Genomic DNA, 63,555 nt, shown 5'->3' on the forward strand with positions numbered 1-63,555 from the left:
CCAACGCTTCATCAGATGTTGCATACATTTTACAAGTATTGCATGCATATTTTAGGAACTTATCCTAACCATGTGAGAGACAAAATAAAATGTTTTTTGATAGACAATATAACATTGTAAGATTTCTGCTTTCCTCAGGCCTTGATATAGAATTACATAATATATTGTTCCTTAAATCCGTTCATCTCCTATCGGTATCTTTCTGCTCTTCTGTACGTATATTGTGGTTAGCTAAGTGACTGGTTATTAGTTACGAAATGCACTTTGTTAGGATTTTAAAGTTGTCTTATTATTGAGCCAGTAATAACATAATAACCTAATAACATAATGGTCCTATGAAAGCAGAATTAAAACTATCCTTGAGGCCGGTGGTACATACCTTCAGCCTTTTATATCTTCTGTCCCATGGGAATATGAAAAGGAGAATGTTTGAAGGTTCAGCAGCGAGGCTTTGGGCGGGGTTAGAATCTTGCTAACTGGATTGTGTCCTTCCAGGAGGTAACAAAGGTTACACATGCTTGCATATTAGAAGGGTGTTTGATAAGGTCCCACTTGGGAGGCTCAAAGAACATTAACATGCTTGGGAACTGTAGTGAAATGTCCTGGCTGCTGGGGTCCTACACTGGGAGAAATTTCCTTCACAGGCAGGTGGCGAATCTGTGAAATTATTGTCATAGACAGCTGAAGAAGACAAGTCATTGGGTATATTTAACATGTTCCTGATTAGGAAAAGGGTCAACGTTTACTGGGAGAAGGCAGGATAATGGAGTAGAGAGGAATTCTGGAGGAAATGCACTGAGCTGAAAGGCTTAATTCTGCTTCTAAGTCTTATGGTTTTAGGGTGCATCTGGATTGCATTCACTTCTGATTGTCCAGCTTTTGGAAGGATTGGAGAGGGTGCAGAACAGGTTCATCAGGGTGTTGCCTGGATTCGGTGTCATGTGCTACAAGTAGAGGTTTGATAAACTTGGTTTGTTTACTCTGGAGTTCAATTAGAGATCTGACAGAGGTATACAAGTTCGATAGATAAGAGTTTGGGTAGACAGCCTGTAATTTGTTGGTTTTTTTCCGCATATGACTGGGGTCTAATACCAGAGGGCATTTGTTTATGATGAGATGGGGTAAAGTTACAGCACTTATGGGTAGTTTTTCACAGAGTGGAGGGTGACTGGAATTTACAGCCTGTGTCATGTCGGAGGCAACTATTTTATCGATGCTCCTAGATATACATGAATGTGCAGGAAATGCAAGGATATGGTCAATAATATAAGAGAGGATACCAAAGTATTTCTTCTATTTCCCAGATATATAAAGAGTTAAAAAAAGAGAGAGGATCGATATCGGACCGCTGAAAAAAGCAATTGCAGATGCCGTAGCGGGTGAAAAGGACTTCTGAGAAAAACTCTGTGGAAGTCACTAGCAAAATTCCAAAATATAAATAGTATCAGCGGACAGAATTGCGTGCAGCTTCTATTACGAGGGAGAAGTTGTTTCGGAATCTGAAAGGTCTGATGATACAAAGGTCACCTGGACTGGATGATTCAGTGTATCAGGAGCCTGTCTGTGGTGTGTGAGGACTTCCAGAGTAGCAGGAACTGGACTGAAGGGTTCAGCAGGCCCAACATATGGACTAATACATTAACAGCTGGAACAGCTGGTTTAATAGCTGGAAAAATACATTTTAGAAGATTCAGGCTGCAACGAGAGATTCTCTGAATTGTAACTTGAATCAAGAGATCACCGAGTGATTAACAGTGAATTTTCATTCCCAGATTCCGCCAAGTCACAGTATAACATTTGAAAAGTGGTTTGAACCTTGCATTTCAGTACTCACCGATCAGTTGAGTGGGTAACTCCGAAAACCCTTGGGCAATGTCCATGTATTCCTGTGGATCAGGACCTGTTTAAGTAAAAAATGTCCATGGAAACAGAGCTAGAATAAATAAACTTCTTTATTTCAATGTGACTTTGTGTTCAGTGCGTGGTTTTAACATACCGAGTTCCTGTATTTCCCTCAGTATTCTGTCCAACTTCGGTAACTCAGTCCTCCACATCACAAAGGATTCCCACATCGCCCTCCGGGCCTGGGAGCCTTTGTCCATCACCAAACTGAGGAAGAGTCTGGAACTCTCTGCCCGGTTTCCCTTCTCTGTCAGTTCAGTGACTTTCTACAAAAGGAAACAATGAATTTATTATGGAGCAGACAGACAGACATGGAGAATGTGCAGGAAAATATCTGTTCATGTTCTCGGTAGCTTCAGAACAGATGCAGTCACTGGGCTGCTGCCTCATCCTCCCTGGGTTCAGTCATTAACAGAGAAACAGTAACTGAAGGAAATTCTAAATCAATATTGTGTAAGAATAAGGATTCACTGACACCCTGCAACATGATTAATAAACTGGTTCATCAATGTGCAACATTACATCAAAAAGATGTGACAACAAGAACGGAAGAGAGTGGAGAGCGAGAGAGCAAAAGAAAATGGATGGTGTGCATCACTGAATCATGACTGAAAGAGGATCATATTAGGGTGCTTACATCCAATTATAAATATTTAATAGAAAAGATAGGCAGCTCGGTGAAAGTGTTAGGTTGACTGTTGTCATAAAACATGAAATGTTCTTAGATATAGTTGATATCGGATTGGATGATGTAGATGTTAAGAAAACGCATAGGAAAAGTGACCCTGATGGAACATTAACCAGGATGTGGGCTACAAATTCCAGTGGGAGAGAGAAGAGGCATGTAAAGAGGTCAATGTAAAAATAGTCATGGGGAATTTCAATATGCAGGTAGATTTGGGAAAACATGTCGGTGCTGAATTCCCAAGTGAGGGAATTTATAGAATGCCTATGAGATGGTTTTTGAGAGAAACCTATGGTTGAGCCCACTATGAGAAAGGCGGTTCTGGAGTCTGTGTTGTGTATTGCACCTGATTTTATTGGGGAGTTAAGCTAAATAAACCCTTAAGAGGCAGTGATAATAAAATAACAGAACTCACACTGCAGTTTGAGAGGGAGAAGGTAAAAGTTAGATGTATCCATATTACAGTGGGATAAAGGAATTACAGAGGCATAAGATTGTTGCTGCGCAAATATAAATTCGAATGTGACACTAACAGGGAGAATAGCAGAGCAGGATTGGTTCAAGTTTCTCGGAGCAATTCAGAAGGTGCAGCACAAATGATCACAAAGATGCAGAATTATTCTAAAGGGAGGATGATCAACCGTTGCTGACGAGGTAGTCAAAGCAGCACAAAAGCAAAGGAGAGGGCACAGAATATTACAAAATATAGTAGAAAGCTGGAGGACTGGGATGTTTTTACAAATCAACAGAAGGCAATTAAAAAGCCGTATGTAGAAAAACATGAAATATGAAGGTAGGGTAGCTAATAACGTAAAATAGCTTACCAAAAGGTCCGAGAAAGAGTGAAAGAGAGGAAAGTGGATATTGGGCTGCTGGAAAATGACAGTGGAGAGGTACTGTCAGGGGACAAGGAAATGCCGGATGGTATTAGTAAGTATTTTGCATCAGTCTTCACTGTAACAAACACTAGAACGTGCCAGATATTTGAGAATGTGAGGTGGCAGTTGAGTGTGTTTTCAATTATTAAGGAGAAGGTACTCGGGAAGCTTAAAGTTCTGAAGATAGAGGAGTCCAGATCAACTGCACCCGATTGCTTCTGAAAGAGGAGGCTGAAGAGATTGTGGAGACATTAGTGATGATCTCTCTAGAATCACTAGATTTTGGAATGGTTCCGGAGGACCAATCATTTTAAATTATAGCAACACGTACAACACGTTGGAGGAACTCAGCAGATCGAGCAGCATCCGTGGAAACGAGCAGTCAACGTTTCAGGCCGAGACCCTTCTTCAGGACTGAAGAGGGAGGAGGCAGGTCCCTATAAAGAAACTGGGGGGAGGCTGGGAAAGAAGGCTTGTAGGTGCCACCTGAAAAAACAGTCAGAGGAAAGATCAAGGGGTGAGGGATGAGAAGCAGGGAGACGATATGCAGGAAAGGTGAAGAAGAAATGCAAGGGGAAAGCACTATGTGTAGTAGAAGAAGGCAGAATTATGCGAGAGGTGATAGGCAGCTGGAGGTGGAGACAGAGTGAAACTGGGATGGGGGAAGGGAAAGGGAGGGAATTGCCGGAAGCTGGACAATTCAATGTTCATGCCAAGGGGCTGGAGACTACCCAGACGGCAGATAAGGTGTTGCTCCTCCAACCTGAATTTGGCCTCATCATGGCAGTAGAGGAGGCCATGTATGGACATATCCGAATGGGAATGTGAAGCAGAGTTGAAGTGAGTTGTAACCGGGTGATCCTGTCTGTTGTGGCGTACGGAGCGTAGGTGCTCGACGAAGCGGTCCCCCAATCTGCATCGGGTCTCGCCGATGTAGAGGAGGCTGCACAGGATGCAATAGATGACCCCAACAGACTCACAAGTGAAGTGTTGCTCACCTGTAAGGACTTATTTGGGCCATGAATGGCGGTAAGAGAGGAGGTGTAGGGACAGGTGTAGCATTTAAGCTTGCAGAGACAAGTGCCAGGTGGGAGATCTGGGAAGGACGTGTGGACCAGGCAGTCGCCGAGGGAACAACTCCTGAGGAGAGCGGAGAGGGGTTTCATTTTAGATTATAGGCCAGTTAGTCTGATCAACGTTTGGGAAGATGTCAGCAGTCGATTATTGAGGATAAGGTTTCGGGGTATTTGGAAGCACATGATGAAAAATGGCCAACATCCATGGAAGGGAATCTTGCCTGACAGACGTGTTGGAATTTTTTGAGAGAACAGTATGTTGGATCGACAACGGAGAGTCCGAGCAAGTTGTTTACTTGGACTTCCCGAGGGCCTTTGACCAGGTGCCCCACATGACGCCGTTTCACAAGACAAGGGTCGACAGTAGGACAAGAAAGATACTAGCATTGATAGAGGATCCATGTTTTTCTCCAGACAGATTTTGTCTGACTGTCAGGAAGCACAGATTGGGAACAAATAGAGCTTTTTCTTGTTGGATGTTGGTGACCAGTGGTGTTCTGCAGTGGCTGGTTTTGGGACAGTTTCTTTTTCCATTATGTCAATGATTTGAAGGCTTTATGGCCACGATTGCGGGCGTTATGAAGATATAGGGAAGAGCAGGAAGCATTGAAGGAGCAGGGTTTCGCGGGAGGACATAGACCGATGAATAAAATCGACAGATCAGTGGCGATTGGCATGTAGTATAAGGAGGTACATGGCCATACACTTTGGCAGAAATAATGAAGAATCTATGAATCTCTGAGAAAATTCAGAAATCAGAGTTGTAAAGAGTCTCTGGAGACCTAGTGCAGGATTCCGTGCAGTTTGAGTCGGTGTTGGGAAAGGCAAAAACAATGTCAGCATTAATTTGGAAAGGATTTGAATACAAGCACAAACGTTGGCCAGACGGCACTTGCATATTGTGAACGGTTTTATTGCCCGGATTAGAGAAAGTATGTGATAACATTGTGGAAAGTCCAAAGAGGAATCAAAACAAACAGAACCAGTGATATTAAACCAGATTTTGATGAGAATGATTGCTCGATGCGCCTGTACTGGCTAGAGTGTGGAAGGATGAAGGGGAATCTAATTGTAACCTGTGAACATGAGGAGTGGCTGCTGAACGTGTTAAGCCGGCTTAAGGAGGAAGGGTTGAAACTTTCCCTGGACAAATGCCAGTTCCGTAAGCCGTCGGTCGGCTATGTTGTCCACATAATTTCGCTAGAAGGAGTGGCTAAAAATCCGGCTAAGACAGACGCAGATTACCGGTGATTCGTGAAAGGATACGCTAAAACGAGTCACCTGTTGAATCAGCTATTGTGTAGCTGTCCACCTGTGGGGAAGAAAAGGAAGGGGGACCAAGGACAGGAAGCAGGAGGATACTGGAACCTGGCGGAGCCTTTGGATCGAGATGGGATTATCAATATGAGGAGGCGTTTCATTGTCTGAAAAGGGCGCTGACCCAGGCCCGGTGTTGGCTTTTGCCGATCCCCGGAAGCGGTATGTGCTGCACACTGATGCCAGCCTAAAGGTTCTAGGGGCTGTCCTGTACCAGGAACAGGGTGACGCATTGAGACCGGTGGCGTTTGTCAGCCGAAATTTGTCGCCATCTAAGAGGAACTATCCCACTCACAAGTTAGAGTTCCTGGTGCTGAAGTGGGTGGTGGTGGACAAGTTGAGCGACTATTTATACGGGGCCAAGTTTGGGGTGAGAACGGATAACAATCCTCTCACTTATATCCTGACTTCGGCGAAGCTGGGTGACACAGGCCATCGGTGGTTGGCAGCTTTGTCGGTATATGATTTAAGCCTTAAGTATCGCCGGGAAGCAAGAATGTCGATGTGCATGCTTTGTCACGACGGGAGCATGAGGAACAGGAGACGGACGAGGAGTGGGTGAGCATTCCTGCCCCTGGAGTGAATACCATGTGACAGTTTGCTATCACCGTGAAGGCCGAGGGAAAGGGGAGACCGGAGCGAGTAGGGGACCCATTAGGGGCTTCTGATGACGCCCTGCCCCAGTTTACTATGACCTGACTGAACTGAAGACTAAACAGTTGCCGGAACTAAGTCCGGGGGAAGTGGCAGCTGCTCAGCGAGATGACCCGGGCATTGGCAATGAGGGGTGAGCGGTAGAGAAGGGGGATGCGACGTGTGCAGAGAAGGCGAAAGACGTTTTAGTGTCTCCGTTGTTGAAGGAATGGTCTCGGTTAAAGTTGAAGAACCAAGTCTTGAAACGGGTCACAGCGCCTCCGGACCACCTCCGGTGTTGGCAGCTGGTCATGCCTGAGAAATATCGGCAAACTGTGCTCCAGGCACTGCATGATGATTCCGGGCACTAGGGGGTGGAAACGACCTATGGATTACTCAAGGACCAGTTCTACTGGCCCGGGATGAGGGGGCCAGGTTGAAGAATACTGTAAAAAGTGCAGTCGTTGCATCAGGAGGAAGACCCTGCCTGAGCAGGCGGCTCCTTTGTCGCACTTAAAGAGTGAGGGACCCCTGGACCTGGTGTGTATAGATTTCCTGTCTATTGAGCCAGACACCACCAACTCTGCGAATGTCTTAGTCATCACGGATCACTACACTCGATATGCTCAGGCGTTTCCCACTAAGGATCAGAAAGTGACTACAGTGGCGAAGGTGTTATGGGAGAAGTACTTTGTTCATTATGGCCTCCCCAGGTGGATCCATAGTGATCAGGGATGGGACTTCGAGAGCGGGCTTATCCATGAATTACTGGGTATGTTTGAGGTTGAGAAATCCAGGACCACACCCTGTCACCCGCAGGATGATCCTCAGCCTGAGAGGTTTAACCGGACACTGTTGGATATGCTCGGGACTCTGGAGATTGGTCAGAAAAGTAGGTGGAGTTGGCACATCGGACATTTGGTTCGCTGTTACAATTGTACTCGCAATGACGCTACAGGGTACTCGCCCTATTATCTGATGTTCGAGCTGGAAGCAAGGTTACCCATTGACTTGTGTTTTGGGACTGAGGCGGGTGAATTACCTTCGAAGCCATATCTAAAGTATGTGTCCGATATGCGGAGAGAGATGAAAAGGGCGTCCGAGTTGGCTGAGGCGGCGGCCACCAAGCAGAATCAGAGGAATAAGAGGAGGTATGATCAGAAACTGAAGTTCGCCCAACTATTGCGGGGAGACCGGGTCTTTATACGGAATTTAGGACTACCTGGTAAGCTCAAATTGGCGGATCGCTGGACGGCCACCCCCTTGTGGTAGAGAGCCAGATGCCGAATCTACCTGTTTACCAGTTGAGACCAGATGATGGGAAGGGACCTGTCAAGGTACTCCATCGGAACCACCTGTTGCCCCTGGGTCAAGAAGTGCAGGTGGATCAAGAGCCAGAGTGGGAGATTGCGCCTGTTACGAGGACTCTGCAAGGGCGCGGAGCGAGGGAAGAACCTGCTGCGGAAAAGACGGGACCGGTCTTCACCCCGGAAGGGGATACTGTTTCGGAAGACAACGATTCAGATGTGTGGCACCTGTTTCCATTAACTAATTCCCTAGTACCGAAAGAAGAGGCTCCTGGCCCTTTCCCCACTGAGTTAGGTGAGAGGAAGGAGGGTGTTGAGGGGCAGACAGAGATACAGCCTGCATTGGGGGGGAGAGAGGGTGGAACCCGAACACGAGACTGGGGGTTCTCAGGTGAAGAGGAATCCCAGTGAGGGAGAGAGTGAGGGTCAGACAGGTAGACCCGGGGTGTCCCCAGTGGTGTCAGAGCTGGAAGGGTCGGCAGAGGAGGTACGGAGGTCTCAGAGAAGTAGGCACCCCACCCCCCGGAGTGATTGACCTATGCAGTGCCGGGAGAACCGAGAGTGATCTCTACCACCTTGGGAAGTTATGTCTCTTCTTTATGGACCTGGGTTGGGTTTTGTGTCTTGCAAGAAGTATTGGGGAACTGTGGTAACGTCACGAGGGCATGACTTTTGTTGGTGGGGGCAGACTGTAGGGGGTTTCTTCTTTATGTTACTGCGTGTGTTAATCAAAATGGCTTCTTGTTTCGTTTAAAGTAAAAATGTTTCTTTGTTGTGGTAACTGGTGAGAGAGTGTGTTCTCTCACAGCTTGTTTGGGATATAATTACTGATAATGAGAATTGCATACATTTGTTAACCAATTGGGTTAAATGTTATTCTTTCTTGTGGGTTTGTAAGCTAGTGTTGCGCGGACTTTTGGGGAGGTGGAGGGGGAGATCGCGAGGAAGGAGGACGTGCAGGATGCAGGTCCCAGGCAACGGGTCGAGGACGTCGGAGAAGACCAATTAGTGGACCGAAGACTTCGATAGTTGAGCTCCAACGGTTGTGCACGAATTGACTGAGCTCTAATTAGTTTTGGCGCTTTTTCTTTTTTTTTCTTTCGTATATATTGTATCGCTATTAATTACCTAGTTCTCGTAAGATTTAAAAAGTGTATTCTCTAACCGTACATGTTGTGCGGTCTGATATTGTCTGTGCGAGTTGGTAGCAGTCTGCATTTCACAGCATCCACGCATACAGGAAACACGGTTTTGCGGGTGTACGGATTTTCCCTTAGACATACACCTGCCGATAGCGTGAGCGTTACAGATATATTTAAAACAAAGCTTGGTACTTGCCTGATCAGACAGGTCAGAAAATTTCACTAGGAGACGGGAGGAGAAAGTGGTTGAGAGGGATATTAAATCACCCATGATGTAATAACGGAGCAGAATCGATGGGTCTAATGGCACATTTGTGCTCCAATGCTTATGTTATTATGATTGTAAAGACAACAGAACATTAAGGAATGTCAGTGCGGCTGTCTCATGATAGAGATGGTTACTGCCTGGCACTCATGCTGTAAAATGGTGATCACTTCCTGAATGCAGGCATGGGCTTCCTCATTTACTGAGGAATTATGAATTAAACATTGAACCGTCTTCAAGCAACATCTCTCTCTCTCTCTCTCTCTCTCTCTCTCTCTCTCTCTCTCTCTCTCTCTCTCTCTCTCTCTCTCTCTCTCTCTCTCTCTCTCTCTCTCTCTCTCTCTCTCTCTCTCTCTCTATACATATATATATATATATATATATATATATATATATATATATATATATATATATATCTGGCTATCCATCCCATAGGAGGATGATGGTTCCTTTCAGTCAGTTAGTGGGGTGGTACCCCACTCCTCAGAAAGGAACCGTGTGCGTGAGTGGATTTTAGGTGAGTAGGACGTTGCACCGGTCCAGATCCACCCTCTCGACATCCCGTCCCGGATCCAGCAGCCTGGTTGGGTCCAAGACGTCTGTGGGAAGTTCTGTTGCAGTGAATGGCCAGACCAAGCTTCGATGCGAGGGATGCCCTTTCCGCGCTTGTTTGCGAGATGGCCGTTGACCCTAACAGAAGGGTCATCCGCCCTTTGACAGGTCTTGGTTTTCGTCCTGCAGGGTGTCTAGCCACCCTCCTCACCAGGCCAGCATGGTGGGGGTGCTGGTTTAGTCACCGATCATCCAACCATGCGACAGGTAGTACTAGGTTACATGGTACCGGTAGCACTCAGACGAGTGCTCTGACCAGAACATACACCGATGATAGAACTAAGGTAATCGAGGATGCAACTGAACATGGATGGGCTTAGGACATCGCTCTGAGAGATGAAAGCAATGATGTCCTGGGTTTGAATCATTGATCTCCTAGAGCAGTTACCATTAGGGAATTGGAAAGGTTTTCCATAACACGAATAATGGACGAGAATTATGGAATAAATCAGCATAATTCTCTGATGGTCCACTGCACTGTGAAATAATCCCTCAGTTTCACTGCTACCAGGTCTGAGGAGTTTGTCAGGAACGTGGCCGGATGGACCCAAACGACGGACGTAGACACTGAAGTACTCGGGGGAGGACAGGATGGGGATGCCATGGCATTTAAGGGTACAGCTGGGGTTCAGGTAAATACAGTGTCAAGCAGGCAGAGCGGATGGGCTCCCGGAGTTCGAGTTCAGGTAGACAGGTCCCTCGGGGTTCAGGCAGGCAGGCGGGTAGACAGGACCCTGGGGGTTCAGGCAGGCAGGCAGACAGATCCCCAGGGTTCAGGTAGGCAGGCAGACAGGTTCCCAGGGTTCGGGTAGGCAGGCAGGCCCTCGGGGTTCAGGCAGGCAGGCAGGTAGACAGGTCCCTGGGGGTTCAGGCAGGCAGGCAGGCAGGTCCCCGGGGTTCAGGGAGGCAGGCAGACAGGTCTAGGTGGCTAGATAAGCTGGCGGAGAGCCCTGCCTGGGCGGGCCGCATCTGTCCTGAGTAGGGCCGCCTCCCAGGCGGAAACACCGGAGGCCTGGGCAAGACGCGAAACACCCTAGGCGGGTGCCGGGCACGATCTCAGAGTTCGGGCGGAAGAGGAGGACGGGGCAGAAGAGAGCCCTCCCTGGGCGGGCCGCATATACCCCGGGTAGGGCCGCCTCCCAGGCGGAAACACCAGAGGCCTGGGCAAGACGCGAAACACCCTAGGCGGGTGCGGGGCACAATCCCAGGGTTCGGGCGGAAGAGGAGGACAGGGTAGAACCCCTGCCGGGCAGCGGCAGACCGGCCAGGCCTGCCCGATGGAGGCAAGGTGTAGGAATGGGCATAGGTCCAGGGTGACCAACACAACAGCCATGATAACGGGAAAATCGGGAACGGCCGGCAGAGAGCGCGACCGCGCGAACAAAACAAACGAGCGGAGAAGCGCGACCAGCGCATGGGAAGAGAGGTGGGGGAGCGGACCAACCTGGCAGGACTGGTACGGGTCAGAGAAGCATGATGAGGAGTAGATCTGAGCCCGGCCAGGATAACAGAATGCAGAGATGAGTTCGGAGCCGGCGGAGAAACAGGAAACAGAACAAAACGACCACCCGCCTGGTCCCAGTCCCAAGGCCCCTTATAAACACCTGCAGCTCAATGAGTTACAGGTGTGCCTCCTTGAGCCAGGAGGGTCCTAACTAGATCACGGGTGACGGGAGGGACAACTGCAGGACCCGGAGTCCGGAGCACCCGGACCGGATCGAGACCCTGATAGAGTTACAGTTGTGAAAGCGATTTAAGGGTTTACCAGTAAAGCAGACGTCTCCGGATGATGAATTTATAGATGAGCAACATATTTACAGATGTCTCCTCTTGCCTTTGGATAAATCCTGTCTAATTAAATACATACAGTGCCAATGAATCCCAACGAAAACAGAGTCACTCAAGGGTGTAACACATTTAATTTACCAAGTGCCACTCATGGCTGAATAGGTCAGATTTAGGACAAAACAATCACTGCTTGTGAGCTCCAGGGAGAGTGACCTCAAATGGTGTATCCTTGTCTCTCATTATTTAGCTACTCGTTTTCCCCTTCCCTCTTAGGACAACCTATTGATCTTCTTCCTTTTTAGGACAACCTGTTGATTTTTTGGGATCATGCGATATCAGCCAGTCAGCAGATTTATTTTATGTTTTGTGCTTTCTTTTTCACTTTTACGTCAAACTGTTGCTGTTTGTGGTCGTATCAGCTTTGTGCGTGATCTTATAGGTCTAACCTATCTTAGAGATTTTCAAGAAAGTTACCAGGAAAGTTGATGAAGGAAGGTTGTGGATATTGTTTACATTGACGTCAACACGTTATTTGACAAGGTCCGGCATAGCAGGTCGGTCAAGAAGATTCAGTTGTTCAGCATTCGAGATAAGGTAGTAAACTGGATTAGACACTAGCTTTTTGGAGGAATCCAGAGTGTGGCTATAGACTGTTGCATTTCCGATTGGCACCTGTAACTCGTGTAGTGTCACGGGGATCGGTACTGTGTCTGTTGGTGTTTGTCATCTATATCAATGATCTTGATGAAATAACGTTTAACAGGATCAGCAAATTTGCTGATGACTTCAACATTGGGAAGGTGCAGTGGACAAAGATAAGACTACAAGAGCTTGCAGTGAGATCTAGACCAACTGGAAATTAGGATTAAAAGGGGCTGATGTAATTTAATAAGACAGGTGCAAGATGTTGCACTTTGGATGGACCAAGCAGGATAGATCTCACACAGAGACCAGTAGAACAAACTGATCTGTTAATACAGGTCCATAAGTCATTGAGAGTGGTTGCAAATGTGCACAAGTTGCGGATCTGAAAGTGTCGTTGCGCATTAACCTTTATAAATGAAAATATTGTGGACAGTAGATGGGATATGATGCTGTATAAGACGTTGGTGAGGCCTAATTTTGATATGATGTGCAGCTCTGCTCACCTACCTACAGGGCAGATGGAAATAAGTTTGAAAGAGTACACAAAATTACGCAGACCTTCTAACCCCTTATTCTACTTCCAGGTACCTCAGGTCGGCTGACTTGAGGCTCCTGGCTGTCCCGCGATCTAAATTAAAGATCAGTGGTGATACGACTTTGCTGTTGTAGTCCCTAGACTGTGGAACAGCATTCCCCTCCCTATCAGATATGCCCCCTCCATTGACTCTTTTAAGTCCAGGCTCAAAATTTCACTAGCGTTTGAATCTTCCTGATGTGGCTGATTTTTGGCTTGTGCCTAGGCTTATGTGTTGTTTATTTTGTGTCAGTAAGCTAAGTGTCTTGTTGTTTCTATCTGTGTTTCTTGTATTTGTCATTTTAGCTACCTGTTATATTTTGTACAGCACTTTGGTCAACATGCGTTGTTTTTAATTGCGCTTTATAAATAAATTTGACTTGACGTGACTGGACAAGGACGCTGTCGGGACTGGAAGACCTGAGTTATAAGAAAAGAGTCAACGGGTCAGGGCTTTATTCATTGGAACGTGGAAGACTGAGGGGAGATTTGATAGAAGTGTACAAAATGTCATCGGGTATAGACAGGATATATACAAGCAGGCATTTTGTACTGAGGTAAAGAGGTACTACAACAAGAGGTTATCAGTAAAGGGTGAAAGTGAAAAAATCAAGAGGTAAAAAGGTGAAACTTATTGACTCAGAAGGTGCTAATAGTGCGAAACTAGCTAGCAACGCAAGCAGTACAAGCGTTTAAGATGGAATGAATGATAAGGGTATAGAGCGCCATGGCCCAGTGAAGGTCAATGGGAATAGGTAGTTTAAGTATTCCAGCATGGAATAGATGGGCCAAAGGGCCTGCTTCTGTGCTGTAAATATCTATGACTACGACAAGTCAACCACCCATTGTTCGGGAACTCAGATAGAGACCAGACCAGATGTGGTTAGCAGTTTTCCATCCCTCAAGTACGGCAGTGAAGCCGGTTGGTCCAATGTACAATCTAACAGTTTAATATTCATCCTGGATTAACGAGCAGAGGTGAATATGAGCGATGGTCCAGATAAAATACAAAATTAATTTTAGACTGAATGCCTGTTCAACAGTCCAGATATATACCCACTGCTCTTATTTCACACCGATAAATACAGCAGGTGTGAGAAGAAAAGGTGACGCTGAACCTGTAGTTCCCAGTGCTCCCCACCTTAACAGCTGAGACCAGATCGGCGAGAGACAAGTCAGAGATCAAAGTCTCCATTGCCAGGTAGAACTCGTAGAACGTGAAGGAGATTAATTTTGGTCACTATTCCCAGCGGTTCAGTGACAATACACTAACTACACTCACCTCATTTTCTTCTCTACTGAAATATCCCTCCTTTGTCAACATCGAACCGAGTCTTTCAACCTTTTCTTCAATCGCTTGTTGGAGTCTGTCTCTGTAGAACTTTGTCAGTTGGCACAGTCGGTATTCCTCCCCCGGTGCCAGGAGTTCAGAGATTGTAAACTTTGGCTCTGTGAATATAGAAAGGAAAATGTAGGCTTGAACTCAAATATCCACCGCTGTCAACCAACTCAACAAAAAGAAAGAACGTGTCTTGAACATGCCTACAGACACAAACAATGGATTAATTCCCCATCTCCAACAGTGGCCTTCAAACCTACCCAACAATATTCTAGGCATTACGTAAAAGAAGGACCACATTTAATGCGAACCAGTCCATCCCCCATCCCACCCACTCACCTATTTCAGTTTTGGAATGGCAATAAATGCTGGGACAGTAGGTAATATTCGTTTCCCAGAGATACTCTCTCCATCCTGACGATACATTCCCCTTGATTCATATTCCAGAAATACTCTCCTCATCTGGACAGCTGCATTTCCTCCAATCCACATCCTAGAAATCCTCAGAGCAGGCAGAACATTTCCTGTAGTGGGGTAACGGGTGCCCACTACACCACATGTACTACACTCACACATTCCCCCTCTCATCTGACCAACCCTCCAACAAAGCCTCATCTTTACCCTCCTCCCTGCCAGATTCTGTGAGCACATCACCCCCATATTTCACTCACCTGCTCCTTGTTGGGGAGTTGACAATTCCATGTTTAATGAGCTTCCGAGCTGATAGACAGTCGCCTCACTTGTGGAGGTTCCAGGATCCTGATCGGTGTCTCCGACATCCCTGTCTCTGGGCCGACTTTGCTCCACTTCCGCTGCGGCCGGACTGCATTCCATTGGGACATTGCTCGCAATCTGACCCTGCTTTGGTACCTTGCTTCCCGTGTCCCGATCATCTTCCCTCGATGATCCGCCAGGTAAAAGTCTCTTTGGTGCTTTCCCTGCTGGATTCCCCCCTGAAATAGATGACGAATTGCAGGTTATACGAGTATGATTTAGAGATGAGCAAAATTGATTCAGACTGCCGTGGAGCCGAGACTCTGGCTGATCAGATTTGGAGTGGAACTGTACTGATTAATGTGAACCGTACATCCTGCCAGGTGACCATTCCGATAAGCCGGTGACTGGACACATTCACGCCCAGTAAAATAACAGGATAGACACAGTAATGCTAATCACTGAATTCACAGCAGTTGAACACACAGATGACACGGATCTTATTGCAATGGTCTCCGGTGATACTGGGAATTATCACTGCGATTATCTTCCACAAGCAAAAATCTCCCAGGGTCACTAACTGTCCAGTAGTCTGTGACAAACACAGACCAGCAACGCAATTACACATGGTCCAGATTGCTGGATCACACATTGTCCAATCACTTTGTCACAGGATGTCCAGTCCCCTTGGTCACAGACTGACAATTCCCTTGTGACGCACATCGTCCGGTCCCCTGGATCATAGACTGACCATTACCTTGAAATCTATGATGACCGCTCCCCTGGTTCCCATCTTATCCCGCGCCTGATGATCGTCATGTAACAACTACGCTAGTCATTGGCAAAGTTTTGCTTCGAGAGCTTTGTGTGTAGTTGTTGTTGCTAATCTATGGGATGCAGGTGACTAAACTGGAAAGTGTGTAGTGGAGAATGACCACTACGGGACTGGACTAGGGTGTTGTTTTTTGTTTTATATGGTTCGGCTAGGAATGTTTTCCCTGGAGCTCAGAAGCTTGAGAGGTGACCTTACGCACATATATGAACATAAAATGATCAGGGGTGTAGATAGGGTAGGTGGTCACAGTCTTTTTTACAAGGTAGGGGAGTCTGAGACTTCAGCGCAGACATTTATAAGGGACCAAAAGGGCATTTTTCCACGTTATGGGTGATGGATATAAATTAGGTGCATCCAGAGGAGGCCGCAAACGGAAATAAAATTACGATGTTGAGAGCATGTGGGCAGGAAAAAGGATAGAAGTTTACAAGGAAAATTTGGTAAAAAGTGCAGGAAAATGGGGCAAGCTCAGACATTTAGAACAGCATGAATTAGATGGGCAGAAGGACCCGTTTCCAGGCTGTAATATCTTTTTATTCCATCTGGAATCACAGATTTGAGTACAATCGCAATTTCTATTGGTGACAGAAATATTTAGTCATTGGTTATAACAGGTTTCCCTGCAGAGACCCTGGGAATTTAAATTCAGGTAGAAGATCATCTCAAGAGTGAAATATTTAGAAACTGACGTTCACCATTTCTCCACAGCCCAGACATTCATTGGAGTATTAAAACTCCGAAGCAGACCACAAATATGTCTACAATGAGCTGCCTCTTGAACCTCAGCCATTCCCAACACCGGCAATGATCTCCGCTCCGCTACAGAAAACAGATTTAGGAAACACCCCTGTTCTCCTTTGCGCAACAGCCAATAAAAACCTGGAGGGTCTTGAAAACTTTCTTTCCAAACCCTGAAATGTTGTGTTATCACAGAATCTCTGAAATCCCGTAAATGTTCCTATCATCTGGCGTTGAGTTTTATAAATTAAAGTTGGCGATGTCTTTCACATCAGGGCCGTTCTGGAGGTGAAACGGACACTGACCTTGAACATTTAGATAAACCACAAGACCACAGACTCATTCCTGCCTGTGATTCACTCACGACCACCTGTTTCAAGATCTCCTGCTCCTTTCACACAGGTGAAGCTTTGTATGGTGGGTGGAGTGATTCGACAATTACCGGTGTCACGTCCCTGCGCTGGAACTGTTAGCTTGATCAATTACTCTAGGCCGTTTACCAGCGGGATAAATGACACTGCTTGATGAAACTTTTCTGTGCCCTGTTAACACCTGTGTAAGTTGTTTCATCTGAACTACTGTGTACCAAAGCGACAAAAGTTTAATTCTAAGATCCCAGTGATCATACCTTCATCCATTCTGATTATGCCTGACGGTTGTTGATTGTCGTCGTCTTGTTTACATTATGGTCCCGGTTCTGGAAACCTCCACCTGCTGGTGATGCCCTGAATTACACAACAAGCAGACAGTGAGTTAGAGAGAGTACGATTACTTTGCAAGTATCGGAGAAGCATTCCCCATTCACAACACCTTCCACACGATGTATGTATGTCTGCCCACTGATTCATCTACAGCCAGACTCACACAGCAATAGAGTTCAAATTCAGAGCGTTCATCTCAACGAGAGAATGCCAACCACAGTGCCCATCGAGATGGTTACAATTTCCTGTGATGGGCCCACTTCCCTTCTAGCCTTTTCACTCCATCTACACATCCCAACTGCTTTTTGAATTATGCGACTGCGCCTGCCTCATCCACTTCCTCTGGTTGTTTCCTCCACATGATCCCCAACATCTGCATGAATCCGTTGCTGCTCGGTTCGGTTTTGAAATCTCTTTACCACCCCCTGTCCACTTAGATCCCCTATAGCTACGATAATCTTCTCTGTGATAATCTTCTAATTTTGTGCATTCTGCGAACTTACCAGTCAAATAATCCTTGTGCAACCGCATTCAAATCATTGCTATAAAATAACGAATACCAAAGGTCCCAAACACTAATTACTCGCCTCCATTGCGAGGAGAAACCTTCAATCAGCACTCTTTGCTTGCTACCTTGAAGCTAATTTTGAATACATCCAACTTGCTCTCTCCGGACAGCATGGGACTTGATCATCGAGACCAAGCTGTCATGTGACACCTTGTCAAAGGCTTTGCTGAAGACCCATATACAACATCCATGGAAACATAACTTCGAATGTACACCTCTGCTTAACGTCACGTTCACAGGCTCTGACAATGTAATTAGCAGAAAAGTACTTGATGAGGCCAAGGCATGTAAATGTAAATTGTTTGTTGCCATTTGCTAGTGAGGACTGAATAAAATGCAGTGTTGGGACATTTTTCTTTATAAAAGGTCTGTTCTCAGCAAAGGTCTACACGACGATATATTTGAGGGTAAGTATATCATTGCAGATTGTAATAGCCAGAGGAATCAATGGCATGTTGCTGCAGTTCATATTAATTCCACCTTTCTTCAATCACTACAGCACAACGTACTTGCGGCTTCTAATAAAGGGAGGAAATTGTCAACGTTTTTTGAGATGACTATGACGTAACAAGGAAATAGCAGAAATGACCAAAAGCTGCTGCAGATGATGCAGAAACTTCAAATGAGCGAACACTGAGAGAATGTGCGAGACTTAAAAGAGCTGGGCTTCTGAAAGCACATTATCAGACCTGGAGTGATCGCAAGTGGGTTAGGCAGAGGCATAACTGGTGTTTCTGGGCACATTCAGTCCAATCCACCTATTTCATACCTTCCTTTGTACAGGTATGTAATGTCTAAAGGACCAGTGTTTGTGTAAATTAGACTCACCAAACTTTCTCCTGACTGAATCAATGGAAACTCTGAGTCAGAAAGGTTCTCTCCAGTTGATGCTCTCAATCCTCGGGCTGGTTCACTTGTTGCTGTTCCCTCATCTACAGTCGTGGTTTGCTTCCAGTTGTGGGTTTTTCTTCCAATAAATATCTCACCGCAGATCTAACTATAACCAGAGAGATAATGAAGCACGTTAACAATACAAATGAGAGCAAAACATTTTTACTTAATGTACCAAAGGCAAATCTCACTGAAATTTAAACGCTGAAAACAAATAAAAGGATCTCAGTGAACAAATCTGTAATTGTCCCTCACACGTCACAAATCCTGATACGAGATATGAAGGACTCATCGTTCAGTCATGATAAGATATTGGAGCAGAATGAAGTGATTCAGTCCATCGAGTGTGCTCCATCATTCAATCATGGCTGATTTATTTATTTTTTTTGCCCCAATGTCATATTCCTGCCTTCCTCTCATAAAGTGCTGGAAACTCGGTACATCAGATTGGATCTGTGTAAAAAGACACTGTGGAAGACGCAGTATCAGAATTGGAATTGTCCAAGATGATGCGTGATATGCTGCACGCTTAATTGAGCAATTTGGCCCAGATCTCATCCTTGCTCATACCTATAATGGGGGAGGTACTACACCCAATGTTCTGAAAAGGTAGTAAAAGTGATTATCGGGGCATTAATCAGAATCAGAATCAAACTTTCATCGCCAAGTACCTGTACACATACAAGGAATTTACTTCCGGCAGATGTTGTCTCTCTGCTCATAACAATAATAATGATAAATATAAATGAAAATATAGATTATACATAGAGGTACTGCAATACAAGTAATAGTTAGCCGACAGTTAACCGGCAGTTAACTGTTCAGCAAAGTGACCGCAGTAGGAAAAAAACTTCTCCAGTGCCTATTAGTCTTAGTCTGGAGGGATCTGAAGCGCCTACCAGACGGAAGAAGATCAAACAGTCCGTGTGCAGGATGGGAGGAGTCCTTTATGATGTTCCCCGCCCTCTTCTTCAACCTGGAAGAGTACAGGTCCACAATAGAGGGCAGGGAGGCTCCAATGATGCGCTCGGCAGTCCTCACTGTGCGCTGTAGTCTGGTTCTATGCTGCTTGGTGACGAAACCGAAAAGCTCTTGAATTTATAGTAAATAGACCTTCTAGTTATTCGCTGCTCAACATTAGTTCTGTATTGTTAAGCACTTGAGCCTCATTGCCTCACACTATGCTCCCTCGGACAAGACGAAATTATTATTAATTTTCTTGCGTTATTCATTACTATTTCCTGGATACCAGAGAGGCTCACGGTGAAACAGTTTTGTCCTCTCTATTAACTTTTAACCGCGTCTATAACAGGGAGCACGATAATGTACCGTATTCAATCGTGATTAATATGCATAGAATCTAACGTGGTCCCGTCTCCAATGTTCCCACTAATTTCTATGTTTGACGCTGCGTGGATGAGCCATTGCTCTGAGCTGGAAGTTTTCACACGGCCTGAAAAATATTCGGCATCTTTTGTAAAATGCATCTATGAATATTTAGGATGAAGACAGACCAGAAAAAAATACATTCTTTTGATTTTAATTATTAATTAACGAATAGGATGAAATGCAGTACAACAAAGAAAAACTTTCAGGTCTCATAAACGTTTCTCTGGCAGTGTTTAATTCCATCTGCGCTGCAACAAAGGCTCCGTTCGTGGGAGCATTTTGGTTACGCAGACGCGCAGTTTAGAGGGAAAAGCGACGGGTCTCTCTCTCGACGTTACCCCCATCTTATAACAATGTTTTGTCTCCTGCCTTGCCAGCGACAACCTGTTGTTGCAAAAATTGCAAATCGTCAATAATCAGGCCCAGATCTCATCCGTGTTCATATTCGAGATGGTGAGGATTTGTCTAAATGTGAAATGCAGTAAATGGCCACTTTGTTAGGTACAACAGTATACCAGCTCATTAATATGAATCTGTTAATCATCTGCCTGCATCTGAAAAAACATAAACACATGCAGGTATGGTCAACGAGTTCAGTTGTTATTTAGACCAAACATCTGAATAGGAAATAAATGTGATATAAGTGACGTTGACCGTAATATACACTGGAATTTAGAAGGATGAGAGGGGATCTGATTGAAACATATAAGATTATTAAGGGATTGGACACGCTAGAGGCAGGGAAAATGTTCCCGATGTTGAGGTAGTCTAGAACCAGAGACCACAGCTAACAATAAGGTGTAGGCCATTTTGAACAGAGTTGAGGAAAAACGTTTTCACCCAGAGAGTTGTGGATCTATGGAATGCTCTGCTTCAGAAGGCAGTGGAGGCTAATTCTCTGGATGCTTTCAGGAAAGAGTTAGATAGAGCTCTTAAAGATAGCAGAGACGAGAGATATGGGGAGAAGGCAGGAACGGGGTACTGATTGTGGATGATCAGCCATGATCACGTTGAATGGCGGTGCTGGCTCGAAGGGCCGAATGGCCTACACCTGCACCGATTGTCTATTGACCGTGGAGTGATGGCTGGTGCCAGACCGGGTGGTCTGAGTGTTACCGAAACTCATCAGCTACTTGGATTTTCACGTATAAATCTCTCGATTTACAGAGAATGCTCCGGAAACAAACCAAAGAAAATCCAGCGAGTGGCAGTTCTAAAGGCCCCGTTAATGAGAGAGCTCAGTGAGATTGGCCAGACTGATTAAATCCGACAGGAAGGCGGCAAGAAATCAAATAAGCATGCACTCCAACAGCGGTGTGCAAGAGAGCGTCACTGAACGCATAACCTTGGATTTGGACGCGGTGCAGCCGCATTAAACGCCGAACATTCACTCAGCGTCTCATCATTAGTCACAGGGGTACATAAAAACGTGCCCCTGAGTGCAGGTTTCCATACTTTTATCAACTGGCAGTGAGATTTATTACAGGAATTTTTATCCTAAATATCACTGCCAGATATATAAACTTTTTGCTAAGAAAAAAAACACAAACAAAATAAAACACACATATTCGTTAATCCACGCAATCCTAAGGACAATATGGAACTGATAGAAACAATAGCACGACTAGGGCGATCAGTGTGTGAAATGAACGCCATAACATTTCCCCTATGACCCTGTCCTTACCTGGTGCTGGACTCCTGAGTCTGGTTTCAGCGAATCCGAGCATCTGAATTTTATGGCCCTAACATTAAGTGAACACACCCTGAGCAATGTTCAGTTGATAACACGCTCATAAACTTGAGCTTCAGTCTATTCAGCATGTAAAGCCACACCTTGTTCCACAACGCTTGTGTTAAACCACATAAAAGCTTAATTTGCATGAACAAGTCACTCTTACAAGTGGTCTGAACCAGAATTAATACTACAGTGCAAACGGTGCAGTAATTTCCTCTCTCTGGAATACTTGATGTGCTCTAGAGAAGAATCACAACCCACATCCTTGTTCGGTTCGGTTGGCGTCGTCGCTTTAATTTATTATTCACCCTTGGACCAGTTTATTGTCAGATTATAAACCCCAGCGACAGCACAGGGCAAAGATCGCTCTGGGTTTTATTGCACAGAGACAGCAGAAGGAAGGGCGCTGTCAACTCTGATGGAATATAATGTATTTGGAATAATACTCTCTTTTGAACCGGAGGCATTCTTTTTCTCCTGATTTTACTGTGTCCCCCCGGCTTGGAGCTGACTTCAAGGTCACCCTGTTTACAAAGAGCCATCTTTAACAGTTGTCCGCAGTTGGCCCTTTACAGTAATGAGCCAACTGGGGAGCAACTGTGCCGAGATAACCATCTCCCAGAGATAACAACCGGTCAAAGTCGACAGCAAGATAAGAACGCCCTTCTCCTTCAGCTTATTGCTCAGTTACTGGAAACAGATTACCACATCACAGTAACAATCATATGAAATTATGATCATATCCCGTTGGCGAATTTGCCTGGCAACCCATTTACTCCACACATACATCAACCAGCATCGCATTTATTTTACACGTACTTGTACCGTTACTCGTCAGAGACCGATGGGAATAAACATTAATTTCACTGCGTTTCTTATTTGTCTGAGGGTGTTGCCGGTATGTTGAATTAGTAACAGGACATTCGCTCCCTCAGTCCTGTTCCGTCATTGTCTATGATCACAGCTGGACCGTGATCTCAGTGACACATCCCTGCGGCCGCCTGGAATAATTTGCACTCCCTTGTCTGTCAGGAATTTGTGCGCTGCAGAATTAAACACGTTGGAAAAAAATCCCTGCTCCTCATTTCCTTTGAAAACAGTTTCAACTCATAAAAATAACATCATCTACCTTCACCTGTTTCAGCTTCACCTGGAACAGTAACTGATAGTATGGATACGGTAGAAAAACTAGAGATACTTGCCGTGACAAGTGGGCTTATTGAAGCACCATAACTCAACCCAGTACGGTCCCTGTTCTTACCTGGTGCTGGACTCCTGATTCTGGTTTCAGCGAATCCGAGCATCTGAATTTTATGTCCCTAACAGTAAGTGAACACACCCTGAGCAATGTTCAGTTGATAACACGCTCATAACCAGAACTTCAGTCTATTCAGCAAGTAACGCCACACCGTGTTTCACAACGATTGTTATGAAAAATGCAAAGACTCGGTTTTTAAGCCTTCCGAATGTGTGGTTCGAGCCAAAAGTACGATTTCAGTGCGCGATACAATGATTACCTTTCTCTGGACAATCTGATCTGCTCCAGGGAGGGAGCACAACCCGCATCCTGGTTCGGTTCTGTTGGTGTCGTCCCTTTGATTTATTGTTCTACTTGGGACCAGTTTATTGTCGGATTATAAACTCCAGCTGCAGCTCAGGGCAAAGATCGCTGTGGGTTTATTGCACAGAGAGAGAAGGAAGGGCGCTGTGAACTCTTGTAAAATATTATGCATTTGGAGTCATGTATTTTTTTTTTCGTTTTGAACACTGGCATTCTTTAAGTGTGTTCCGACTACCTGGAGCTGACTTGAACGTCAGCCTGTTTAGAAAGAGCCATTTTTAACAGCAGTCCGCAGTTGGTCCATTACTGCAATGGGCCGATTGTGGAGCAATTGTGCTGAGATTACCATCGCCCAGAGATAACAACCGGTCAAAGTCAACAGCGAGATAAGAACGCCCTTCCCCTGCAGTTTATTGCCCACTTACTGGAAACAAGTTACCATGTCAACGTAGAAGCATATGAAATTGTGACCATATAACGCTTGCTTATTCGGCAGGTATGGCACTTATTTTGCAAATACATCTGGCGTTCCTCGTCTGAGATCGAAGGAAAAACTTCAAACGTTAAATACACCGGGTCTCTTATTTGTCAGAGTGTGCTACTGGTATGTTGAATTAGTAACAGGACATTCGCTCCCTCAGTCCTGTCCCGCCATTCTCTATGATCACAGCTGGATCGTGATCTCAGTGACACATTCCTGCGACCGTCTGCAACACTTCACTCCCTTGCGGAATCAAACACACTGAAAAAAAATCTTTGCTTCTCTTTCCCTTTGAGGAAGAGAATTCCAAATTGACACTAGCTCCACCTCAGAAATATAACCTCATAATAACTTCTTCTGCTTCAGCTCCCCCTACAGGAGCAAACACGCATTCCTTCTTCAGAATCGGCGTGATGTTCGGTGTCTCCAGCAAAAGCTTTATTTATGTAACCACCAGCGGAAAAAACCTCCTCACCTTCATCTAAATAACAACGCATACAATCAACTCCCCGTCTTTATCGAGTTCCAGCGAATACAGACTAGAGGTCACCATTGAAGCGGACGGGGAACGGTATCAGAGGTCCCGGTCATGCACTCAGTGACCACATTATTAGGTACAGGAGGTACATAGTAAAGCGCCCACTGAGTGTAGAATTTGCTATTTTTGTCTACGGTCAGTGAGAATTACCACATTATTTGTTAATATAAATATCACTGCCAGATCTATTTTCGCTAAAAAAAAAAAAGCATACAGAATAATCGAGCTCACAGATACGTAAAGCCGCGCGATTTCAATGATAATATTGATATGGTAGAAATATTAGAAATACTGCCGTTACAAGCGGGCTTATTAAAACGCCGTAACACTGCCGAATACAGTCCACCTTCCTACCTGATGCAGGACACCTATGTCTGATTTCAGGGAATCCGAGCATCTGAATTTTATGTTCCTAACAGTAAGTGAACACACCCTGAGCAATGTTCAGTAGATAACACGCTCATAAACCTGAACTTCAGTCTATTCAGCAAGTAACGCCACATCATGTTCCACAACGCTTCTGTTAAACCAGACAAAGACTCACTTTGCTTGAATGAGTCTTTCTAACTCGTCGTCCGAACCAGAATTAATACTTCAGTGCGCGACATTTTACCACCTCCAGAGAGGAATCATAACCTGCATCCTGATTCCGTTCGGTTGGTGCCGTCGCTTGGATTTATTATTCACCTTAGGACCAGTTTATTGTCAGATTATAAACCCCAGCGACAGCTCAGGGCAAAGATCGCTGTGGGTTTATTGCACAGAGACAGCAGAAGGAAGGGCGCTCTCCACTCTGATGGAATATTATGCATTTGAAATAATGTTCTTTTTGATCAGCGGACATTCCCTTTCTCCAGATTTAAGTGTGCCCCCGTCGCCAGGAACTGCACTGATTTTAAGTTGGCCAATTTAAAAGCCATCTTTAACAGTTGCCCGCAGTTGTTTACTTTGGGTAATGTGCAATTGGGGAGCGGCTGTGCCGAGATTACCATCTCCCAGAGATAACTACCGGTCAAAGTCCACAGCAAGATATGAATGCTCTTCTCCTTCAGTTTATTGTTCACTTCTGGAAACAAATTGCAGGATCACAGCGCCATCATATGAAATTTAGACAATTTCCTGCTGGTGAATTTGGCTGATATCGCATTTACTTTACACATACATCAACCGTTTTTCATCAGTGAGTGATGGAAGAACTCGGAGCATTAAATTCACGGGGTCTCTTATTTGGTGAAGGTTGTTGCTCGCATATTGAATTAGTAGCAGGACATTCGACTATTTCTATTTGAAGAAATAACAGGCAGGTTAGAGAGAGGTGAATACGTTGATGTTGGGTACTTGGATTTTCGAAAGGCCTGTGACAAGGTGCCAAACTCGAGGCTGCTTAGCAAGCTACGAGCCCGTGGTGTTACAGGAAAGAGTCTAGCATGGATAAATCGGTGCCTGATTGGCTGCATGTCTTATGGTCTTATGGAAATGCAGCTTCCATGGAGGTGAAGGAAAGAGGTGGAACTGGCTGCTGGAAGACATAGTTTGTCAGGTCTGAAAACGAGCTGAATGTACCATAACCTTCAGACTGAATCAGAAAACCATTCTGACGCTGCTAATATACCCGTCCTGTACTCTGTGCAGATGGACTTTAAACACCCTCCAGATGTCAGATGTGGACTTGCCAGAAACAGTTGTTTCCCAGTAACTCTCAGTAGTTCTTGCTTACTGAATTAGAAAATTTACCCTGATCCAATTCTTTACTCTCCCGCAAAGTCTACACTTTCCTTCTCTATAGCTATCTTAAACTTAAGGAGTTCTGCCCTCACCATTCACCCACCAAATGGTCGGGTATCTAGCTAGCATAATTACCCAACATCAGTTTCAGTACAGCTCCTGCTTTTGTTGGACTATCTACATCCTGATTTAAGATGTCATCCCAGATAGCAAAAATAGTTGAAGCTAGAGAATCGTGGAGCTTTTAATAATCAAAGGGAGACAATTAAAAATGAATAAGCAGAGAAAAGGTGAAATATGAAGGCAAGCTAGCTAATAATATAAATTAAGATACCAAAATAATGTATCATAATGAAGCACAGTAATGTATCATATTCAATCGTGATTAATATGCATAAAATCTAACATGGTCCAATCTCCAATATTCCCACTAAATTACTATTTTTGCAGCTGTGTGGATCAACCATTGCTCTGAGCCAGAAATTTTCACACGGCCTGGAAAAAGCGCCGCATCTTAGATGTGTGTGTTTTTGCTCATCTCTGAATATTTAGAATGGACTGACAAATATATATATATATATATATATATATATATATATATATACTTTTGTCTTTATCTATTATTGGAAGGATAAGATAAATTATAGTGCAATAAAGAAAAACTCTCAGATTTCATGAACTTTTTTTCCAGCTGCATTTTAATCCACCTGCGCTACAACAAAGGCTCCGTGACGCGAGCATTTTAATCACATTGCAGCCGCACACCGGCGCAGCTCAGAAGGAATATTGACAGTCTCTCTCTCCAGGTTACCCCAAACTGCCTTGTCAGCGACAACCTGTTGTTGGAAATAGGAAAATTGCAAAAATCAGCACCAAATCTCACCCATATTCAAATTCGAGACAGGTGATGGCCCGTCTAAATGGTAAATGCACCAAATGGCCATGTTATTAGGTGCAACTGTACAGCCGCTCATTAATGGGAATCTGTTAATCGCGTGGCGGCAACTCAAAGGATAGAAAAATGCAGATATGGTCAAGGGGTTCAGTTGTGGTTAGGCGAAACATCAGAATCTGGAATAAATGTGGTTTCAGTGACCTTGACTGTGGCTGGTGCCAGACAGAGTGGCATGAACTTTGCGGAAACTTTTCATCTCCTTGGATTTTCACGCACAAGTCGCTCGGTTTACTGCGAATGGTGCGAAAACAAAACGAAAGAAAATCCAGTGAGCAGCAGTTCTGAGGGTGGATACGCCTTGTTAATGGGAGACATCAAGGAGATTGACTAGACTGATTAAATCCAACAGGAAGGTGACAGTAACTTAAATAGCCATGCGCTTCAAAAGCCGGGGTGCAGAAGAGCGTCACTGAACGCCGAACGTCGGATTTGGACGGGGTACAGCCACGGTAAACTCCGAACATACACTCAGTGGCCATATTATAAGGTACAGGAAGTAGATAAGAATTGCCCACTGAGTGTAGACGTCTATACGTTTAACAACTGCCAATGAAATTCACTACAGGATTTTTCATTTTAAATATCACTGCCAGATATACGCCGTCTTTGTTCACAAAATTGCACAGAATAAAAAAAACACGCATCCATAAATCTAGGCAATTTCCTGGACAATATTGAACTGGTGGAAAGTCTAGAAATACGACCGTGACAAGTGGGGTAATAAAAGAACATAATAACCCGATTTTACCATGTTAAAATATCTCATGACTATCGTAACGTTGTCCTTCTGACACACATTTTTTATCTCCCGTTGTAATTTTCAGACCATGTCATTACTACTGTGTGGGGATCTGTATATAATCCCCATCAGGGCCTTTGCACCCTTGCAATTACCGAGCACTACCCACAAGGATTCAAAACCTTCCTACCCTATGTCACTTCTTTCTAATGATTTGATTACATTTTTCTCCAAGAGTCACGCCACCCTTTCTGCCGACCTGCCTGTCCTTTTGATACAGTGTGTACCCTTGGATGTTAAACTCCCAGCTGTAATATTCTTTCAGCCACGATTCAGTGACGCCCACAATGTCATACATGTCAATCGGTAACTTTGCTGCGTTCGTCTATTATTCCCTTTTCTGTTCGCCTTCAACTGTAACATCGTCAGTCTTGTACTCCCCGTTCTCCATTTTGTCTGCCTTTTATGTTGCAACTCATTCCATTGACTGCAAGTTTGCCCTATCATCAGCCTCCCCTTTCTATCACTATGACTGCACACAGCCTCTGTTTGTGAACCAGCTACCCCATTCTCAGCATTATAACTCCAGTTCCCATCCCCCTGCAAAATTAGTCCTCCTGAATTGTTCTGGAAAACCTACCCGCAAGGATATTGGTTCCCCTGGGATTCTGGTGTAACTCATCCCTTTTGTACAGGCCATACCTTGCCCAGACGAGATCCCAATCGTCCATATATCTGAACCTCTGCCTCCTGCACCATTTCCTCAGCCTCTGCCAAATTATTCCAGTCTTGTCCTCGCTGGCACATGGCACGGCCAGCAATTCAGAGATTACTGCGCTGTAGGTCCTGTTTCTCAGCTTTCTACCGAGCTTCCTGTATTATCACCCAGGAACCCCTTCATTTTTCCAACCAATGTCATTGGTGCCAGTATGCACCAAGACATTTGGCTGCTCACCGACCCCCTATAGAATGCCATGGACCCGATCAGAGACATCCCTGACCCTGTCACCTGGGAGGCAACATACATCCAGAATCTCATCTCTGTTCTTCTGATGATGGAATCTTTTATACCCACTGTAAACCTCTTCCCTTCTGTTCTCTTCCAAGCCACAGACAGCAGAGGTTGTGCTTCCAGCTGGTAGGTTGTCCCTCTCACTCGGTGTATACTGAGAGTGGTATACTTATTACTGAGGGGTACGTCCACGGGGCTTGTCTGCACTGGCTGCTCATTTCGTTTCCTTCTGCCGACAGTCACCAAGTTACTGCCCTCCTGCAACCTAGGGGTGACTACCTCCTTGTATCTCCGAACAGAAACTTAAACCATACCGGTACCCAAGAAGAGTGTGGTTAAATTCCTCAATGACTATCGCCCAGTCGCACTTACATCCACAGTTGAAGTGTTTTCAGGGGCTGGTGTTGAAGCATATCAGCTCCTGTCTGAACAGCGACAAGTAGATAAGAATTGCCCACTTAGTGTAGACATAATTTTAACAACTGCCAGTGAGATTTACTACAGGATTTTTTATTTTAAATATCACTGCCAGATATACACCGTCTTTGCTCACAAAAATACACAGAATAAAAAAAAACACATCCGTAAATCCAGGCAATCTTGTGGACAATATTGAACTGGTGGAAACTCTAGAAATACTATCGTGACAAGTGGGGGAATAAAACACCATAACAAACCGATTTTACCATGTTAAAATATCCCATGACTATTGTAACGTTGTCTTTTTAACATACATTTTCTATCTCCGGTTGTAATTTTCAGACCATGTCATTACTACTGAGTGGGGGTCTGTATATAATCCCCATTAGGGTCTTTGTACCCTTTCAGTTTCCTAGCTCTACCCACAATGATTCAAAACCTTCCTACCCCATGTCACCTCTTTCTAATTATTTGATTTCATTTCCACCGAGAGTCAACGCCACCCTTTCTGCCGACCTGCCTGTCCTTTTGATACAGTGTGTATCATTGGATGTTAAACTCCCAGCTGCAATATCCTTTCAGCCACGATTCAGTGACGCCCACAATGTCATACATGCCAATCTGTAACTTTGCTGCGTTCGTCTATTATTCCCTTTTCTGTTCGCCTTCACCTGTAACATCGTCAGTCTTGTACTCCCCGTTTTCCATTTTGTCTGCTTTTTATGTTGCAACTCATCCCATTGACTGAAAGTTTACCCTATCATCAGCCTCCCCTTTCTATCACTATGACTGCACACTGCCTCTGTTTGTGAACCAGCGACCCCATTCTCAGCATTATAACTCCAGTTCCCATCCCCCCGCAAAATTAGCCCTCCTGAATTGTTCTGGAAAACCTGCCCGCAAGGATCTTGGTTCTCCTGGGATTCTGGTGTAACTCATCCCTTTTGTACAGGTCATACCTTGCCCAGCCGAGACCCCAATCGCCCATATATCTGAACCTCTGCCTCCTGCACCAGTTCCTCAGCCACTGCCAAATCATTCTCCTCTTGTCCTCGCTGGCACATGGCACGGCCAGCAATTCAGAGATTACTACGCTGTAGGTCCTGTTTCTCAGCTTTCTACCGAGCTTCCTATATTATCTCCCAGGAACCCCTTCATTTTTCCAACCAATGTCATTGGTGCCAGTATACACCATGGCATTCTATAGGGGGTGGGTGAGCAGCCAGATGTTCTCTTCCGAGCCAGAGACCCAGAGGTTGTGCTTCCAGCTGGTAGGTCGTCCCTCTCGCTCGGTGTATACTGAAAGTGGTATACTTATTACTGAGGGGCACGTCTACGGGGCTTGTATGCACTGGCTGCTCATTTCGCTTCCTTCTGCAGACAGTCACCAAGTTACTCTCCTCCTGCAACCTAGGGGTGACTAACTCCTTGCATCTCTGAACTGAAACTTGAACCCTACCGGTACCCAAGAAGAGTGTGGTTAAATTCCTCAATGACTATCGCCCTGTGGCACTTACATCCACAGTTGAAGTGTTTTGAGGGGCTGGTGTTGAAGCATATCAGCCCCTGTCTGAACAGTGACCTGGATCCACTCCAATTTGTCTACTGAAACAACAGATCTACAGCACATCTTCTACAGCTTCAGTGATCAATGTTAATCCTGAATTGTAAAGCACTTGAGCCTGATTGCCTCACAGTACAATTCCCCTGACAAGGTGAATTCAGTTTTTGTGTGCTACACATTACCATTTCCATGATGCCTGTGTGTCGCCGATAAAATAGTTTTAGCTGCTCTTTTCAGCCTCAATATCCCGTCTGTGACAGGCAAGTGCGATATTGTGCCATGTTCAAATGTATTTGTTCTTCGCGATTATTTTGCATAGATTCCAGGATTTTATGTTCCCTAAGATTAACCCAACCTTGTCATCATGACAATGTTTAGATCACGGTCTTGTGTACGCCATCCAGTTGTGGGAAACAGGGTTACGAATAAATAGATCCAGATCTCATTCTTGATAACACCCGCGATGGGGGTGAGTGGGTTGACTAATTCAGAAATAAACTCAGTGGTAATTTTTTGAAGTGCACCTGTACACCAGCTCGTTAATGCTGATCAACAAATCACGTGGCACCAGCTCAGTCACTTTAACAAAAACATGCAGAAATGGTCAACAGGTGCAGGTGTTGTTCAGAACAAACATCAGATTGGGGAAAAATGTGATCTCGGTAACTTTGACAGTGGAATGATTGTTGGTTCCAGACGGAGTAGTGTGAATATCTCAGGGATTGTCACACACAACTGTTAAGATTTATAGACAATGGTGCGAAATACAAACAGACAAATATCCAGTGAGTGTCAGTGCTGGATGGGAAAACGCCGTGTGTGTGAGAGAGACCGGAGGAGAATGGCCAGACTGATTCAAGCTGCCAGGAAGGGGACAAGATGTTTAATAAGCACAGGTTGCAACAGGGAAATCGGCCGGTGGGTGAGTGGGCCAGTGAAGGAGTGGAGCTTTGAGGCTTTGACTCGAGAGGCTTCGAGAGAAGAGGCGGAGGATGAGCTTGTTCCCAGTTAGTCTTTACAATGCCTCCTGAGACAGTGATGTGCATCTCCTGTGAGATGTGGCAGTCTTGGGGGAAACTCCCCCCTCCCGCAGAGTCACATCTACTAGAAGTGCACATGGTTGGGCGATCGGAAGACCGTGTGAAGAATCTGAAGCAGCAGCTGGATGACCATCGACTCATAAGGGAGAATGAGGCCGTCATAGATGAGAGCTACAGGGAGGTAGTCACACCTAGGCTGCCGGAAGCAGGTCGTTGGGTGATGTCAGAGGGGGAAAAGTGAGGGTGAGTAGACAGGTAGTGCAGAGCACCCCTGTAGCCATTCACCTGAATAATAAGTTTACCGTCCTGGATACTGTTGGCGGGGATGACCGAGCAGGTGTGAGCCACGGTGGCAGGGCCCCTGGGACTGAGTCTGACCCTGTGGTGCAGAACGGTGGGACAGAGAAGAGGAGAGCTGTCGTCAGGGGAGCAGACAGGAGATTTTGTAGACGTGAGAAGGACACCCGCATGGTTTGTTGCCTCCCGGGTGCCAGGGTCTGGGATGTCTCTGACCAGGTGCTTGACATCCTGGTACGAGAGGGAAAACAACCAGAAGTCGTGATACATGTTGGTACCAACGACATAGGCAGGAAGAGGGATGAGGTCCTGAAGTGTGAGTTTTGGGAACTAGGCAGAAGGCTGAATAACAGGACCTCAAGGGTGGTGTTCTCAGGATTGCTGCCAGTGCTACGTGATAGTGATGGTAAGAATTAGAGGAGATGGCAGTTGAATGCGTGGCTGAGGAGTTGGTGCAGGGTGCAGGGTTTTAGATTTTTGGACCATTGGGATCTCTTCTGGGGAAGGTGGGACCTGTACAGATTGGATGGGTTGCACCTGAACTCGAGGGGTAGCAACATCCTTGCAGGTAGGTTTGCTAGCATGGTTCGGAAGTGTTTAAAATAGTTTGCGAAGGGGATGAGACCCGGAGGGATAGAACAGTGAAAGAAGTGCATGGAGTAAAGCCAGATCCAACATATAGAGAGGCTTTGAGGAAAGAGAAGCAGAATGAAGGGTGAAAAGGTAGTAAGTTAGAAGAGCTAAAGTGTGTGTACTTCAATGCAAGAAGCATCAGGAACAAAGGTGGTGAACTGAGAGCTTGGATACGTACATGGAATTATGATGTCGTGTTCATTCCAGAAACTTGGCTGGCACCAGGGCAGGAACGGATTCTCAATATTCCTGGAGTTCAGTGCTTTAAAATGGCTGGGGGGCGGGGAGGGAGGAGGGGTAGCATTACTGGTTAGGGATACTATTACAGGTACAGAAAGGGTGGGTATTCAAGCAGGATCCCCATTTGAGTCAGTATGGGTGGAAATCTGGAACAGGAAGGGAGCAGCTACTCTATTGGTGGCATTCTAAATGCCCCCTGGTAGCAGCAGAGATACTGAGTAGCAGATTGGGAGGCAGAGTTTGGTAAGGCACAAAAATATCAGGGTTGTTATCATGGTTGACTTTAACTTCCCTAATATTGGTTGGCACCTCATTAGCTCCAAAGGTTTAGATGGGGCAGAGTTTGTTAAGTGTATTCCTGTCACTGTATTTTGACGGTCCAACTAGAAGGAATGTCATACTAGATCTAGTATTAGGCAACGAACTGGGTCAGGTCACAGATCTCTCAGCAGGTGAGCATCTGGGGGACAGTGATCACCGCTCGCTGGCCTTCAGCATTATCATAGAAAAGGATAGAATCAGAGAGGACAGGAAACCTTTTAATTGGGGAAGGGCAAATTTTGAGGCTTTAAGTCTAGAACGCGGGTGTGAATAGGGATGTTTTGCAGGTAAATGTACTATGGACATGTGGTAGATGCTTTAGGATCTCTTGCAGGATGTTAGGGATAAATTTGTCCCGGTGAGAAAGATAAAGAATGGTAGGGTAAAGGAACCATGGGTGACAAGTGAGGTGGAAAATCTAGTCAGGTGGAAGAAAGCATCATACAGGAGGTTTAGGAAGCAAGGATCAGATGGGTCTATTGAGGAATATAAGGTAGCAAGAAAGGAGCTTAAGAAGGGGCTGAGAAGAGCAAGAAGGGGACATGAAAAGGCCTTGGCGAGTAGGGTAAGGGTAAACACCAAGGCATTCTTCAATTAAGTGAAGAACAAAAGGATGACAGGAGTGAAGGTAGGACCGATTAGAGATGAAGGTGGGAAGATGTGCCTGGAGGCTGTGGAAGTTAGTAAGGTCCTCAATGAATACTTCTCTTTGGTATTCACCAGTGAGGGGGACCTTGATGACGGTGAGGACAATATGAGTGAGGTTGATGTTCTGGCGCATGTTGATATTAAGGGAGAGGAGGTGTTGTATCTGTTAAAATACATTAGGATGGATAAGTCCCTGGGGCCTGATGGAATATTCCCCTGACTGCTCCATGAGGTGAGGGAAGAGAGTGCTGAGCCTCTGGCTAGGATCTTTATGTACTCGTTGTCCACGGGAATGGTACCGGAGGATTGGAGGGAGGCGAATGTTGTTCGTTTTTTGAAAATAGTTAGTATGGATAGTCCGGGTAATTATAGACCAGTGGGCCTTACGTCTGTGGCGGGAAAACTGTTGGAAAAGATTCTTAGAGATAGGATCTAAGGGCATGTAAAGAATCATGGTCTGATCAGGGGCAGTCAGCATGGCTTTGTGAAGGGCAGATCGTGCCTAACAAACCTGATAGAGTTATTTGAGGAGGTGACCAAACATATAGATGAGGGTAGTGCAGTGGATGTGATCTACATGGATTTTAGTAAGGCATTTGACAAGGTTCCACACGGTAGGCTTATTCAGAAGGTCAGAAGGCATGAGATCCAGGGACGTTTGGCCAGGTGAATTCAGAATTTGCTTGCCTGCAGAAGGCAGAGGGTCGTGCTGGAGGGAGTTCATTCAGATTGGAAGGTTGTGACTAGTGGTGTCCCACAAGGATCTGTTCTAGGACCTCTACTTTTCTTGATTTTTATTAACGACCTGGGTGTGGGGGTAGAAGGGTGGCTTGACAAGTCTGCAGACGACACAAAGGTTGGTGGTGTTGTAGATAGTGTAGAGGATTGTCGAAGATTGCAGAGAGACATTGATCGAATGCAGAAGTGGGCTGAGAAGTGGCAGATGGAGTTCAGCCCGGAGAAGTGTGAGGTGGTACACTTTGGAAGGACAAACTCCAAGGCAGAGTACAAAGTAAATGGCAGGATACTTGGTAGTGTGGGGGAGCAGAAGGATCTGGGGGTACATGTCCCCAGATCCCTGAAAGTTGCCTCACAAGTAGATCGGGTAGTTAAGAAAGCTTACATAAATTACATAAATAGCTTTCATAAATCAAGTGATAGAATTTAAGAGTCGCGATGTAATGATGCAGCTCTATAAAACTCTGGTTTGGCCACACTTAGAGTACTGTGTCCATTTCTGTTCGCCTCACTATAGGAAGGATTTGGAAGCATTCGAAAGGGTACAGAGGAGATTTACCAGGATGCTGCCTGGTTTAGAGAGTATGGATTATGATCAGAGATTAAGGGAGCTAGGGCTTTACTCTTTGGAGAGAAGGAGGATGAGAGGAGACATGATAGAGGTGTACAAGATATTAAGAGGAATAGATAGAGTGGATAGCCAGTGCCTCTTCCCCAGGGCATGGCTTAAAGCCATGTCCCCAGCTCAGTACGAGGACATGGCTTTAAGGTAAGGGGAGGGAATTTCAAGGGGGATATTAAAAGAAGATTTTTTTACTCAGAGAGTGGTTGGTGCGTGGAATGCAGTGGTGGGGCAGATACACTAGTGAAGTTTAAGAGACAAATAGACAGGTATATGGAGGAATTTAAGGTGGGGGTTTATATGGGAGGCAGGCTTTGAGGGCCAGCACAAGATTGTGGGCCGAAAGGCATGTAATGTGCTGTATAATTCTAAGTTCTATAAGTAGTGTGCAGAAGGACAAGTGAGTGAGATGTTACAGATGAGAAGCAGGATTAAGGCGCTGAGATCACAGACAGACCTGGATCGGTCACAGTAAATTCAATGTGTGAATTTTATTAAATCTCCCATCAGCATCCTCCGGCTGACAAAACACATCCAGTGAATTTAACGTTAAAGGGATTTTCATCACAAAGTAAAGAGTATCTTAGAACCATAGAACACTACAGCCCAGAAACAGGCCTTTTGGCCCTACTTGGCTGTGCTTAACCATTTTTCTGCCTAGTCCCACTGACCAGCACCTGGGCCATATCCCTCCAAACCCCTCTCATCCATGTACCTGTCCAAGTCTTTCTTAAATGTCAAAAGTGAGACCGCATTCACCACTTCCTCTGGCAGCTCATTTCACACTCCCACCACTCTCTGCGTGAAGAAGTCCCCCCCCCACCCCCAATGTTCCCTTTAAACTTTCCCCCTTCACCCCTAAACCATGTCCTCTGTTTTTTTTTCTCCCCTGGCCTCAGTGGAAAAAAACTTGCTTGCATTCACTCTATCTATACCCATCATAATTTTATACACCTCTATCAAATCAGCCCTCATTCTCCTACGCTCCAGGGAATAAAGTCCTAACCTATTCAACCTTTCTCTGTAACTCAGTTTCTCAAGTCCCAGCAATATCCTTGTAAACCTTCTCTGCACTCTTTCAACCTTATTAATATCCTTCCTGTAATTCAGTGACCAAAACTGCACACAATACTCAAATTCGGTCTCATCAATGTCTTATACAATCTCACCATTACATTCCAATTCTCTCATCTCAGAGATTTGTAAAGTAAGATAGCAAGGAAACACACCAACGGGAGTAACGTAAATAGACCCATTAGAGACCCAGAGGGGTGGCAGAGAGAGGGGGGAGAGAGAGAGATTGAGTGGAGAGAGAGGGGGAGAGAGCGGGAGAGAAGGGAATAGAGGGGCAGAGGGGGAGAGGGAGAGGGAGAGGCAGTGGGGGAGGGGGGAGAGAGAGAGAGAGAGAGAGAGAGAGAGAGAGAGAGAGAGAGAGAGAGAGAGAGAGAGAGAGAGAGAGAGAGAGAGATGCTTTCAGTTCCTCCCAGAACAGGAACTATTTTGTCGACGTCCCTGTCAAGGCGCCGCAGGATACTTGATTTCTCATCAAATATCCCAATGATTTTACCAAACTACTACGGATAAGTCAAGTACATTGTTATTTTAAAACAAAACTGCAATGTATACACCACCCTGTAAACTTAGGTCATGTCGAACTCTTCTCAATCACTGAAAAAAGCCAAGATCACAGAACTTTCCTCACAGGACAACTCACATGGTGCAGATGTCTCGCTGGTAAACCTTCTTTTGATCTCCCACATACCCACACACTTCTGATAGAAGGGAATCAACACTGCTGACGGTGATCCACAACAGGTCTCACCAACCGATTATAAAATAGAGCCATCACATATTTACACCTCTCCCCGCTCCCACCCACCCCTGCTGTAAACTGCAGTGTGAGTAGTTCTCATAATTTCACCCTCTCCCAGCAGCTACCTACCGAAATGTCGTAAAGGGCAGGCAGATAGTGTCGATCCCGCCTGCGATGGAATAAGCAAAGCGAATCCTCAATTCCCTCGGTCAGGGATCAGTAAATCCCAGAGTGTGGGCGGATCGGCTTCCTGCTGTTGCAAGCAGTAGCCCGGGGACAGTTCAAGATGCGGGAAGCTCGCACCTCCCGAGCCTTTGCTGATGATTCGGAGCTGGGTTGAAAGTGCGGCGTTTCCGATAACACCTCCAACTACACCGGTTTCCCCCGGGACGTGCACAGGAAGTCGATGCATTCAATTAGATGAAGGGAATTAGTAAAACATTTAAAAGCGATTCGCTGCAGTTCTAATATCGATCAACACAATACGTTATCAATCTCATTCAATTGTTCATAAAAGTGGGTGACTGCCTTTAAGATGTTTATATTTCAATAAAAAGAGCTTCTTACCGTGTACCGCGGCTCCAGATTCTGTTACCACCCTGTCCCAGTGAGGCTGTGTTACGGGTTCTGTAAGTAATGAACACACCCTGGTTAATGTTCAGTCAGCTCCTGGTGATAATCATTAACTAAACCCACAGCCTTATCAGTGGTTCTCTCTCTATCCTGTTCCTTAGTACAGGTTACGTTCGGTCTCCAAACAAACATCACCATGGAGATGAAATGTGATCTCAGTGATTTTGAGAGTGGAATGTTTGTCGGTGCCAGAGGGTGCAGTTTTATAGACAATAGACAATAGGTGCAGGTGTATGCCATTCGACCCTACGAGCTAGCACTGCCATTCAATGTGATCATGGCTGATCATCCACAATCAGTACCCCGTTCCTGCCTTCTCCCCATATCCCTTGACTCCGCAATATTTAAGAGCTCTATCTAACTCTTTCTTGAAAGCATCCAGAGAATTGGCCTCCACTGCCTTCTGAGACAGAGCATTCCATAGATCCACAACTCTCTGGGTGAAAAAGTTTTTCCTCAACTCTGTTCTAAATGGCCTACCCCTTATTCTTAAACTGTGGCCTCTGGTTCTGGACTCCCCCAACATCGGGAACATTTTTTCCTGCCTCTAGCGTGTCCAATTCCTTAATAATCTTATATGTTTCAATCAGATCCCCTCTGATCCTTCTAAATTCTAGCGTTCCGGTGAAAACACTGTCATTCAAGCGTGAAGAAAGTTTAACTCTTTGTGGTACAGGGAAGAGCGATAGAACCAATGACGCGATGTAAAATACATCAGCGGGGGTCTGGAAGGTTGACTGTTCTATTCTCCATAAACGCTGCCTGGCCTGCAGAGTTCCTCCAGCATTGTGTGTGTGTTTCTCGGATTTCCAGCATCTGCTGATTTCGCTTGTTTGAGAGAGATCGGTGACGGGTCACTGCCCCGAGGGATGTTTCACATGTCACTACCGGGGTGAAAGATGCTTTCTGCTCACACTCAGTAGAAATCACCCAGGAGAGTATTTCTGGTTGACGGCAACAAAGTTGTTTCTCTTAATCCATTTTGACAGTAACTGACTCGTTAACATGAACATGTCAGGACTCCCTTCTCCCACTAAATTCACTCCCGATTTCGACCAAAGCCGAGTCTTGCTCTAAACGCTGAATCGTTGTGCAGAATCATAGACAACACTTACCTCTGATGTTGTAGCCGAACAGCGTTCAGTGTGGTCCCGGGAAATCACAGTCTGACTACCCGGGTGGCCGACAATGTTTCTGCACCAGTGAGCTCACCCTGTACGGAGAGTTGAGTCTGAGCTGCTGCTCCCGAGGCCACTCGGCTGTGATGTGTCCGTCGCTCATTACAGATGGACAGGGCCGGGTGAGCCGGGGTAGAGCGGGACTGCCGCAGTCCGGGTCACACTAAGTCTCACCGGCTCAGGACGGGTCTGAAAGCGGGAGGAGGCGGGAGTGGGATCAATGTAGCAACCCTGAAGAGGAAAACAGACAGGCTGCGTTAACCTTTCTGTCCGGATTTCCGTGTGGATCTCTCCTTTTTCTTTCTTCGCAACCAGTGGGGCGGAGTTTCTCTGTTTAACTCAGTGAGTCCCAGGCTGCGGATTTGATCCAGCCCGGGTTCTGGGAGGGTCTGAACTCCGCCCTCTTTGTAAGAAAGTCTGCCTGACATGGATAGAGTTTCAGCTCAAACCTCCCTCGCCTGTTCAGGTACAGGGAGCCGCATTTCTGCTGAAATTAAAGCAAACACGTTCGACTATATATTTCCACTAACTGGAAAAAAACTGGGAGAGATGTTTGCATTTCCATCCGGACAACTATTGTCACAAGAACCCTCCTCGCCCACGGTTTCATTCCACACCCCGCCGGAAATACTTGTCGAATTTATTTCTCTTAAAAGTCATTTATTCCAAATGGGCAGAGGTTTTACCGACGGAGGGAGCGACGCACTCACTGAAAATCGTCACATACGTTAAATTGGTCGACAGGGAGGGAAGGACGCACTGATTGAAATGAGCATGGGGGAGGGGGGAGTTGTTTGCCGATTAAAAATGGGAGCCTCACTCCCCTCTGTCTCCTAACCTAACTCTCACTAGCCTCATCCCTCAACCCCATCTACCCTGTCTATACCCCTCATGATTTTGTAGACCTCCATCAAATCTCCCCCAAATCTTCTGCGTTCCAAGGAACAAAGTCGTAACCTATTCAATCTTCCCTTATAACTCAGGTCCTCCAATCGCAGCAAATCCTTGTAAATTTTCGTTGTACTCTGTCAACCTTATTTACATCTTTCCTGTGGGTAGGTGACATAAACTGCAAACATACTCCAAATTAGGCCTCATAACTGTCTTATATCATGCAGTCTCCTGTACTGAATACTTTAATTTATGAAGGCCAATGTGCCAAAGGTTTCTTTACTACCTTATCTAGGTGTGCTGCCACTTTCAATGAATTGTGGACCCGTATTCCCGGATGCCTTTGTCCTACCGCACCCTTCAGTGCCGAACCCATCATTGTGTAAGTCCCACCCTGGTTGATCCTACTGAAGCGTAACAGCTCACAAGCCTGCATTAAACTCCATCGCCATTATCAGACATTTTTACACCTGGCGCAGATCCCGCTGTAAGCTCCGATAGTTTTCCTCGCTGTCAAATACACCCCGAACCTTGGTGTCATCCGCAAATTTGCTGATCCGGATAATCTAATTATCATCGAGATCATTGATATAGATGACAAACAACAACGGATATCAGCACCGAACCCTCTGGAAATCCACAAGTCACGGGTCAGAGAGGCAACCATCTGCTACCACTATCTGCCTTCCTCCTCTATGCTAATGTCTACTCCCATTTACTAACTCAATTTGAATGCCAAGAGAATGAAATTTATTGGTCAACACCCTATGCGGGACCTTGCCAAATGCCTTGCTAAAGTCCATGTAGACAATATCTAGAGCCTTGCCTTCATCAACTTTCCTGGTAACATTCCTTGTAACCTCTTCGAAAAACTCAATAGATTGTCTAGAACACACAAAGTCATGTTGGATGTCCCTAATCAGTCCTGTTTTTTTTAATACTCCTATATCCAATGTATTCACACGACTGATGTCAAGTGCACCGGCCTATAATTTCCTGGTTTAATTTTGGAGCCTTTTTTAAACAATGGATCAAAATTAGCTATCCTCCGATCCTCTGGTAGCTCTCCTGTCTTTGAGCATAATTTAAACATAACGGTTACATCCTTGCAATTTCTGCATCCACCTACATCGGGGTCCAAGGACTGAACTTCTCAGTCACTGGGGATTTATACACTCGAAGTTGCCCAATTTGCCCAAAATACTTTGTCATCCGTAATTTGTATAACATCCGTGGCCTCACTTCTCCTTTGTCTCACTTATATAGATTATTTTCACGAGTGAACACAGAAGCAAAAATCCACTTAAGAACTCCTCTATCTGTTTTGGCTCCATGCGTACATTGGCATTCTGATAATCCAGACAATCAATTGTGTCCCCTGAAATCCTTTTGCTTTTAAAACATCTGTATGATCCCTCACCTTGTCTGTTAGGACAACCTTATGCCACCCTATAGCCTTCCTGGTTTCTTTCCTCAATCCTATCTTGCATTTTCTCAACTCCATAAGTACCTCAATTTTTTCCTACCTGCCTGCACCGGTTATGCATCTATTTTTTTTTTCTAAACACAAAGTACACTGCAGATGCTGTTGTCAAATCAAGAAGTACAAACAAGCTGGATGAACACAGCAGGTCGGGAATCATCCATTGAAATGAGCGGTCAACGTTTCGGGTCGAGACCCTTCATCAGGACTAAAGCGGGAGGGAGTAGGGGCCCTATAAAGAAGGTGGGGGGAGGGTGGGAAGCCAATCAGAGGAAAGATCAAAGGGTGCGGGAGGGGAAGCAGGGAGGGGATAGGCAGGAGAGGTGAAGAAGGGATCTAAGGGGAAAGCACTATGGGTAGTAGAAGGAGGCAGAGTCATGAGAGGTGATAGGCAGCTAGAAGAGGAGACAGAGTGAAGGTGGGTTGGAGGAAGGGAGAGGGAGGGAATTACTGGAAGTTGGAGAATTCGATGTTCAAGAATTCGATCCTTCCTCTGATTGGTTTTCCACCCTCCCCCCACCTTCTTTATAGGGCCGCTGCCCCCTCCTTCTTTAGTGCTGACAAAGGGTCTCAACCCGAAACGTTGACTTCTCCTTTCAACGGATGCTGCCCAACCTGCTGAGTTCATCCAGCTTTTTTGTACGTAATTTTTTTCTACACCAGGGCCTCAATACCACGGGGCAGAGCCATCGTTCTCCATACTTCCTTTGAATCTGATGGCATTGTGATCACCAGATGCAAACAGTTTCGCTACACAAACTTCTGTTACGTCTGTCCTGTCTCAGTCCCTCATGGGAGATCAAGTGTCACACTTGAGTCTTTGGGACTTCAATGTACTGATTAAAGAAACTTTCCTGAGGACATTTGTCAACTACATGAGTACATCTAGAGTATGAGAGTTCCAGTCCGTATGTGGAAGGTTAAAATCAAATTATAACAAATTACGTTTCTTGCAATATTCTCTGGCGTGTACTAATTTTTTCCTCTAAATACCGCAGACGCTTGGGTGGTCTATAAGACAGACCCATTGATGTGTTCAAACAGATTTTATTTATCCGATCTACCTATAAAGCCTCACTAGATGAGTTCTCCCATCTGCCTTTACTGCACACTGCCGTGACAGTTTCCCTGAGTAGTGAAACCACCCCTACCCCTTTAATCCCTCACGCTCTGTCCTGTCTAAAACAACGGAACCCCAGAATATTGAGCTGCCAGTTCTCTGCAAGCCAGTCTCAATAATGGTGACAATATCATAATGCCATCTGTTGATCCATGACGTAAGCTCATCTGCCTTTCCTTCAATACAATACATCCTGGGAATACATTCAATACATCGGTAAGATCAAAGGTCTAATAGTGGACTTCTGATTGGGTAAGATGAGTTCTCACACACACACCAATCGTCATTAATCAGTCAGCAGTGGAAAGAGTGAGCAACTTCATGTTCCTGTGTGTCAGCATCTCTGAGGATCTATCCAGGGCCCAGCATATCGATGCAGTTACCAAGAATGCATGGCAGCCATTACATTTCATCCGGAGTTTGACGAGATTATGGATGTGACCAAAGACTCACAGATTGCTACAGCTGTACCGTAAAAATAGTTCTAACTGGCTGCACATCGCTTGATATGGTGGGGTGGGGGAAGTGGTGACGCTACTGCACAGGATCGAAATACTCTGACGAAAGTTGTCAATTCAGTCAGCTCTATCATGGGCGGTAGCCTCCGTAGCATCCAGGACATCGTCCTGTACCAGGAAGGTGGTACAAGAGACTGAGTGCACACACTCAACTAGTCAGGAACCGCTTCCTTCCCTCTGTCATCCAATTTCTGAATTGACATTGAACCCACGAACCTACTTCACTGAATTCATTTTTGCAATACTTATTTAATTTAACTTTCAGTAACAGATACATATTACAATTCTTTTTTTTCTATTATTAGAAGCGGTGTTGGCTAAACAGCTTTTCTCGCGCTTGCTTTGGAATCGTAACCCCTGATTCGGGAGCTGTTTTTAACCTTGACATAAACTGTGGAGAATCTCAACCGTATAGACAGGATAATGCAAGAACACAAATACCACGACCGACAGAAGAGACTTGAAATAGAGCGAATAACTTCTTGCAATGCACGCAAAATGCCGGAGGAACTCAGCAGGCCAGGCAACATCTAGGAAAGGAGTCGTATCGAAGAGTTTCGGCCCAAAACGTCGACTGTTCACTCTTTCCCTAGATGCTGTCTGGCCTGTTGCGTTTCTCCAATATTTTGTGTGTGTTGCTCCGGCATCTGATTTTTTCTCTTGTTTGCAAGTAACTTCTTGATCATTGATCTAAAACACAGGTATAAACACGGTTGGAAATAAAGATCAGAAATAAATATCAGAAGCTGAATTATTCTCACCTTAATTCGCTAAGAATGTTCAGTCTCCGTGTGGGTAGATTCTAACTTTACAGCAGACAATCAGGCGAGGGTCATTTAGTAGCTACGGGGGAGGAGGGGAAGGTGGGGAAGGGTGTGTTGCTGCTCTGTGAAAACTCACAGCGCGATTCTCTGTGTCCACAGGGCGAATTTCAACATACAGACATCCCTCAGAGCAGGGAGCGGCTTCTCTGCTGAAACCAAACAAGCCAGTTCGACTTTCTGCGCTCACCCTCAACTGTGAACAAAGCTAATTTAACACTGTACTTAAATATTCATGTTACAGGGGAAAAACAAAAAAAAACACCGATCATATAGAAAACGAAGTTCACCAGTGTCTGCAATCTGAATGTCGACTTGTTAGAATTGCTATCAGACTTTGAGATACACACACACACACACACACACACACACACACACACACACACACACACACACACACACACACACACACACACACACACACACACACACACTTTAATTAAATAAATATATCTGTGGCTTTGTCCACTGCGACGATCCGAACGGCAAAATCTTACAGTAGTTCTGTATTCCGAATAGTTTTTCGTGTGTATGTGAGTGAGTGAGTGACAGGGAGTGAGAGGGGTGAGAAGGAGAAGAGGGAGAGAGACTATTTCCCTGCCCCGTGGGGACATTTCGCACATTATTGTCGGTGCGAAAGGCTTTTCCGCAGCGACGGAGTAGAAAACAACTGGAGAATGTCTGCAGTTGATGGTAATCGTTTCTTTTAATCCATTTGGTCAATAATTAATTCGTTAACTTGAAGATTTCACAGTTCCCTTCTTCCAATGAATTCCCTCCCGATCCCGACAGAAGACGAATCCCGTTGTAAACGTTCCCTGATTCTGGAGAATCGGAGATAACACTTAGATGTGATGTTGAAACCGGCCAAAGGGACAATTACTGCATTTCCAGAAATCAAACATGATATGGAAACTTGAGAACAACGATCACTCGAACTCCCAATAATTGTTCCCACTTTACAATTACAATTCGCCCATCTCACCCCATCTGTGTCCCTGCCATTAGATACCCCTGGACTTCCACCAACTCCCCCCTGTTTCATGCTCTTCAACCCCCTCCTATCAGATACCCTCTTCTGCAGAACTTTATCACTTATATCAATCATCTTCCATCTCTTCAATACATCTTTCCCCATCTCTTGGTTTTACCTATCACCCACCGCTTTGTACTTCCTCCTCCCCTCTCTGATTATCTTGCTCTAACTTTGGATCATTTTTTTCCAGTCATGATGACTGTTCTTGGCATGAAACTTCAGCTGCTTACTACTTTGCATAGATCCTGTTCGGGCCTGCAGCGCGGCACCAGCATTTTATGCAAATAAACAACAGGTCTGATACATGGGTTGAGATTCTAATTTGGAGAAAGGTCAGTTTTAAAGTTACAGAAACATACAAAACCTACAGCACAATACAGACAGTCAATCCACTCCACTCTGAGGTGGACAAACGACAAGAAACTATAGGCTGGATAGCCTGTCATCAGTGTTTGGAAAGATGTAGGACTCCATTATTAATGATGAGATTTCTCGTCTATGGAGAGTAATGATAACATCGGGCGGATTTTACTGTGGTTTCCTAAAGGGGGTGTAAAGCTTTATAAATCTGTTGGAATGATTTCAGGAAATCAAAAGGCAGATTCCATACAGGAGTCAGTGGATGCCGTTTACTTGGATTTTCAGAAGGCCTTTGACAATGTGCCGCGCTTGAGGCTTCTGAACAGGATAAAACACCCTTAATACAAAAATATACTGTGATGGATGGAAGACTGGCTGAATGGCAGAATGCAAGAAGTGGGAAGAAACGGAGCTGATTAGTGGTGTTCGGCCGGCGTCGGCTTTGTGGCCGCTTCTGTTCATTTTCAGAGAAGGGAAGGTCAGCAAATAAAATCTCCCATGCAGCGGGCGGTCAAATTGTGATTTATTCAACTCTGGATTCCGTCATGGTGTTTTCTGAAGAAAACTGTCACATTTCTTTCACGTAGATGCTTAGTCATTCTTCGGACCAGCTATTCAATTCTCCTTCCCAACCTGCTTCCAGATTGAGTGTTTGTCTTTCTGAAAGAGGAGGCAATCATTCTTCAGAAAAGTCTTTATTCTCATCCGACATTTCTGATATTCAAAGCCGCGTGCTGCCTCTGCAGGGCCCCCTGGCGCTAGCAGAATGTCAGTACACGGTGGGGAAATGTCGATGCTGTCAGTTTGAACCTTCTCTAGAGCACGCGTGGTTTAGATGGTTGTCCCAGATATGAGGGTCGACTCTCCAGCTGCGAATTTGGAGAAGGAAGTCTGAGAATCGGAACGGGTGTGCTGTGGGAGCCGTTTTGATTTTTTCTTCTCAACTGGGTTAAGAGAGGCGGGACTGTGCAGCCCTGTGGCTTCGGGCAATGAAACGGGGAAGATTTAAAACACAGCCTTATACAGCGGGAGGCGTCGTTTGCGGGCAGAGGAGTGAGCGGGGAGCAGAGTGAAGCTTAAGAGCTTTGGCTCAACGGGCTTAGGTGGAAACGGGCGTGGCAAGGGAGGTTTTGTTTTCAATTTTTCCTGTTAATTCAGAAAAGAGGGAATGATGAGTGTGAGGGCAGCTTGCTGTTCTCGGTGTCGGATGTGGGAGGTCCCAGAGTCTCCCAGCCTCCCGGACGTTCACATCTGCACCAGGTGCTCGATTACCTTCGTCTGGTCTGGGAGAGTGAGGAGGTGTTACAGGCAGGTGGTCACACAAGGGCCACGGGAGGCAGACAGGTGGGTCATGGTTAGGACAGGGAAGGGGAAGAGTCAGGTACTAGAGAGTACCCCAGTGGCTGTACCCCTTGAATATAAGTACTCCTGTTTGAGTACTGTTCGCGGGAGGCAGCCTATCTGAGAGAAGCGGCAATGGCCATTTCTCCGGCACAGAGTCTGTCCCTGTAGCTCAGAAGGGTAGGGAAAGGAAGACGAAGGCAGTTGTAATAGGGGACTCAATAGTTAGGGGGGCAGATAGACAATTATGTGGACGCAGTCAGGAGACCCGGAGGGTAATTTGCATCCCTGGTGCCAGGTTCAAGGATGTTTCTGATCGCGTCCAAGATATCCTGAAGAGGGTGAGGAGCCAGAGGTCGTGGTACATGTAGGTACCAATGACATAGGTAGGAAAAGGGAAGAGGTCCTGAAATGAGAATATAGGGTGTTAGGAGAGGAGTTGAGAAGAATGACCACAAATGTGGTATTCTCGGGATTACTGCATATGGCACGCGACAGTGAGAATAGGAATGGAATGAGGTGGAGGATAAATGCGTGGCTGAGGGATTGCAGCAAGGGGCAGAGATTCAATTTTCTGGATCATTGGGACCTCTTTTGGGGCTGTTGTGAACTGTGCAAAAAGGACGGGTTACACTTGGATCCTAGGGGGACCAATATCCTGGCGGGGTGATTTGCTAAGTCTACTGGGGAGACTTTAAACTGGAATGGTTGGGGGCTGGGAATCAAATTGAAGAGACAAAGAGGGAGGAGGTTAGTTCACAAATAGAGAAAGCTTGCAGACAGTGTGTGATGGAGGATAGGTAGGTGATAGAGAAGGGGAGCGCTCAGACCGGAGATGAAGGGGAGATGGAAGAAAAAGAAGATAGCAAAGTTGTTTGCACCGTTAGGGATAAACAGAGAGTAAGAGGTGGAGAATCTCTTAAATGCATTTACTTTAATGCTAGGAGCATTGTAAGCAAGGTGAATGAGCTTAGAACATAGATTGATACCTGGAAATATGATGTTGTAGCTATTAGTGAAACATGTTTGAAGGAGGGGTGTGAATGGCAACTAAATATTACTGGATTTCGTTGCTTCAGGTGTGATACAATCAGAGGGGCAAGAGGGGGAGGTATTGCATTGCTTGTCAAAGAAAATATTACAGCGGTGCTTTGGCAGGATCGATTTGAGGGCTCGTCTAGGGAGGCTATTTGTGTGGAATTGAGGAATGGTAAAGGTGTAGTAACACGTATAGGGGTGTATTCTAGACCACCTAATGGGGAGCGAGAATTGGAGGAGCAAATTTGTAAGGAGATAGCAGTTATTTGTAGTAAGCACAAGGTTGTGATTGTGGGAGATTTTAATTTTCCACACAGAGACTGGAAAGCCCATACTGTAAAAGGGCTGGATGGTTCAGAGTTTGTAAAATGTGTGCAGGATAGTTTATTGCAGCAACACATAGAGGTACCAACTAGAGAGGGACAGTGTTAAGGAATGAGATAGGTCTGCCATGGTCCCTTCTGGCATCTGGCTATCTTCCTCAGGAATTGGGCCTTTATAACCTCGTTTAGTTCCCAAACAATTCCCAGGTTGCAATAATTACGAACAGCTGCATTCCATCAACTAAAGTAGTATAAGAACCCTGTGACCACTACTACAAGGTGTCACTCGTTGGTCGGCTAGTGTACGAGTAACCTCACTCCATGATGTTTAGGAATAACTGTTCCAAATCTAGTCTTGTTCCTGAATTTTCTACCAAGACCAAGACTCAGGGTAAAAGCCCCCTTGGAACCCTTCCCACGCTCGCTACGACAGCAGCGTCTCCCGGTACGGCCTCCGCACCCGTGTTCAGCATTTGAGTTCGTTCCACCTCCACGTCCTCGCAACAGAACTGGCCAAGATGAACCCAGCAGACATGGATCCCGTAAAATAGGCCCTGACCAGCCAGGGCTACCTGTTGGGCGCCCCCGACCACCTACTTCAGGAGACCACAGAAAACCTTCGAACACTAAGCATGAACGTGCAGAACGTCAGTGAACGAATGGACCATGTCTCCGCTTTGGCTTCCCAACCCCCTCCAAGATCCCCAGCTACCCAAACCGCTCCACTCGGGATGGCTTCGGTCTCAGAGTCCACAATCCCATCCTCTCGAGAACCGCCTGTGCCCGATCCTGAACCCGACGCCGGGGGCCTATGCAGGTGCTGGGCCTTCCTGGTTTTCGAGCTGCAGCCACGTATCTACGCTTCCAATAAATCAAAGATAGCGTATATCATGGGGCTGCTACGAGCGAATGCCTTGGCTTGGGCAACTGCCGGAGGTTTGTTCCTCTTACTCCTCCTTTTACGCAGAAATTAGGAAGGTTTTCGAACAATCCATTCCCAGTAAGGACGCCGCAAGACGGCTGCTTACTCTTCGTCAGGCGTCGCGTAGTGTGGCCAGGTATTCCATCGAGTTCCGGACCTTGGCCACAGACTCGGGGTGGAATGACGAGGCCCTACGAGAGGTGTTTTAACAGGGCCTCTCGGATCAGATAAAGGATGATTTGGCCGCGAGGGACGACAGGGATTGTCTAGACTCTCTAATCTGACCAGCCATTCGAAGAGATTATCGAATTCGAGAACGTCTGAGAGAGAGAATCGGTTACCGCGTTCCTCGGGCCATCTCACGGTCCATCTCACCTTCTCCAACCAGCCCTAACCTCTCTCTGTCTCTGTCCCTATCCGCGTTGGTGGATTCCAGTACCGAGGGCAATCTGCTAAAAGAAGACATAGCCACCCAGGCTTGAATACCTCGCGAGCCGCTAACTGCAGTCCTGGAGGCCCAGGCCCTGGACGGGAAACTGCTGGCTCGGCTGACCCACTGTACGCCGCCCCTGACCTTAATTCTACCCGGCAACCGTCGGGAGGAAGTACGATTCAGCCTCGTTCAGTCACCTCAAGCCTCGGTAGTTCTAGGGCACCCATGGCGGACCCAACAGAATCCCCGTATTGACTGGTCTACCGGGAGGAGAGCCGAATGGTGCCCCTCTTGCCATACCAACTGCAAGCTGTCGGCCCTGGTCTCTCAGAGAAGCTACCGTGATCCCACCTGTTTTGTAACCCCTTGACTCGTCCCGCGTCCCCGAAGAGTACCATGGCTTAGGACAGTTCTTCAGTAAACAGCGGGCCCTTTCCCTGCCCCCGCACAGCCCATACGATTGTGCAATCTACCTTTTCCCCGGGGCCCCGCTACCCATCAGTCGCCTATTTGACTTGTCCCGGCCAGAGAAGGAAGCAATGGAAGGTTAAATCAGAGAATCTCTCGCGGCGGGCATCATTCGGCCCTCATCCTCCCCGGTGGGCACAGGGTTCTTCTTTGTGGCGAAGAAGGATGGCTCTCTCCGTCCCCACATCGATTACCGAGGCCTAAATCATATAACCATTAAGAACAAGTACCCACTGCCTCTTATAAGTTCTGCGTTCGAACCACTTCATGAAGCCACCATCTTCTCGAAGTTGGACCTCCGAAACGCCGACCATTTGGTCCGGAAAAGGGAGAGGGGCGAGTGGAAGACGGCTTTCAATACCCCTTTAGGCCACTTCGAGTACTCAGGCCTCACCAATGCCCTCGCATTAGGGTTTCTGCAAGGCGGTGCACTTTGTGGCCCTCCCTAAACTCTTATCCTCTGAAGAAACCGCAGATCTTCTCGTCCGCCACGTCTTCCGCCTCCACGAAATCCCGGCGGACATCATCTCCGATCGAGGTCCCCAGTTCGTCTCCCAGGTATGGAAGGCCTTCTGTCAAACCTTAGGTGCATCGGTCAGCCTGTCATCCGGCTTCCACTCCCAGACGAACGGGCAGACGGAAGACCTGGAGGCGACTTTGCGTTGTGTAACGGCAAACCACCCGTCAACCTGGAGCGACCACCTCCCGTGGGTTGAGTACGCCCACAACTCCCTGGTGAGCACTGCCATTGGGAGGGCTCAGTTCGACTGCTCCCTTGAGTACCAACCCCCGATGTTCCCCGCGTAGAAAGAAGAGATCGTGGTACCGTCGGTTAGTGACCATGTTGATCGATGTTGTAAATTTGGGAGGTAACTCGCAAGGCCCTAGTCAGATCAACAAACCGGAACAAGAAGACAGCCGACCGACGCCTGACTCCAGCGCCGGAGTACCAACCGGGGCAGATGGTGTGTCTTTTCTCCAGGGACATCCCGCTCAAATGCGAAAATAGGAAACTCGCCCCCCTCCCCCCGCTTCCTGCGACCATTCAAGCTGGAAAGGGTTATCAATCCCACAGCTGTCCACCTCACGGTGCCAAAATCCATGCGCATTTACCCAACCTTCTATGTGTCTCAGTTAAAGCCAGTCTCCGTCAGCCCTTTGTGTCCCCCAGCTGAGACACCCCTCCCCCCGCCTGTCTAATCGACAACCATCCGGCGTACACCGCCCGACGACTACTAGATGTGCGCCGTCGGGGCCGGGGTCTCCAATACCTGGTGGACTGGGAAGGGTACGGTCCTGAAGAGTGTTCCCGGGTTCCCGGCTCTTTCATCCTAGACCCTTCCCTCATCCAGGAGTTTCATCCAGACCATCCAGACAGGCCTGGAGGATGGCCAGGAGGCTCCCGTTGAGCGGGTAGGGGGGTACTGTCATGGTCCCTTCTGGCACGTGGCTATCTTCCTCAGGAATTGTGCCTTTAACACCTCGTTTAGTTCCTAATCAACTCCCAGATTCCAATAATTACGAACACCTGCATTCCATCAACCAAAGTAGAAGAAGAATCCTGTGACAACAACTGGAAGGTGTCACTCGTTGGTCGACTCGTGTACGAGTAACCTCACTCCATGGTGTTTAGGACCATTAGTTCTAAGTCTAGCCTTGTTCCTGAATTATCTACCAAGGCCAAGACTCCGGGTAAAAGCCCCTTGAAACCCTTCCCACGCTCGCTATGACGGCAGCATATCCCTACTCGGCCTCCGCGCCCGTGTTCAGCGTTTGGGTTCGTTCCACCGCCACGTCCTTGCATCAGACCTTTCTATCATGTGCCTCCAAGTGTCTCGAAAACCACCCGCTTAATAGTCGACTCCAACACTCCCCCAACCACGGTGGAGAGTATAATTTATTTTCTTCTTCCTCTCTCCGTTCTTGAAGAGAGGAGTGACAATAGCAATCTTCTGTTCATTTGGAACTATGTCAGAATCAATTGATCATAGAAACTTGCCCCTTCAGGCATCTCCTTCAGAATCCTGGTCCAGGTCACTTTTGTACCTTTTGAGCTTGCAGTTTTCTAAGAAACTTCTCAACAGTAATGGCACACTTCCAATATCTCTGCCCCCTGCCGCTCCCAACTTCCACAGTGCACACAGATACAATAAGTACTTATTCCGTTAGCCCGCCATTTTCTTGTCCTGCTAATCCCACTTCTCCAGCATCGTTTTCCAGCGGTCTCATATCCAATATCGCTTCTTTTTACACTTTATGCATCTGAGGAAACATTTGTCATCCTCTTCAAATTGTGGGATCGTTTACCTTCGCATTTCATTATTTCAAAGACATCATATATTAATTATTTCTTGCCTTCTGCTAGCAACAAGCTTACCACTACATCACACTTTTTCTTCTATAAGCTCTGTCTTCTCTTTGGGTTTCATGTTGGCTTCGACTTCCCATGATAGCGACGGTGGTGTCATTTTGCCTTTACAATACTTTTTTCGATATACATATTATTCGGATTTCGAAATGCTTCAGGAATACCCAGCCATTGCTGCTGTGCCATCATCGCTGCCAGTGTTCTTTCCCAAACAGTTTTGGCCAGGTCCTCTCTCAAGCCTCAGTAATTCACTTTTCTTCACTGATATACGAGGGGTGATTGATATGTTCGTGGCCTGAGGTAGAAGGAGTCAATTTTAGAAAACCCAGCACATTTATTTTTCCGCATAGTCCCATCCTACATTTCCACACTTAGTCCAGCTGTCATGGAGCATACGACCACTTCTTTGTAGAAGTCGGCGTCTTGGATCTCCAGAAGTGGTCATGGCCATTGATAAGTTCATGGCCAAAGGTAGAAGGAGATGAGTTATACAGCTCTCGTTACATGCACGTGCAGGTCAACTCTTTGAGTGATTATGCAGGAAGTTTGAAGTTAATAACACATATCCTTCTACTGAGGTTTTCTAAAATTGGCTCCTTCAATCTTAGGTCACGGACATATCAATCACCACCGTATCTGACTTCATCTTCCCTTTGTTAAATTCCAAGCTGAGTTGTATCACCTTGTCAGGGGAACACGAGGGAGAGATATAAGTGGAGAAAGCCAGAAGAAAGAAACGTTGCGGAGAGAGACGAACAGAAAGTAAGATGAACATGGGGGAGAACAGCGAGGAAGAATCAAATGAGTAGAGAGGGAGCAGCAAAGAGAAAGAGAGGGCGAGAAATTAAGACTGGGTTGGGGAGAGAGGCAGAGTGAAGAGAAATCGTTGATAAAGAGATGTCGTAGCGGAAGACTGAGGGAGAAAGAGATAGTGGGCAAGAAGTGGAGGGGTGAGAAAGGCTGAGGGGACAGAGAGACAGGGGTAGAGAGACGAGTGTATGGAGAGAAACACTGGGGGGAAGAGGTATGAGAGACAGAATGCTGTGCTCAAGTGATAATGAAAGGCTTGGACAAAACATTGGGGCTGATAGGGAACGACAGCGTGACTGGGGTAGGAGAGAGAGTGTAGGAGAGAGAAATACTGGGGTGAAAGATGGTGGAGTGAGTGTCTCAAGAGAGAGAGTGTGTGTGAAAGAGCTTCGGAGAGAGAAAGACAGGGGGTGCAAGAGACGTGGAATAGGACTGAGTAGCGAGTACTGGCGGACTTAGTGACAAAGCGGGAGAGGGAGACACAGCGAGAGAGAGAGGGTGACAGGGACAGAGGGGAGATGGAGGATGAGAGCGGTAGGGGCTGAAACGTCTACTGAGGTGAGAAAAGAACTGAGCGGGAAGAGAGTGTGGAAAGAGAAACTGGGCTAGGGAAACGGGGAGATAATGATAAGTGAGGAAAGAGACAGGAAAGAAGATGGGGAAGGAGCGAGACGGGCGAGAAGACAAGGGGAAAGAGGGAAGGCGATAGAATATGGTGATAGAGATGGGAGTCGGGCGAAAGATTGCAGGATAGGCATGCCAGGGAGCGATACCGGGGGGGTGGGGGGGGTGTATAGAGAGAGAGAGAGAGAGAGAGAGAGAGAGAGAGAGAGAGAGAGAGAGAGAGAGAGAGAGAGAGAGAGAGAGAGAGAGAGCGGAGCGAGAGAGAGACGAGGGCGAGGGTAATAGTAACTATCTTTTCTTTCGGTTAGTCCTGACGAAAGTTCTCGGCCCGAAACGTCGACTGTACTTCTTCCTATAGATACTGCTTGGCCTGCTGCGTTCCACCAGCATTTTCTGTGTGTTCCGTGAGGGGCTAGAGGGCTTTCCTTCACGCATAGCATTCTGGGACTTCTGTGACAACGTTGTGAAATGCGGCGGAAACGTCCAAACCTTCCCGTCCAGGTGACTCCTTCCGTTGATTCACTCCTTCCAACCCGAATCCACGATATCCCTCGCTCCAAACATTCTTCACCCATCACCCTTCCTTTCTCTCCCTCTCTGACGGCCAACTTTCCTTCCTGTGGATGAAATTTCCGAAAATAAATTTTACAGGCCTGTATGTTACTTAAGCTTTGTGACATTGCGGACTTCTGCCTTTTCCACTTCAAAATATCGTGCTTGTTACCGGTACTCCTTAGAACGATAACGCAGCTCCACAAATGAGATAGGTGTAAACGGATCAGCCACGCATTAAAAAAATATGAACGAGCTCATTTGTTTGCTGAGGTCTCAAACGCTTCTCTGCTACTGGATATAAACACAAGCGTTTTACTTCTACCTCAGAGTTCTACACATGTGAAGTCTCCATGTTATCCTACTAAAGTAAAAGATTCGCCGATTGAAGTCTGGTATCAAACTTCATTTGGATACAATCTCTGGCAATTTGGCTTTGTCGAGCTGGATCCCGACAAAAGGCTGTCGAACGATGGAGTAACTGAGTGTCGCAAAGGCTACTTCTAGTTAGCCACCCGTTGCGTGATCAGCTTAGAGCCTCTCTGATCCTGGCTCATGACCGTTTAGAGAGGACGGGATTGGCAAGACAGAGTAGGAAAGACCGCGGCATTATGCGAAGTGTTGTGTGAAGTAAGGAAGTCAGGATCCGGATCCTAGTCGCAGCCAAGATGTTCTCCGACCGGTAAGTAAAACCAACAGATATAAATAAGACTTCAAGACTCTTCTTTTTCCTTTCCAGGACCAGGAAAGTATATTGAAGTAGAATTGGAAGTACTAGCAGCAACTGTGATACGGAAAGAGGGAGAGAGAGTTCCCTGTAAAAATTAAGATGGAAATCAGGTAAGAAGATTGAAGGAAGATGGTAAGTAATGATTGTAAAGTTGATGAGAGAAATGCGGGGAGAATTTTCTCGGTAAAGATAAAGAAGAAAACAGGAAAGAAGCACCGGAAGGTTCAACGAGTGAAGGAATCCCTGGGAGATCCGCTGGTGCCGCCAATCTCCCTGCTGATGAGGTCTGTTTGGAAAGTGGATATACAAGATATGTGATTCCTTTTAATATTCGCTTGTGTGGTTGGACACAAGGACGGTGGCCTATTGGGTGTCTTTACAGATAAAGAAAATTTAAAAATTTAAGCAAGAAAGTCATAGAGGAGACGGAAAACCTAGGTCGGATTTAATTAAGTGTTTTCATTTAAGCACTTTACTCAGTTTATTTATGCCTGCTCCATCTGTGGATTTTGTCCTTGCTTTCAGAGGTGGGTCCGTGCTGTGTGTGTTGTGTGTGCTGTTGTGCTTTACATCCTGGGTCGCAGAAACATTGTCTCGTCTGTCGGTGTGCATGTGTGGTTCATCTTGACAGTAGAGAAGGCCATGGACTGAGATATCAGAATGGGAATGGGAACGTGGAATTAAAATGTGTGGCCACTGGAAGATCCTGCTTTCTCCGGTGGACAGAGCATAGGTGAGATGAAGCCACACTCAGGTTGCTGAAACAACACCTTATATTCAGTCTGGGTATCCTCCAACCAGATGGAACGAAAATTGATTTCTCTAACTTCCGTTAATGCCCCTCCTCCCCTTCTTATGCCATCCCATATTTATTTGTTTGTTTGTTTGTTTATTTATTTTTTATTTATTTTTTGTTTCTGTGTTTGTTTATCTATCTATCTATCTATTTATTCATTCATTCAATTATGCATTTATTTATTTATTTCCTCCTTTTCTTTTCCTCTCTTTTTTCTCTCTGTCCCTCTCACAATCACTCCTTCCCTGCTCTCTTTCTTCTCTGGTGCTCCCCTTCACATTTCTTTCTCCCTCGTCCTCTTGTCCCATGATCCCCCCTTCCCCTTTCTCCACCTGTGTATCGCTTTCGCCAATCAACTTTCAAGCTCTGAGCTTCATCCCTCCGCCTCCTGTCTTCTCCTATCATTTCTGATCTTCCCTCCCATTCCCACTTCCAAATCTCAAGCTATTCCTTCTTTTTGTTCGTCCTGACGAAGGGTCTCGGCCCGAAACGTCGACTGCAGTTCTTCCTATACAGGCTGCCCGGTCTGCTGTGTTTCACCAGCATTATCAGCGAGTTGCTTCAATTTCCAGCATCTGTAGATCTTCTCGTGTTTGTGTTTAAAATAACTCTTTTCCTGTTGCTGTGTAAGTTGATTAAATTTCAGCGTACATTTTTTATCAGTACAAATATATGTTCCTGCAATGAGAGTTAATTTGTTCAGAACCGGACAGAAGGCGTGGTCAGAGAGAAACAGAGAACAGAGGAGAAGGAGAGAAACAGACTGTGACGGGGCCTCGGGATGTGAACAGAGATAAAGCCGAGAGATGCGGGGACAACGAGGGAGCAGGTCGGAGATGGAGATGGGGTTGAAAAAGAAGGAAAAGAACGCACACACGCTCTGTTCAAGCCCGAACATGTCTCCCTCACGGTGAAACTCACTATTCTGCAATGAGATTAAATCCTGTTCAGAACGGGACCGGACGTGTGGGTAGTGAGAAACAGGGAAAAGGAGGAAATAGATTTTCACGGGACCTCAGGATGTGAAAGGAGATAAAGAGGCAGATATGAAAGGACAAAGCGGAGCAGTCCGGATATAGAAAAGGAGTTGGAGTTTTTTTCTCTCTCTCTCTCTCTCCTCTCTCTCTCTCTCTCTCTCTCTCTCTCTCTCTGTATCTCTCTCTGCCTCTCTCACTCTCGCTCTCTCTCTCTCTCTCTCTCTCTCTCTCTCTCTCTCTCTCCTCTCTCTCTCTGTCTCTCTCTCTCTCTCTCTCTCTCTCTCTGTCTGTCCTGTCTGTCTGTCTCTCTCTCTCTCTCTCTCCTCTCGCTCTCTCTCTCTCTCTCTCTCTCTCTCTCTGTCTCTCTCTCTCTCTCTCTCTCTCTGTCTGTCTTTCTCTCTCTCTCTCTCTCTCTCTCTCTCTCTCCTCTCTCTCTCTTCTCTCTCTCTCTCTCTCCACCCCCCCCCCCCACCCCGGTATCGCTGACATTCCTCTCCTGCAATCTTTCGCTCGACTCCCATCTCTGTCACCGTCTGTTAGCGTTTATTCCCGAACAGGTTTGGCCAGGTCCTCTCTCAAGACTCAGTAATTCACTTTTCTTCACTGATATACAAGGGGTGATTGATATGTCCTTGGCCAAAGGTCGAAGGAGTCAATTTTATAAAACACAGCACATTTATTTTTTCAACATAGTCCCATCCGACATGTACACACTTAGTCCAGCTGTCGTGGAGCATACGACCACTTCTTTGTAGAAGTCGGCGTCTTGGATCTCCAGAAGTGGTCAACAGCAGGGGCGATTGATAAGTTCATGGCCAAAGGTAGAAGGAGATGAGTTATACAGCTCTCGTTACATGCACGTGCAGGTCAACTCTTTGAGTGATTATGCAGGAAGTTTGAAGTTAATAACACATATCCTTCTACTGAGGTTTTCTAAAATTGGCTCCTTCAATCTTAGGTCACGGACATATCAATCACCACCGTATCTGACTTCATCTTCCCTTTGTTAAATTCCAAGCTGAGTTGTATCACCTTGTCAGAGGAACACGAGGGAGAGATATAAGTGGAGAAAGTCAGAAGACAGAAACGTTGCGGAGAGAGACGAACAGAAAGTAAGATGAACATGGGGGAGAACAACGAGGAAGAATCAAATGGAGTAGAGAGGGAGCAGCAAAGAGAAAGAGAGGGCGAGAACGTAAGACTGGGTTGGGGGAGAGAGGCAGAGTGGAAAGAGAAATCGTTGAAAAAGAGATGTCGTAGCGGAAGACTGAGGGAGAAAGAGATAGTGGGCAAGAAGTGGAGGGGTGAGAAAGGCTGAGGGGACAGAGAGACTGGGGTAGAGAGACGAGTGTATGGAGAAAAAACACTGGGGGGAAAGAGGTATGAGAGACAGAATGCTGTGCTCAAGTGATAATGAAAGGCTTGGACAAAACATTGGGGGCTGATAGTGAACGACAGCGTGACTGGGGTAGGAGAGAGAGTGTAGGAGAGAGAAATACTGGGGTGAAGATGGTGGAGTGAGTGTCTCAAGGAGAGAGTGTGTGTGAAAGCTTCGGAGAGAGAAAGGACAGGGGGTGCAAGAGACGTGGAATAGGACTGAGTAGCGAGTACTGGCGGACTTAGTGACAAAGCGGGAGAGGGAGACACAGCGAGAGAGAGAGGGTGACAGGGACAGCGGGGAGATGGAGGATGAGAGCGGTAGGGGCTGAAACGTCTACTGAGGTGAGAAAAGAACTGAGCGGGAAGAGAGTGGTGGAAAGAGAAACTGGGCTAGGGAAACGGGGAGATAATGATAAGTGAGGAAAGAGACAGGAAAGAAGATGGGGAAGGAGCGAGACGGCGAGAAGACAAGGGGAAAGAGGGAAGGCGATAGAATATGGTGATAGAGATGGGAAGTCGGGCGAAAGATTGCAGGATAGGCATGCCAGGGAGCGATACCGGGGGGGTGGGGGGGGGGTGTAGAGAGTGAGAGAGAGAGAGAGAGAGAGAGAGAGAGAGAGAGAGAGAGAGAGAGAGAGAGAGAGAAGCGAGAGAGAGACGAGGGCGAGGGTAATAGTAACTATCTTTTCTTTCGGTTAGTCCTGACGAAAGTTCTCGGCCCGAAACGTCGACTGTACTTCTTCCTATAGATACTGCTTGGCCTGCTGCGTTCCACCAGCATTTTCTGTGTGTTCCGTGAGGGGCTAGAGGGCTTTCTTCACGCATAGCATTCTGGGACTTCTGTGACAACGTTGTGAAATGCGGCGGAAAACGTCCAAACCTTCCCGTCTAGGTGACTCCTTCCGTTGACCCCACTCCCTTCCAAACCGAATCCACGATATCCCTCGCTCCAAACATTCTTCACCCATCACCCTTCCTTTCTCTCCCTCTCTGACGGCCAACTTTCCTTCCTGTGGATGAAATTTCCGAAAATAAATTTGACAGGGCCTGTATGTTACTTAAGCTTTGTGACATTGCGGACTTCTGCCTTTTCACTTCAAAATATCGTGCTTGTTACCGGTACTCCTTAGAACGATAACGCAGCTCCACAAATGAGATAGGTGTAAACGGATCAGCCACGCATTAAAAAAATATGTACGAGCTCATTTGTTTGCTGAGGTCTCAAACGCTTCTCTGCTACTGGATATCAACACAAGCGTTTTACTTCTACCTCAGAGTTCTACACATGTGAAGTCTCCATGTTATCCTACTAAAGTAAAATATTCGCCGATTGAAGTCTGGTATCAAACTTCATTTGGATACAATCTCTGGCATTTGGCTTTGTCGAGCTGGATCCCGACAAAAGGCTGTCGAACGATGGAGTAACTGAGTGCCGCAAGGCTACTTCTAGTTAGCCACCCGTTGCGTGATCAGCTTAGAGACTCTCTGATCCTGGCTCATGACCGTTTAGAGAGGACGGGATTGGCAAGACAGAGTAGGAAAGACCGCGGCATTATGCGAAGTGTTGTGTGAAGTAAGGAAGTCAGGATCCGGATCCTAGTCGCAGCCAAGATGTTCTCCGACCGGTAAGTAAAACCAACAGATATAAATAAGACTTCAAGACTCTTCTTTTCCTTTCCAGGACCAGGAAAGTAGATTGATGTAGAATTGGAAGTACTAGCAGCAACTTTGATACGGAAAGCGGGAGAGAGAGTTCCCTGTAAAAATTAAGATGGAAATCAGGTAAGAAGATTGAAGGAAGATGGTAAGTAATGATTGTAAAGTTGATGAGAGAAATGCGGGAGATGTTCTCGGTAAAGATAAAGACGAAAACAAGAAAGAAGCACCGGAAGGTTCAACGAGTGAAGGAATCCCTGGGAGATCCGCTGGTGCCGCCAATCTCCTGCTGATGAGGTCTGTTTGGAAAGTGGATATACAAGATATGTGATTCCTTTTAATATTCGCTTGTGTGGTTGGACACAAGGACGGTGGCCTATTGGGGTCTTTACAGATAAAAGAAAATTTAAAAATTTAAGCAAGTAAGTAATAGAGGAGACGGAAAACCTAGGTCGATTTAATTAAGTGTTTTCATTAAGCACTTTATTCAGTTTATTTATGCCTGCTCCATCTGTGGATTTTCATCTTGCTTTCAGAGGTGGGTCCGTGTTGTGTGTGTTGTGTGTGCTGTTGTGCTTTACATCCTGGTCGCAGAAACATTGTCTCGTCTGTCGGTGTGCATGTGTGGTTCATCTTGACAGTAGAGAAGGCCATGGACTGAGATATCAGAATGGGAATGGGAACGTGGAATTAAAATGTGTGGCCACTGGGAGATCCTGCTTTCTCCGGCGGACAGGAGCATAGGTGAGATGAAGCCACACTCAGGTTGCTGAAACAACACCTTATATTCAGTCTGGGTATCCTCCAACCAGATGGAACGAAAATTGATTTCTCTAACTTCCGTTAATGCCCCTCCTCCCCTTCTTATGCCATCCCATATTTATTTGTTTGTTTGTTTGTTTATTTATTTTTTGTTTCTGTGTTTGTTTATCTATCTATCTATCTATTTATTCATTCATTCAATTATGCATTTATTTATTTATTTCCTCCTTTTCGTTTCCTCTCTTTTTTCTCTCTGTCCCTCTCACAATCACTCCTTCCCTGCTCTCTTTCTTCTCTGGTGCTCCCCTTCACATTTCTTTCTCCCCTCGTCCTCTTGTCCATGATCCCCCTTCCCCTTTATCCACCTGTGTATCCCTTTCGCCAATCAACTTTCAAGCTCTGAGCTTCATCCCTCCGCCTCCTGTCTTCTCCTATTATTTCTGATCTTCCCTCCCATTCCCACTTCCAAATCTCAAGCTATTCCTTCTTTTTGTTCGTCCTGACGAAGGGTCTCGGCCGAAACGTCGACTGCAGTTCTTCCTATACAGGCTGCCCGGTCGGCTGTGTTTCACCAGCATTACCAGCGTGTTGCTTCAATTTCCAGCATCTGTAGATCTTCTCGTGTTGTGTTTTGAAATAACTCTTTTCCTGTTGCTCTGTAAATTGATTAAATTTCAGCGTACATTTTTTATCAGTACAAATATATGTTCCTGCAATGAGAGTTAATTTGTTCAGAACCGGACAGAAGGCGTGGGTCAGAGAGAAATAGAGAACAGAGGGAGAAGGAGAGAAACAGACTGTGACGGGGCCTCGGGATGTGAACAGAGATAAAGCCGGAGAGATGCGGGGACAACGAGGGAGCAGGTCGGAGATGGAGATGGGGTTGAAAAAGAAGGAAAAGAAACGCACACACGCTCTGTTCAAGCCCGAACATGTCTCCCTCACGGTGAAACTCACTATTCTGCAATGAGATTAAATCCTGTTCAGAACGGGACCGGACGTGTGGGTAGAGAGAAACAGGGTAGAGAGGAAATAGATTTTCACGGGACCTCAGGATGTGAAAGGAGATAAAGAGGCAGATATGAAAGGACAAAGCGGAGCAGTCTGGATCTAGAAAAGGAGTTGGAGTTGCTCTCTCTGTCTCTCTCTCTCTGTATCTCTCTCTCTCTCTCTCTCTCTCTCTCTCTCTCTCTCTCTCTCTCTCTCTCTCTCTCTCTCTCGCTCTCTCTCTCTCTCTCTCTCCTCTCTCACTCTCTCTCTCCTCTCTCTCTCTCTCTCTCTCTTCTCTCTCTCTCTCTCCACCCCCCCACCCCGGTATCGCTGACATTCCTCTCCTGCAATCTTTCGCTCGACTCCCATCTCTGTCACCGTCTGTAGCGTTTATTCCCGAACAGGTTTGGCCAGGTCCTCTCTCAAGACTCAGTAATTCACTTTTCTTCACTGATATACAAGGGGTGATTGATATGTCCTTGGCCAAAGGTCGAAGGAGTCAATTTTAGAAAACACAGCACATTTATTTTTTCAACATAGTCCCATCCGACATGTACACACTTAGTCCAGCTGTCGTGGAGCATACGACCACTTCTTTGTAGAAGTCGGCGTCTTGGATCTCCAGAAGTGGTCAACAGCAGGGAGCGATTGATAAGTTCATGGCCAAAGGTAGAAGGAGATGAGTTAGACAGCTCTCGTTACATGCACGTGCAGGTCAACTCTTTTGAGTGATTATGCAGGAAGTTTGAAGTTAATAACACATATCCTTCTACTGAGGTTTTCTAAAATTGGCTCCTTCAATCTGAGGTCACGGACATATCAATCACCACCGTATCTGACTTCATCTTCCCTTTGTTAAATTCCAAGCTGAGTTGTATCACCTTGTCAGAGGAACACGAGGGAGAGATATAAGTGGAGAAAGTCAGAAGACAGAAACGTTGCGGAGAGAGACGAACAGAAAGTAAGATGAACATGGGGGAGAACAACGAGGAAGAATCAAATGAGTAGAGAGGGAGCAGCAAAGAGAAAGAGAGGGCGAGAAAGTAAGACTGGGTTGGGGAGAGAGGCAGAGTGAAGAGAAATCGTTGATAAAGAGATGTCGTAGCGGAAGGACTGATGGAGAAAGAGATAGTGGGCAAGATGTGGAGGGGTGAGAAAGGCTGAGGGGACAGAGAGACTGGGGTAGAGAGACGAGTGTATGGAGAAAAACACTGGGGGAAGAGGTATGAGGACAGAATGCTGTGCTCAAGTGATAATGAAAGGCTTGGACAAAACATTGGGCTGATAGTGAACGACAGCGTGACTGGGGTAGGAGAGAGAGTGTAGGAGAGAGAAATACTGGGGTGAAAGATGGTGGAGTGAGTGTCTCAAGAGAGAGAGTGTGTGTGAAAGAGCTTCGGAGAGAGAAAGACAGGGGATGCAAGAGACGTGGAATAGGACTGAGTAGCGAGTACTGGCGGACTTAGTGACAAAGCGGGAGAGGAAGACACAGCGAGAGAGAGAGGGTGACAGGGACAGCGGGGAGATGGAGGATGAGAGCGGTAGGGCTGAAACGTCTACTGAGGTGAGAAAAGACTGAGCGGGAAGAGAGTGTGAAAAGAGAAACTGGGCTAGGGAAACGGGGAGATAATGATAAGTGAGGAAAGAGACAGGAAAGAAGATGGGGAAGGAGCGAGACGGGCGAGAAGACAAGGGAAAGAGGGAAGGCGATAGAATATGGTGATAGAGATGGGAGTCGGGGCGAAAGATTGCAGGATAGGCATGCCAGGAGCGATACCGGGGGGGTGGGGGGGGGTGTAGAGAGTGAGAGAGAGAGAGAGAGAGAGAGAGAGAGAGAGAGAGAGAGAGAGAGAGAGAGAGAGAGAGAGAGGGAGAGAGAGGGAGAGAGAGAGAGAGAGAGAGAGAGAGAGAGAGAGAGAGAGAGAGAGAGAGAGAGAGAGAGAGAGAGAGAGCGAGAGAGAGACGAGGGCGAGGGTAATAGTAACTATCTTTTCTTTCGGTTAGTCCTGACGAAAGGTCTCGGCCCGAAACGTCGACTATACTTCTTCCTATAGATTCTGTTTGGCCTGCTGCGTTCCACCAGCATTTTGAGTGTGTTCCGTGAGGGGCTAGAGGGCTTTCCTTCACGCATAGCATTCTGGGACTTCTGTGACAACGTTGTGAAATGCGGCGGAAACGTCCAAACCTTCCCGTCTAGGTGACCTCCTTCCGTTGATTCACTCCTTCCAACCCGAATCCACGATATCCCTCGCTCCAAACATTCT

General features: G+C 46.2%; 1 protein-coding gene and 1 long non-coding RNA gene across 3 annotated transcripts; both read right to left on the reverse strand.

The window, feature by feature from the left end:
• Window positions 1-9,718: 9,718 nt before the first annotated feature.
• LOC140723100 (uncharacterized) lies at window positions 9,719-21,698 on the reverse strand. Its single transcript, XM_073037722.1, has 6 exons — window positions 21,684-21,698; window positions 18,548-18,716; window positions 17,079-17,175; window positions 14,835-15,116; window positions 14,107-14,273; window positions 9,719-9,895 (listed from the first exon to the last, which is right to left on the reverse strand). The coding sequence occupies exons 3-6, from the start codon at window positions 17,086-17,088 to the stop codon at window positions 9,719-9,721; spliced, it is 636 nt and encodes a 211-aa protein (XP_072893823.1). The 5' UTR covers window positions 17,089-17,175; window positions 18,548-18,716; window positions 21,684-21,698.
• Window positions 21,699-26,740: 5,042 nt separating this feature from the next.
• On the reverse strand, window positions 26,741-39,186 carry LOC140723101 (uncharacterized). Of its 2 annotated transcripts, none has more exons than XR_012097803.1 (3): window positions 38,830-39,186; window positions 37,649-37,708; window positions 26,741-26,875 (listed from the first exon to the last, which is right to left on the reverse strand). It is a non-coding gene; the product is annotated as an uncharacterized lncRNA (long non-coding RNA). The 2 variants fall into 2 exon arrangements; XR_012097804.1 differs by lacking the exon at window positions 26,741-26,875 and adding an exon at window positions 37,223-37,450.
• Between the last annotated feature and the right edge of the window lie 24,369 nt (window positions 39,187-63,555).

This window comes from Hemitrygon akajei, unplaced genomic scaffold (assembly GCF_048418815.1).
Source record: "Hemitrygon akajei unplaced genomic scaffold, sHemAka1.3 Scf000100, whole genome shotgun sequence".
NCBI lineage: Eukaryota > Metazoa > Chordata > Chondrichthyes > Myliobatiformes > Dasyatidae > Hemitrygon > Hemitrygon akajei.

Coding starts and splice junctions, on each gene's coding strand:
- LOC140723100 (XM_073037722.1), bottom strand. Junction 14,274..14,834: donor AACTCCCCAACAAGGAGCAG/GTGAGTGAAATA, acceptor CTATATTCACAG/AGCCAAAGTTTACAATCTCT. Junction 9,896..14,106: donor TCAGTAGAGAAGAAAATGAG/GTGAGTGTAGTT, acceptor CCCTTCTGTTAG/GGTCAACGGCCATCTCGCAA.